Source organism: Triticum aestivum, chromosome 7B, assembly GCF_018294505.1.
Source record: "Triticum aestivum cultivar Chinese Spring chromosome 7B, IWGSC CS RefSeq v2.1, whole genome shotgun sequence".
Lineage (NCBI taxonomy): Eukaryota > Viridiplantae > Streptophyta > Magnoliopsida > Poales > Poaceae > Triticum > Triticum aestivum.
Window position 1 is genome coordinate 646,900,248 of NC_057813.1, and position 72,089 is coordinate 646,972,336.

At 43.6% G+C, this 72,089-nt stretch overlaps 2 protein-coding genes and 1 long non-coding RNA gene across 3 annotated transcripts; 1 reads left to right on the forward strand and 2 right to left on the reverse strand.

Moving 5' to 3' along the window:
- The first annotated feature begins 1,426 nt into the window (after window positions 1-1,426).
- On the forward strand, window positions 1,427-3,036 carry LOC123159438 (peroxidase 2). The gene is made up of 2 exons (XM_044577273.1): window positions 1,427-1,734; window positions 2,002-3,036. Exons 1-2 carry the CDS (start codon window positions 1,516-1,518, stop codon window positions 2,818-2,820), a joined length of 1,038 nt encoding a protein of 345 aa, XP_044433208.1. The 5' UTR covers window positions 1,427-1,515; the 3' UTR covers window positions 2,821-3,036.
- Window positions 3,037-20,494: 17,458 nt separating this feature from the next.
- On the reverse strand, window positions 20,495-21,204 carry LOC123160392 (uncharacterized). Its single transcript, XR_006480152.1, has 2 exons — window positions 21,141-21,204; window positions 20,495-20,869 (listed from the first exon to the last, which is right to left on the reverse strand). It is a non-coding gene; the product is annotated as an uncharacterized lncRNA (long non-coding RNA).
- Window positions 21,205-31,979: 10,775 nt separating this feature from the next.
- LOC123158348 (BTB/POZ and MATH domain-containing protein 1-like) lies at window positions 31,980-33,023 on the reverse strand. Its single transcript, XM_044576379.1, has one exon. The coding sequence runs from the start codon at window positions 33,021-33,023 to the stop codon at window positions 31,980-31,982; it is 1,044 nt and encodes a 347-aa protein (XP_044432314.1).
- Window positions 33,024-72,089: the final 39,066 nt, after the last annotated feature.

A 72,089-nucleotide genomic window follows, 5' to 3' on the forward strand; every position in this document is an offset into this window, starting at 1 on the left:
GCCATGTCATTGCCGTCTACCAGTCTCGATCCAAAATTCACAGAATCAGTATGACAGTTGTTGCTTCAACTACTTGTGCTCCATCACGTCAAGGGAAAAAACTACGTGCCACGCGCTGTAACATCATCCTGTTAAGAGTTTCCTTGTTTCTCAAGAATCTCACATGGATCCGAGACAGAAAAAAAAAATCTGAAGTGAGAGCGTGGATAGGTGGAACTGGAATAACAGCGAGTGGCTACCACACTCCCCATGATCCATATGTATAACTAACACGGGAAAGTAGGGTTGTGTAGGAAGAAAGAAGGTTAACGTACGTGCTGGCATGTGCGCTTACGGGAACAGCTAGCGAATAGTACATGGAAGTTGGCAAGTTGCGTGTTCCTTGCACAAGCCAGTTCTCTTCAACCCGGATACATTTCTCGTCTCCTAGCTGGAACTGAAATAAAGTAGGGCAAGAAGGCTCTGGTTTCGTCTCCTCGGTCGAAGACTTGTAGGGTGGCGGGCATGTGGTAGGTGCGCACGATCGGCACATATATCCGGCGCATGTGGCAGCTTGTTTATTCCCTCGTTTCCTGTGCCATATCATATGCACGGCGAGGTTGGTTGAACGTTGTAAAACAAGTGGTTTACGTCGCGTGAGCGGCGAGAACAAACGTGTGGCACAGTGCGGGGATTGTTGATGAGAAGACGGAGGTTGCCGCGTGTGCATGCATGTGTGTTCTTTGTTATTGTTAAGAGGATAAACGGGATTCTCGCGAGTCAAAGTACCTACATGGGGATCGGTTGGGTAGGAGTAGGACGACGGCCTAGCCGACACTCTCCGTGATTACCTTTTCGACCCCTTTGTTCTTTACGCATGCATGATCGCGACGTTGCAACACTCCCTTGATAGCTTCCGCTCTGGTTCTTATTAGTAGCCTTGTCTTGTTCAGTGTCTGATATATGATGAAATGTACCGTTCAAATCAATCGATAATATCCGAAGGGTCGGTATATATTCCTATATATCATTTCCACATGCATACAGAAGGGAAGGTTCGAGACAGATCATTCGTGTTTGGATGGTTGCAGGCATTATCGATAATTGGATCCATCATCGATGTGTAGTGGTCAAGTGGTGTTCTGGTGTGTAGTGCACTGATATGTATATATTGCATCTTCGTGTAACCAGATCAGCAATACCCCGTGCAGATAGTATTATTTATATACCCACAGGAGCACATTTTCAAAGTCGCTGGTAGTACATGGTTTACCAAAATGAAATAACAATCGTTGGTACATTCCTGTTGGGCTCTCATTATCAGTGGCTCGGTGCTGTACTCAATCATGCATATGAACCGTTCCTTCGAATAGAAATAGGTGCGGAAAACCACGCATCAACCGTTAGAAAACTAGCCGAAGCCGCCGTTATATACCCCCGTCGAACCTTGAGCCCAGCACCACATCATCTCACCAAGAAGCAGCTAGCTAAGCTAAGCCTAGCCAAAGCTTCTCTAGCTTCGGAAGTCCAGGAAACATGAGGCTCGCAGTGGTTCTCCTGTGTGCCCTGGTGGCTGTCCAGGTCGCGCTCCTCGCCGCCCCGGCGGATGCCGGCGAGCTGGTGGTCGGGTACTACGACAAGAAGTGCAGGGGCGTGGAGAACGTCGTCCAGTGGCATGTCAGGAGGGCGCTCAAGACCAACCGCCGCGCCGGCGCCGCCCTTGTCCGCCTCCTCTTCCACGACTGCTTCGTCAGGGTACGTACATTTCGTGCGCGGAGCTTATGTGGTCAACATGCGTGTCAATAAAATTGACGCGTGCAGCGCAAATTTAGTTTGCAAGCACGCCAAGTTCGTGGCAAAAATGAACCGAGACGGATTAGCAATGCTCACCAACTGAACTTGTCATACTCGGCGAACAAAAATGCCATGATAAATGTTCATTTTGCCATGACTAAAAATATGACGTTCACTGGATAGTTAGGTCCATATTGCATAATATAACGATGACATGCATGCATGCAGGGTTGCGATGCCTCCGTCCTCCTTGACGCGTCCCCCGAGAACCCTCACCCGGAGAAGGAGGCGCCGGTGAACATCGGGCTGGCGGCCTTCGACCTCCTGGAGGAGATCAAGGCGGCCGTCGAGGACAGGTGCCCCGGCGTGGTGTCCTGCTCCGACATCCTCATTTACGCGGCCCGGGACGCGGCCAGCGCCCTCAGCAACGGGAACATCCACTTCGACGTCCCCGCGGGGCGCCTCGACGGGCTCGTCTCCTCGGCCGCCGAGGCCCAGGCGGAGCTCCCGGACTCCACCTTCACCGTGCAGCAGCTCATCGACAACTTCGCCCGAAAGGACTTCGACGTGGAGGAGCTGGTCATCCTGTCCGGCGCGCACTCCATCGGCGTCGGCCACTGCTCCTCCTTCACCGGCCGCCTCACCGCGCCGCCGGAGCAGATCAACCCGGCCTACCGCAACCTGCTCAACCACAAGTGCCACCAGGGCGCCAACCCGGCCGTCGTCAACAACGTCCGCGACGAGGACTACGAGACGGTCGCCAGGTTCATGCCCGGGTTCACCAGCCGGGTGCGCAAGATCAGCGACTTCCTCGACAACACCTTCTACCACAACAACCTCGCCAGGATCGTCAGCTTCAACTCCGACTGGCAGCTCATGACCCACACCGAGGCCAGGGGCCACGTCCACGAGTACGCCGACAACGCCACGCTCTGGGACGGGGACTTCGCCGACTCCCTGCTCAAGCTCAGCAAGCTGTCCATGCCCGCCGGGAGCAAGGGCGGCATCAGGAAGAAGTGCAGCATCGCCACCCACCCTCTCTACTAAACAAGTCGGATGCATGCATGAACAAGGTCGATCCAACGAATTGAAGAACCTTTGCCCCTGGCCGGCGGTGTGCGGATTTCTTCGATAATCTTGTGGTTTTCCCGGTCCAATCCATTCTTTTGATTCCCATTGGTTGTGTATTTTATGTATGGCAACATATATGTATCATCCACGGCAATAAAGTTACGGTCCTGGCAAATGGCAATTTATTACAAATGACCTTTCAAGAAAATTGTATTACTAAAAAGGATTATATAGATATCAACGTGGTTGGTGAGTCGTGACGCTACAAGCATAAAGGGTAGACCGTGAACTCAAAGCTCACATGAGCGAGCATGCACCTACCCGAGAAATCCTACCAACCAGATAATGGCCGGTTCATTTGGCTTAATCAAAGCTGATACTCCAATCAAGTTTTTTTTTTGTGGCGACTACAGCGAAGTAGCTAATTCTTAGTCACAAAAAACCCGGAAGAAAACATGTGAATAACCGTTACAAACAGTACAAAGGAAAAAAAAAAGGACCAGTTGAAACGAGCTACAGTATTGGGCTCTTCCCATTTCCTGAGCGGCGGAGGTGAGATTTCCTTAGGAATCAGTACTTATTGGACTAGTTGGTAAACGTGGCACGAGCAATCAGTTTTGCACATATTGGGTGAAAAAATTATTCAAAATCACTAGTTTTTTTGCGGGAACTCAAAATCACTAGTTAAGGGTTACCCTTTGCTAATTTCATTCGGAAAACCATATGCCAACTGCATATCTACCTTCACCAAGCACCGTAGATGCGGGTGCTCGGCATGGAACATTTTTCTGAAAATGCGTGGAAAAATCACCACGGCCAACTGTTCTAGCCTTCTCGAGGAGTCGTCGTGGCTGTGGCCCACATGTAGCAGTTGGGAGGATAGTTGCATGCATTTTTCACCCATTTCTCTCTCACCTCGTCACCAATCAAATTCCATGCCTTTTATTTTAGATGATTCATATCTTTAAAACCTAAATTTTGTTATTTTTAATATTTTTTAATTCATCACGATAAAATTTTAAAAACAACGCAAATCAGATACATTTAGACTAATTTAAATTGCATTGGTACAATCAACTAAAGCACATGTTAAATACTTTCTGAAACTTTATAAAATAATTGACATATGTGTAAATATTTTTTAAAATTGATTGAAATATGACTGGAATTCTGAAAACACCAAATATTATAAGTTTATTCTTAGAAATTTCTGTTTCTTTCAAAAATAAAAATAAAAATATACTTTTGATCTATTTGCATACGCAGTAACTATTATTTTCTGTATCAACAATATGAATACAACATACATCCTTCTACAAATGACCGAAACGTTCACAAAATTTTCAATCATAGAGATAAAAGCGATGAATGCAAAATATTCTTTCATCGCCATAAGAAAAGTAGCGGTTACATATTATGAATTTTACTTTCTTATATGTTCTCCAAAACCTCATCACACTCCTATTGTGTTGGTTTGCACGAGATTTTATTCCTAAAAATACTACACTTAGGTAAAATGCCTACGTACTGTTACGTAATTAGACTAACTGCTAATCCCTCCGCCTCCCTGATTCCAACTGGGCGGGGTCTCTCTCCTAATTTTCTCCAACTGAAAAATGCCACCTAATCCATTATGTTACTTTACGTTTGATTCCTACGTAGGTGTAGTATTGCTCTTTTGTTGCAGAGGCCTAGTCTCACATTCGGTTGTTAACCGGTTCAAACTATTTTTTTTGCTAGAAGATACAAAATAATTAATTTTATACCCAACATTTATACTTATTTTAAATTAAGTGTGTACCATATAGCAATTTTAATTCACATAATTTTGTATTATTTAGGCACATAAGAATGTTTACAGATAATAGTTATATTATTCGTATATAGTTGTAATGTACATCACTGAAAATTTTAATTATGCAATGTATAAAAAGTATTTTTATTGTTAAAAAAAGATTTGAATTTTTTTTCCAATATCACATAAATTTATAGTGTATATACATATATTTGCATGTCTATGCGTATGTCCAAATATATCTTTTAATATCATTGAATATCATGGTAGAGACTTCTGAATCATAAATATTTTAATAGTGGTTTCTACTGTATATGAGGGAACCATATTCGGAGAAACTTCTAGGTCATATTAATTTTTACATGCAAGTTAAGTTCAGTAATAGAGTCATTGAAGAACCAAATATGTTCTTGATTGTACTTTTCCATAATTAAGTGTATCTTAATTATTTCTTTATAAAGTTTGTATCTCATTCATCTTTGATATTAATGAAAGCTAGCTGTCGAAATTTTCTATGCCTCAAGTCAATTATTCATTATTACTATTTGGCCTGGAAACAATTGTTATGTCTTGCCAAATCAAGGATCTGTTTACCCAATTATTGATGTGAATTTCAGAATTCAGGTGTGCACTATCTTGAACCTCTGACGGAGGCTCTAAATGACAAATGTGTGGGAGTCTTCACTAACGTAGGTTTCAATAAAAGTGATTGTGTTTCGTATTTTATTGATTGGATAATTCAAAAATTGTCTGGTTGGAAAGGAGAAGTTTATCATCAGATGGAAAGAAGATTTTGTTCAAAGTGGATGGCTAACTCAATACATCATATGGTATGTTTGTCTTTAAAATTCCTAAGCAAGTTCACAAAGGATCAGAAACGCGATGTCACGGGAAATGCACTAGTTCATATGGTAGCGTGATGACGCTAATCAAAAGAGAATGCACTAGTTCATAATGTGGGAAATGCATGCCGCCAAAGAAGCACGGAGACAGCACACTCGTCTTGCAATGCACTATCGGTTTGGACTACAAAATTCAAAGTTATAAATTTGTAGGATATTTCTGTAAGATAGAGCCTACGTAGCACTAGCCAACATGCAAAGTGGGCCATGGATCTACAAGAACACGGTCATGTTGAAACTTTGTGAGCCATGGTATTCTCCCATCAAGTCCTGCTAATCCATCTAAGTCATCATCACCGTCTAAGGGCATGTCTCAAGCCATGTCAATCCCAACCGCAGGCCTCCTGTAAGAATGGATTCCTACTCCTATGTAGAATTGGTTCCTATCTTCACATTTTAAAGGAAACAAATATTAGCTTAGACCTAACGGAAAAAATACTATCACACAAACCAAATGGCATCTCTTTTTTGATAGCAATCAAACACATTAACCTACGTGCAAAGGGCGAACGTTCTCGCGTGCCACATCCACAGGTTTTACTGTCGCGTTTTACTATGTCGAGGGAGGACAGAAACAAAACGCTCGCACCTCTTGCTCACAACCATTCCTTCGTTCTCTCCTCCTAGCTAAGGTTCCCTCCGCCGTCGCTGCCACCCTCACCGGCGTCGTGCTTCGTCTCCCGTCCCGAGCTCCACCTATCATCTAGCGTCATCTCCCGCCGCTGGCGTCTGGCAGCACGTTGGCACCGCCGCGGCGATGCTACTCGCGCGGCCCTCGTCGGCGTCGCGTTGGGGCGCCAGCGCCGCCGCTGCAGGGCTCTGGTCGAAGGGATCCCCGCGCCAAAGGACGGCTGAGCGGTCGCTGACGGTGAGCGCGGCAGTTGATGGCCTGACGGACCTCATCATCGTCGGAGCCGGGGTGGTCGGATCTGCCTCGCCTACACGCTCGGAAAGGTGACATGTTTTTTCCTTGCTTCCCCGTCCTTGCGTTCCGCTGGCCAGGTAGGAAGTTCCTGTTTCTTTTAGACTGGAAACTTGTGGTTCTTCTTTATTTTAAGAACAAAACCCGAATTAGTATTCAAAAGGAGAACACTAGATTGAATTGGTATTCGACAGCGCAGGGATCAAAATTTCCACCATGAATGATGGCAGGCTGATTATAAATTTGCATGTGGTGCTATACTCGTAGTTGGAAATATCTCTAAAAAAACTGGATCATTCATTTTCTCTCTCTCGGTATTAAGGGTACACCCTCTCTCTTTATACGACTTGTACACCAGCCTTGCTCTCTTATACTTGGGACTGCATAACTCTCGCTTACTTTTTGTATGAAACATACAGTATGCACAAGTTCCGGTTACTAAATTAAAGCTATTTCTTTTTACCATTCAGATTGCTGCAAGCTACCAAGCCATACCATATCCCTCTCCATGATCTGCAGAGTTATATGATGTGTAACATGGCAGTGTTGCTGAATGGAAGGAGGTAATTTGCTTGCTCTTTCTAAATTTGTTGGTTTCTTAATGCTATATGCATGTGGGACACAGCCACGACGACTCCTTGAGAAGGCTGGAACAGTTGGTCGGACCTCTTCCAATGCAAAGGTGCTTAGATGAGGTGCTATGTGCATTAAATACCTTAGCAACTCATCTCCCCAATGCATAGGTGCTTACTTGTTGTTGCTAAGCATACTTTATTTAATGTGTTAGCACCTAAAGTCTTTTATGCATTGGTCAAGTTGTTTCATTTAAGTAGTTTGCCTAGGTTCTCGCGCTTGGCATTGGTTTTTTCTAGGGTCACCAAAGTGCTCTCTCCCCTCATTAAATGTTGTGCCATGTCATTTTTTTACTTGTGTGACATGCTTAGCACCTGTCCACCGTGGAGCACTGAAAAGGGCCTCATGGTGATTATTGGCATTCTGTGTTGATTAATACTGATTGACCACTCTACCAAAGGAGTCCCTGCCTCACTAGTACTCCTGCTGTATAAATCACACCACATTCTAGTCCACAGTATTCTCACATCCTCACTCTCCACCATCACCATGGCTAATGCCTGCACCTCCACCGCTCGGGAACGGGCCCAATATTGTACTCCCTCCGTTTCATAATATAAGAACGTTTTTGACACTATCGTTTTTGACACTACACTAGTGTAGTGTCAAAAACGTTCTTATATTATGGGATAGTGTCAAAAACGTTCTTATATTATGGGACGGAGGGAGTAGCTTGTTTCAACTGGTCTGGTTTTTTCCGCTATGTGCTGTTTGTAACGGTTTTTCACATGTTTTCTTCGGCTTTTTTGTGACTAAGAATTAGTTACTTCGCTGTAGTCGCCCCAAAAAAATAAGTTGATGGCAGCATTAGCTTTGGTTAAGCGAAATGAACCAGCCATGATCTGGTTGGTAGGATTTCTCTGGTAGGTGCATGAACGCTCATGTGAGCTCTGAGTTCATGGTCTACCCTTTATGCTTGTAGCGTCACGACTCACCACGTTCATATCTATAATCATTTTCAATACAATGTTTTTTTGAAAGGTTATTTGTAACAATATTAATCCAGCTGTTGGAAGGATAGTTGCATGCACTTTTCTTCCATTCTCTCTCTCACCTTGTCACCCATCAAAATCCGTACTTTTCTACCATGCACTTTTATTTTTAGATGATTCATACCTTTAAAATGCAAATTTCATTATTTTTTATGTTTTTGAATTCATGATGATAATTTTTAAAAACAAGACAAATTTGGATACATTTTGAACTAATTTAAATTGCATTGTTACAATCAATTAATGTACATGTTAAATATTCTCTGAAACTTAGTAAAATAATTGAAAATGAATTTAATGTTTTTAAAATTGATTAAATTATGGCTAAAATTCTAAAAACACCAACAACATTTTAGTTATATATCACAAGTTTAGTCTTAGAAATTTCACTTTTTCGCAAAATAAACAACAGAGCATTTGTTTTATTTGCATACGCGGTAACTATCGGTTTGGGTATCAATAAGATGAATAGTATATACAGTTTGCAATGTATATCCGAAACGTTCACATTATTCGCAACCATCGGGATGAAGGTAATTTAACCAAAATATTCTTTCATCCCCATAAAATAAGTAGCGATCAAATATTACCAATCTTATTTTCTCGGCCATTCTTCAAAAACTCATCGCGCTCGTATTGTGTTGGTTTCAAAGAGGGTTTGTTGATGAGGCCTGCTATCACATGCAGCTGTCGGGAGAGCCGGTTCAAACCATTTTTCGGCCCTAGACGGTGTAAAATAATTTGTTTTTTATACCAAACATTTATACTTATTTTAAACTAAGTGTACCATATAATAATTTTAATTAATATAATTTTCTATTACTTAACCACATAGCAATGTTTCCAAATAATAGTTTTATTATTCATATACAGTTGTATTCACTAGTAGAAAACAGGGCTTTGGTTCAGACCGGGTCAGCCTATTAGTCCCGGTTCAGTCCAGAACCGGGACCCATGGGGGTATTGGTCCCGGTTCATGAGGCCAGGGGGCCTGCCGGGCCTCGTGGGGGCATTAGTCCCGGTTCGTCGGGCCCCTTTGGTCCCGGTTGGTACGACGAACCGGGACCAATGGGCCTCGCTTCTGGCCCACCACCATTGGTCCCGGTTGGTGGCTTGAACTGGGACCAAAGGGTGTCCTTTAGTCCCGGTTCCAGCCACGAACCGGGACCAATGTGATGCCTATATATACCCCCTCGCCGGCGAGCAGAGCACTCCACACTGCTCTATTTTTTCTGGACGGCGAGGGGAGGGCTTTGTGGTGATCTAACTCACATCCTATGCACATGAGGTGTTCGATGCAATGCCCGAGCCACACTACTTAAGCTTTCTCCTCTCCAAGCTCGACCTCCAAGCTCCATTTTCCTCAATATTTGTCTAGGTTTAGCGGTCTGTCACGTCCCGTCCCCATCTTCACCGCCGTCAATCGCCCGCGCCAATCTCGTCGGCGGCGGGTCTTCATCGTCGTCGATCGCCCGCGCCAATCTCGTCGCCGGCACCACCGTGGTGAGCCTCTTGTTCTTATCTTCTTTCTCAAAAGTAAATAAAATCTTACTTGTATGTTTAGATAGATACTTGTATAATTTTCTTACTTTTATTATTGCTTCTAATTATATAGTGCGATGGTTTTGGTATCCGCCCCCGTCGGTCCTCGTCCTGTCTACGATTTGGATGTGGTATATATTATCTTTTAGAACTATTTGGTTCATTTATTGTTTATGACCGTTATGCCGACCAACATGACATAGATTTTATTTATCTAGGAGGTGTGTGAAGCGGAAATTCCAACCGACCCTATTGTCGAGAGGTTAAATTTAGTTGAAGAAGAAAATAATTACTTGAAGGAAAAAATAAAAAAACTGAGGAGGAGAAGATGATATTGGAGTTGCATGTTGCGGATGTCGTCGATGATCACAAGATCAAGATGGATGCAATGCGCTTGAAGATTAGAAAGATTAGAAAATATGCCATTAATACCGAGACTTGCTATCATTATGTCATTGGATCAATTGTTACCTTGGTTGCGATTATGATCGCATTTGTTTTCGCATTGAAATGTTTTACATAGTTTCAATGTATGCTTTAATTAGATGCTCTGGAGAGCTATATGTTGTTCAATAAGGACTATGTATGTACTTTGGTTTTAATGTGATGATGAAATTCTATTAATTTGGTCACTTAATTATCTATTCATGATGTTCTGTCATGGTTTTTGACACACTTAATTATATATAATGCACGCAGATGAACCGGTAATGGATGTACGGTGACAGACACACCTCCGAGTACATTAAGGGCGTGCATAGTTTTCTCGAAGTGGCTGAGGCAAACAAGACGAATGGAAGCCCTACGGAGATTGTTCTTCACCAACACCGTCACTATGCCGTCGTACTGCCGGAACTCATCTACTACTTCACCCGTCTTGCTGGATCGAGAAGGCGAGGACATCATCGAGCTGAACATGTGATGAACGCGGAGGTGCCGTACGTTTGGTACTTGATCGGGGCGGATCGTGAAGGTGTACGACTACATCAACCGCGTTGATAAATGCTTTCGCTTAGCGATCTTCAAGGGTATGAAGATACACTCTCCTCTCTGGTTGCTATGCATCACCATGATCTTGCATGTGCATAGGAATTTTTTTGAAATTACTACGTTCCCCAAAAGTGGCATCCGAGCCAGGTTTTATGCGTAGATGTTATATGCACGAGTAGAACACAAGTGACTTGTGGGCGATACAAGTCATACTGCTTACCAGCATGTCATACTTTGGTTCGGCGGTATTGTTGGATGAAGCGGCCCGGACCGACATTACGCGTACGCTTAGGCGAGACTGGTTCTACCGACGTGCTTTGCACATAGGTGGCTAGCGGGTGTCAGTTTCTCCAACTTTAGTTGAATCGAGTGTGGCTACGCCCGATCCTTGAGAAGGTTAAAACATCACTAACTTGACGAACTATCATTGTGGTTTTGATGTGTAGGTAAGAACGGTTCTTGCTCAGCCCGTAGCAGCCACGTAAAACTTGCAACAACAAAGTAGAGGACGTCTAACTTGTTTTTGCAGGGCATGTTGTGATGTGATATGGTCAAGACGTGATGCTATATTTTATTGTATGAGATGATCATGTTTTGTAACCAAGTTATCGTCAACTGGTAGGAGCCATATGGTTGTCGCTTTATTGTATGCAATGCAATCGCCCTGTAATTACTTTACTTTATCACTAAGCGGTAGCGATAGTCGTAGAAGCAATAGGTGGCGAAACGACAATGATGCTACGATGGAGATCAAGGTGTCGCGCCGGTGACGATGGTGATCATGACGGTGCTTCGGAGATGGAGATCACAAGCACAAGATGATGATGGCCATATCATATCACTTATATTGATTGCATGTGATGTTTATCTTTTATGCATCTTATTTTGCTTTGATTGACGGTAGCATTATAAGATGATCTCTCACTAAATTTCAAGGTATAAGTGTTCTCCCTGAGTATGCACCGTTGCGAAAGTTCTTCGTGTTGAGACACCACGTGATGATCGGGTGTGATAGGCTCTACGTTCAAATACAACGGGTGCAAAATAGTTGCACACGCGGAATACTCAGGTTCAACTTGACAAGCCTAGTATATATAGATATGGCCGAAACACTGAGACCGAAGGGTCGAGCGTGAATCATATAGTAGATATGATCAACATAGTGATGTTCACCATTGAAAACTACTCCATCTCACATGATGATCGGACATGGTTTAGTTCATTTGGATCACGTGATCACTTAGATGATTAGAGGGATATCTATCTAAGTGGGAGTTCTTAAGTAATATGATTAATTGAACTTAAATTTATCATGAACTTAGTACCTGATAGTATTTTGCTTGTCTATGTTTGTTGTAGATAGATGGCTCGTGCTGTTGTTCCGTTGAATTTTAATGCGTTCCTTGAGAAAGCTAAGTTGAAAGATGATGTTAGCAAGTACACGGACTGGGTCCATAACTTGAGGATTATCCTTATTGCTGCACAAAATAATTACGTCCTGGAAGCACCGCTGGGTGCCAGGCCTGCTGCAGATGCAACTGACGACGTTAAGAACGCCTGGCAGAGCAAAGCTGATGACTACTTGATAGTTCAGTGTGCCATGCTTTACGGCTTAGAACCGGGACTTCAACGACGTTTTGAACGTCATGGAGCATATGAGATGTTCCAGGAGTTGAAGTTAATATTTCAAGCAAATGCCCGGATTGAGAGATATGAAGTCTCCAATAAGTTCTATAGCTGCAAGATGGAAGAGAATAGTTCTGTCAGTGAACATATACTCAAAATGTCTGGGTAGAATAATCACTTGAATCAACTGGGAGTTAATCTTCCAGATGATAGTGTCATTGACTGAATTCTTCAATCACTGCCACCAAGCTACAAGAGCTTCGTGATGAACTATAATATGCATGGGATGGACAAGACTATTCTCGAGCTCTTCGCAATGCTAAAAGCTGCGGAGGTAGAAATCAAAAAGGAGCATCAAGTGTTGATGGTCAATAAGACCACCAGTTTTAAGAAAAAGGGTAAAGGGAAGAAGAAAGGAAACTTCAAGAAGAACGGCAAACAAGTTGCTGCTCAGGAGAAGAAACCCAAATCTGGACCTAAGCCTGAGACTGAATGCTTCTACTGCAAGCAGACTGGTCACTGGAAGCGAAACTACCCCAAGTATTTGGCGAATAAGAAGGATGACAAGGTGAACAAAAGTATATGTGATATGCATGTTATTGGTGTGTACCTTACTAATGCTCGCAGTAGCACCTGAGTATTTGATACTGGTTCTGTTGCTAATATTTGCAACTTGAAACAGGGACTACCGATTAAGCGAAGATTGGCTAAGGACAAGGTGACGATGCGCGTGGGAAATGGTTCCAAAGTCGATGTGATCGCGGTCGGCACGCTACCTCTACATCTACCTTCGGGATTAGTTTTAGACTTAAATAATTGTTATTTGGTGCCAGCGTTAAGCATGAACATTATATCTGGATCTTGTTTGATGCGAGACGGTTATTCATTTAAATCAGAGAATAATGGTTGTTCTATTTATATGAGTAATATCTTTTATGGTCATGCACCCTTGAAGAGTGGTATGTTTTCATAATGTTGAAGCCAAAAGATGCAGACTTGATAATGATATAGTGAAACTTATTTGTGGCACTGCCGTTTGGGTCATATTGGTGTAAAGCGCATGAAGAAACTCCATACTGATGGACTTCTGGAATCACTTGATTATGAATCACTTGGTACTTGCGACCGTGCCTCATGGCAAGATGACTAAAACGCCGTTCTCCGGAACTATGGAGCGAGCAACAGATTTGTTGGAAATCATACATACTGATGTATGTGGTCCAACTAACATTGAGGCTCGCGACGGGTATCGTTATTTTCTCACCTTCACAGATGATTTAAGCAGATATGGGTATATCTACTTAATGAAACATAAGTCTGAAACATTTGAAATGCTCAAAGAATTTCAGAGTGAAGTGAAAAATCATCGTGCCAAGAAAATAAATTTTCTACGATCTGATCATGGAGGAGAATATTTGAGTTACGAGTTTGGTTTATATTTGAAACAATGCGGAATAGTTTCGCAACCCATGCCACCCGGAACACCACAACGTAATGGTGTGTCCGAACGTCGTAATCGTACTTTACTAGATATGGTGCGATCTATGATGTCTCTTACTGATTTACCGCTATCGTTTTGGGGTTATGCTTTAGAGACGGCTGCATTCACGTTAAATAGGGCACCATCAAAATCCGTTGAGACGACGCCTTATGAACTATGGTTTGGCAAGAAACCAAAGTTGTCGTTCCTTAAAGTTTGGGGCTGCCATGCTTATGTGAAGAAACTTCAACCAGATAAGTATGAACCCAAATCGGAGAAATGTGTCTTCATAGGATACCCAAAGGAGACTATTGGGTACACCTTCTATCACAAATCTGAAGGCAAGACTTTTGTTGCTAAATTCGGATCCTTTCTAGAGAAGGAATTTCTCTCGAAAGAAGTGAGTGGGAGGAAAGTAGAACTTGATGATGTAAATGTACCTGCTCACTTATTAGAAAGTAGTTCATCACAGAAATCGGTTCCTGTGACAACTACGCCAATTAGTGAGGAAGCTAATAATATTGATCATGAAACTTCAGATCAAGTTACTACTGAACCTCGTAGGTCAACCAGAGTAAGATCCACACCAGAGTGGTACAGTAATCCTATTCTGGAGGTCATGTTACTTGATCATGGCGAACCTACGAACTATGAGGAATCGATGATGAGCACAGATTCCGCAAAATGGATTGAGGCCATGAAATCTGAGATGAGATCCATGTATGAGAACAAAGTATGGACTTTGGTTGACTTGCCCGATGATCGGCAAGCCATCAAGAATAAATGGATCTTCAAGAAGAAGACTGATGCTGATGGTAATGTTACTGTCTATAAAGCTCGACTTGTTGCGAAAGGTTTTCGACAAGTTCAAGGGGTTGACTACGATGAGACTTTCTCACCCATAGCGATGCTTAAATCTGTCCGAATCATGTTAGCATTTGCCGCATTTTATGATTATGAAATATGACAAATGGATGTCAAAACTGCATTCCTGAATGGATTTCTAAAAGAAGAGTTGTATATGATACAACCAGAAGGTTTTGTCGATCCAAAAGGTGCTAATAAAGTGTGCAAGCTCCAGCGATCCATTTATGGACTGGTGCAAGCCTCTCGGAGTTGAAATAAACGCTTTGATAGTGTGATCAAAGCATATGGTTTTATACAGACTTTTGGAGAAACCTGTATTTACAAGAAAGTGAGTGGGAACTCTGTAGCATTTCTGATATTATATGTGGACGACATATTGTTAATTGAAAATGATATAGGATTTCTAGATAGCATAAAAGGATACTTGAATAAAAGTTTTTCAATGAAAGACCTCGGTGAAGCTGCTTATATATTAGGCATCAAGATCTATAGAGATAGATCAAGACGCTTAATTGGACTTTCACAAAGCACATACCTTGATAAAGTTTTGAAAAAGTTCAAAATGGATCAAGCAAAGAAAGGGTTCTTGCCTGTATTACAAGATGTGAAGTTGAGTCAGACTCAATGCCCGACCACAGCAGAAGATAGATAGAAAATGAAAGATGTTCCCTATGCTTCAGCCATAGGCTCTATCATGTATGCAATACTGTGTACCAGACCTGATGTATGCTTAGCAATAAGTTTAGCAGAGAGGTACCAAAGTAATCGAGGAGTGGATCACTGGACAGCGGTCAAGAATATCCTGAAATACCTGAAAAGGACTAAGGATATGTTTCTCGTTTATGGAGGTTACAAAGAGCTAGTCGTAAATGGTTACGTCGATGCAAGCTTTGACACTGATCCAGACGATTCTAAATCGCAAACTGGATACGTGTTTATATTGAACGGTGCAGCTTTAAGTTGGGGAAGTTCTAAACAAAGCGTCGCGGCAGGATCTACATGCAAAGTGGAGTACATAGCTGCTTCAGAAGCAGCAAATGAAGGAGTTGATATCCGATCTAGGTGTCATACCTAGTGCATCGGGTCCAATGAAAATCTTTTGCGACAATGCTGATGCAATTGCCTTGGCAAAGGAATCCAGATTTCACAAGAGAACCAAGCATATCAAGAGACGCTTCAATTCCATCCGGGACCAAGTCCAGGTGGGAGCAAGGTTGGAAAAAGCGGTAGGCATAAGCGAGACGCTTGGCCTTCGCCTAGTGCTTAGGCGGTGCTTAAGCGCCTTAGGAGCAGCCTAGGCGATAATATGATTTTTACTATCAGAGTGTATATGTGGTTATTATATGTGTATTTTATTAATTCATGGCATATAAGTATGTTAACTACCAGCTACTACGCTTGGAATATGTCCCTTTTGGCATATTAGTGCAATATGGAATGATTTCTCGCTCGGGTAGACAATTTCTTACTTGCTCTGCCTAGACTTCTGCTTATGCCCTAGGCAAGGCGATTGGCCATTGCCTAGCGCCTAGGCGTGCTTAAGTGCCTCCTAGGCACTGCCTTTTCCAACAGAGGGTGGGAGACATAGAGATTTGCAAGATACATACGGATCTACATGTTGCAGACCCGTTGACTAAGACTCTTCCATGAGCAAAACATTATCAGCACCAAGGCTCCATGGGTGTTAGAATCATTACTGTGTAATCTAGATTATTGACTCTAGTGCAAGTGGGAGACTGAAGGAAATATGCCCTAGAGGCAATAATAAAGTTATTATTTATTTCCTTATATCATGATAAATGTTTATCATTCATGCTAGAATTGTATTAACCGGAAACATAATACATGTGTGAATACATAGAAAAACATAGTGTCACTAGTATGTCTCTACTTGACTAGCTCGTTGATCAAAGATGGTTGTGTTTCCTAAACCACAGACATAAGTTGTCATTTGATTAACGGGATCACATCATTAGGAGAATGATGTGATTGACTTGACCCATTCCGTTAGCTTAGCACTTGATCGTTTAGTATATTGCTATTGCTTTCTTCATGCCTTATACATGTTCCTTTGACTATGAGATTATGCAACTCCCGTTTACCGGAGCAACACTTTGTGTACTATCAAACGTCACAACGTAACTGGGTGATTATAAAGGAGCTCTACAGGTGTCTCCAAAGGTACATGTTGAGTTGGCGTATTTCGAGATTAGGATTTGTCACTCCGATTGTCGGAGAGGTATCTCTGGGCCCTCTCGGTAATGCACATCACTATAAGCCTTGAAAGCAAATGTAGCTAATGAGTTAGTTGCGGGATGATGCATTACATAACGAGTAAAGTGACTTGCCGGTAACGAGATTGAACTAGGTATTGAGATACCGACGATCGAATCTCGGGCAAGTAACATACCGCTGACAAAGGGAACAACGTATGTTGTTATGCGGTTTGACCGATAAAGATCTTCGTAGAATATGTAGGAGCCAATATGGGCATCCAGATTCTGCTATTGGTTATTGACCACAGAAATGTCTCGGACATGTCTACATAGTTCTCGAACCCGTAGGGTTCGCACGCTTAACGTTCGTTGACGATATAATATTATATGAGTTATGTATGTTGGTGACCGAATGTTGTTCGGAGTCCCGGATAAGATCATGGGCATGACGAGGAACTCCGGAATGGTCCGGAGATAAAGTTTAATATATGGGATAATGTTGTTTGGTCTCCGGAAGAGTTCCGAAATTCACCGGAAGGGGTTCCGGATGTTTCCCGAAATGTTTGGGTACGAGAACACGTTATTTCGGCCAAGGGGGAAAGCCCACAAGGTTTTTGGAAAGCGCAAAATGAAGTTTTGCGGAGTCCAGGGGCCAGACTCTAGGGTCCCTGGCGTCTGGGTCCAGACGTCGGGAACCCTGGTGTCTGGCCCTGGAGTCCGAGAAGGACTCTTGCCTTTTGGGTGAAACCGACTTTGTGGAGGCTTTTACTCCAAGTTTCGACCCCAAGGCTCAACATATAAATAGAGGGGCAGGGCTAGCACCAAAGACACATCAAGAAACACCAAGCCGTGTGCCGGCAACCCCGTCCCCTCTAGTTTATCCTCCGTCATAGTTTTCGTAATGCTTAGGTGAAGCCTTGCTGGGATTGTTCTTCACCAACACCGTCACCACGCTGTCGTGCTGTCGGAACCCATCTACTACTTCGCCCGTCTTGCTGGATCGAGAAGGCGAGGACGTCATCGAGCTGAACGTGTGCTGAACGCGGAGGTGCCGTACATTCGGTACTTGATCGGGGCGGATCGTGAAGGCGTACGACTACATCAACCGCGTTGATAAACGCTTCCGCTTAGCGATCTTCAAGGGTATGAAGATACACTCTCCCCTCTCGTTGCTATGCATCACCATGATCTTGCATGTGCGTAGGAATTTTTTTGAAATTACCATGTTCCCCAATAGTAGGAGGTCGTGGGATTGCAGCGGTCAAACTTTGGACGGGATAAATACTAAACCAACCGGCTAGAGACGTGACACTTTATATTATGCGACACTTTATATTATGTGTGCATCTGTTTTATCTTTCCTGAGAAGATGAACAAGAGATCCCTGTATCTACCTCATACCTCCCTTCATATACCAAGTCAGTTCTAAAATAACACCGACACGACGCGTCTTCTTAAATGTTTCTATTTGTTCGCACTTCTAAAATCCACCAACATTTTTCAATTCATGAATGTTTTTTAAGTTCATGAACATGTTTTTTTTCTAAATTTGCATTCTTTTTTTCAAATTCACGAACATAGTTTAAAATTCATTAATATTTCTAATATTTATGATTTTCCTAAAAATATGGTTTTTAATGCGAAACATTCTCTAAAATACATTTAAAGAAATATGCTTTTTATGCGCAAAAATTTGTAAAATACATTAAAAAAATTGTAAACATTTTTTATTTAGCAAAATATTGAAATAGAAATATGGTAGCCGGTTTTGCCTAAGCTAGCAATCTAGCGAGCGGAAAAAAGCTAAGCGAGGAGTAGGAGCCGAACTGAGTTTTTTTTTTTTAGAAAAGGAGGACGACCCCCGGCCTCTGCATCTGGACGATGCATACGGCCATTTTATTAATTATTGCCACAAGACCTTACAGAGTTATACAACAATAAGCCTAAAGCCACCAACTAAGCAACATCTATCGCTATCCCTATCCAGTTGATGTAGGGGCGCTGACAGTATGGGCCTAATAACAAACGGACCTCGCAGCCAAACATAACATCTAAGACTTGAAGTCCCAACCAGGACGCCTGCCGGGTGTGGGCACCCACCAGTCCGGCGTGCTTCATTGGCTGGCCCATATGAGTACTATAGCAGCAAATTCCATGGTCTCAGTGTGGAATAAGAGCTCTGAGGGGATCACACAAGCACCACCAGCTGACACCGACGATGAAATGTGAAGAACGCCACAACTACGCATCAATCAACTCCACTCTCCTCTCAAAACAAATACAATTTTAAACAATCGTCCAACATGATATATGACTGAAAAGAAAGGGGCTGTTTGGATCGTGGCCTTGAGATGCCGTGCCAAAAATTTGGTGGTTGACTCAGCATTGGTTGCTCGTTTGGATGGAGGCCAACTTTTTGGTAAGCCCACGTCTCCACAGCGGTCCTAGTTCAATTCCCAGCCAAAATTTTGGCAAGGCGTGGGTTGGCAAATTCTGCACCAATTATTTGGCATGCCCGCGATTGGCAGGGCGGGCGGCGGCGCAAACCAAACAGCCCCAAAGTATTGTCAAAACATACTTAAAATCCAAGTCAACATAGATAGATTCAAGATGACAAAATTGATTGCAATGACATGGTAAGGAAAAAAAGTTAATACCATGAGCGAAGAACGGCGGGCGAAGCGCCCGGCAACCTCTAGTGCATATCTATGGATGCATACATTGGAAGTTGGAAACTCGGGTAAAGTGAAGGTCTTGACTCCTCGGGTAGTACCAACAGTCACCATGACCAACTGTTCTAGCCTTCTCGGGGAGTTGTCGTGGCTGTGGCTCACGCGCAGCTGTTGGAAGGACACTAGGGGTTGGGGCGCCACCTTGTGGCGCCTCCTCAAAGGAAGTTGGGGCGGTGCCAAGTTGGCAGTCGCTCATTCCAGTTGCTTTTTTGCAATCTTGATAAACACATGAAAATGGCATGTTACAAGAAGCCACACTATAAATTTTGGAAGAGCTAAATAAATGACACTCAAATACAATGAGATTAGGACATCTTCGTCGAGCTTCGGTCATTCATTGCAATTTATAAAAGAAAAAACAGGACACTGATCATAACAAAAACTAAAAACCAAAGAAAAAACAGGACACCGATCAAGGTTGACGACGCCCGCACCCGAGCCGCCAGCCTCGTCGTTGTTGGCGGCCAACGCCAAACCCGCGGAGCACGACAATACAACAATACATAGTCATTCAAATAACCGCAAAATGAGATAAACTGAGGGTACCTATGTGATTTCCCGGAATTGATCCCTAGAAATATCCAATTGAATTGCTTGGGGAGCTTTATGATACACCACCATAGTGAGATCTGTCGATTTGCCCATGTGGACGCTGGATGTAGAGGGAAACCATGCCTGCTCAAGTCCCATTCCAAAGGATGCATTGGACTGTAAAAAGAACACATATGAGAATGAAATGCACCGTCATTGCGTTTCTTTTGACAAACTTTGCAAAAGTTGCATCAAGCCACCTATTTTAAGTTTTTAACATGCCACTTTTTGTAACCAAACTCAAATAACACTGTTGTTCAAATATGAGAAAAGTTATAGATTAATGATTAAAAAAAGCTTGTTTTCTTGAAAAGTGTATCAAACTTCTAGGAGAAGGCTATACAATATTTTACTAAACTCAATACTTTCAGGCCGTTTTTTTAAATCAATGCATCCCTCATCGAGTCATATTTTCTAGTACCCCCTACAAATTCTTTAAAGAATAGTACAACATGACATAGTAATGCAATGCCTAGAGTTAAACCTATCAACTTTGGCATGTACATACTTGAATTTGTACCATTGTTCCTGCCATCTTCTGTTACATAGTTATAACTGAATTACTATGCAATCATTGTTACTGAAACAATACATAAGAACATGCAGTCTGCATGTCAAGTTTTCTCTAAGAATAAATTTAGGTACACGTCACAATAAAACCAGAGTAGTGATTGTTCAACAGAAAACTGGTAGTTCACTTTGTTTCCTATATCCAGTTGCCTCTAGTAAGATTTTTACTGCAAGCAAAAAAACATGGAACAAATCTGAATTAGATTCATAATTAAAATCTGCAGATTTGGAAATAAAAAAACAGGGACCATTATAACAGAACATGGAAACTAAGAAGTAGTTCTTATTCGAACAACTTAGATTGGTGATTGTGTACTGAGAGGGCGAATGGCGAGTCCATACAAGCCAATCTCCTTACCGTTCGTTGAGTTCTCTAAGATTGGCGATTGTATTTGCGGCATACCATTTGATGTATGGTATGACAGCATGATGATCTACCTTGTTCTGGATAAGTGGGTCTCTTCACTTTATATTTTGGTGGTACCGTTCGGCTTCTCAATGATGACCACGATAATGTTAACTTTGATGGAGTGACCATTTACAGAGCACAAGTATGGACCTGCAATTCAGAATTACAGTACAAAAATAGTGGTTAGCCTCCGTACACGTAAAATGAGATGGGCATGTATGAAGAATAAATATCTATTGAAGTTTAAAGCCAAAAGTTTAGATCCAGTATGAAGAAGTAACGTTAACATGACCTCAAGGGTTACAGTGTGGTGTTTGTGAAGGATTCGGAAGTGATTAATTAATACATTCGGAAATGCTCATTCAGAATCAGAACTGCATAGATATTCAACTTAGAGAACTTGTTTACTGGAACAAGTTTCCACTTTGGGTATACGAGCCTGTTAAGATGTTCAACTTTTTGTTAGTAGCTCTTGCAAAGATGACTCAAGATATTATCATGACAAGGGGGAGAAATAGAACAGAGAAGGATCAAGAAGAAGTGCTTGCTAAGGAAGAATACAAAATAAGAACACTGTCTTAAATGTGTGTTTTCCATCCTTATACAATCCTTGTTGACCACTAAACTACCTCACAATACTATTTACACTGATAGAATGATGGTTATGCTACTTATTTCATGGGTCGACAAATCTAAAGGATATATAGCCTGCCCCCTAATATAATAGATAATAAAATGAGTGCTGGACATGTAAATATTCCAAAGGTACAGGTGACAAGTTCTCTTCCTGAATTCACGATCATCACAATACTAATATGACATACATTTTATATTAAGGAGACACAACATAAGAACACACACTATAATGCAATAAATAGGATTCTATGTAGTATCACTACTCAATAACAAAAAAATGGTAGCCTTAAATCCAAAGAGAGTATATGACATCCTTTGTTCTTCCCTATCCATCCCCCCTTTTTCCAACAATTGAAACCACTGAGTACAAACAAATATGAATATTGTAAGAATAAAACTATTCCAATGGCATTGAAGACCATTATGTTCCTAGGCTTTATTTGTTCTGAACTATGAAAGCCAACTTTTCACCCTAAACAACACAACATCACATACTGAAAAGCTAGATAAGATACCTAACATCACCTTGTTGTCTTCTTCCAAGACTAAAAAGTATGATCAAGAAACCCGTCGCAAGTATCTAGGCAGACAGTATACAAAAATATCTGTCAATAATCAGAAATCTAGCACCAAATAGAACATTGTGAGGCTTGCTAATTGTACTATGGAAACTGTGGCACCGTTGCTACACAGAGAATCTATACATCAGGCATAAAAATTTGCCGAAAGATTACATGCACTTGAGTTATGTGGCTGAGTCGTAAAATTATAGGTTTATACATGGAATAGGTAGTAAACCTCGGTTTCTATTTTCCAAGCAAAGTACAGGTATTTATTCCCCTGTCTTGGACAAGACAGAAATTGGTATGTATGTTCAAACTCTATTTTCCAAGCAAAGTACAGGTATTTATTCCCCTGTCTTGGACAAGACAGAAATTGGTATGTATGTTCAAACTGGCCCAATGCTACATGTACCTCAGTATTAGGTATTATTCCCTTGTCTGATAATGCTAATAATAATTATTTTTCCAGAGAAGCAAACTAAGGAGTTACTTAAATATAAAGGTCCGACCTCATACTTCCGAGCAATAGGCGCCAATAGGAACCATAGTGTGATAATAATCCATGTTTTCATAGCGACAAAAAATAGTGCCATCAACAAGATATCTGCAGTAGTGGAATTCACACCACATTGGTCATTTGCGCTAACATTTTACAGAAAATAAGGGGTTGTCATATACATTACCAGGTAATCTCTATTTGTCTCGAATAAATATGAAATTTCTTTTTTGTTCCACCAGATTGTCCTAAGGTATATATTTGAACTTCTACAAGATGAACAAATAATTGTTATAAGGAGCATGGACTGGAAATAAAAAATTATCCAAACATTGTGAGAAGACCTTACCAGTTATTCTTCATCCTCAAATCACACTGCATCCCTGTGCCCAAGACGACCTCCAGACATGACCATGGACAGCCGCTGTGCCGGCGACCTAGGTATGACAGATCGAGTCGATGGCGCCCCGAGGAAGCCATAGGCCGGGAGATGGCAGCGAGGGATGGGAGGAGCAGAGGCGACGCATCACGCAAGAGGAGAGAGCGGGATCCCTTCGCCCTTCTCTGCAGCCGCTGCCACCGTGGGCGCATGAGCCCGAGCGGGAGACGCCGCGATCGACCGAGGAAGAGGGACGAGCGGGTCCACGCCACCCTCATGATGACCTGCTCCTTCCACCGCCCCCATCCCCAATCTCCTCGCCTCTCGTGACCTAAATCATCCACCACTCCCTTGATCTGCGATGTTCACAACTCCTCCTGCTGCTAGGGCTCGGTGGGGGCGGCTAGTACCGCACCGGCGGAGGGGAGACGAGGTAGGCTGGCAGTGTGTTGCTGCAATGGGATGGAGATGGGGTGCGGCAATGGCGGCGGCAGCGGCGAGGCAGAGGAGTATTTGCGTGCAGAGATGGAGATTGGGGTTTGCTTCGTGAGAAAAAGCAGAGGGAGGTGTTATTTTAGTCTTTGCCCAATCGGCTCTCCCAGTGATCTTTTTTTTGTCTCTAGCGATCCGACGTGGACACCGCGAGGATGCGCTCTTGATGCGCATGTTAATGCTTCTCGATTTGCATGTGTTTTTCTCACATTATCTCTCACCTAGTAGTCACCAATCAAAATCCATGCCTTTTATTTTTAGATGATTCATATCTTTGAAGCTCAAAGCGGTCGGACACTTCCCTAGACCCTGCGCAAGCGGGAGCTGCGTGCACCAGGCTACACTTTTTATATCTTCAAAATTAAAATTTCATTATTTTTAATGCTTTTGAATTCATCGAGATAAAACTTTTAACAACACAAATGATGGTTACATTTTGAACTAATTGAAATTGCGTCGCACACGTTATATATTGCATGAAACTCAGTAAAATAATTGACATATGTGGCAAATGTTTTTTGAAGTTGATTAAAATATGACTAAAATTCTCAAAACACCAATAACATTTCGTTATCTATCATAAATTTAGTCTTTCAAATTTCACTTTTTTCTCCAAAATAAATGAAAAAACATTAGTTTTATTTGCATACATGGTAATTATCAGTTTGGGTATCAACAATATGAAGACAACATATATCTTATTATGAATGACAGAAACGTTCTTATTCATAGCCACGTGGATGAAGGTGATGTAACCAATTCTTCCATTATCATAAAAGAAGTAGGGGTTAGATTCTAGCAATTCTACTTTCTTAGATGTTCTCTAAAAACATTATCGCCTTCCTACTGTGTTGATTTGCAAGAGGTTTTGTTGCATAGACTTGTTCTCACATATGGTTGTCAGCAAGAGAGCCGCTTCAAACCATTTTTTGGCCCTGGGCGATGTAATTTTTTATTATTATTTATACTAAACATTTATACTTATTTTAACTAAGTGCACTACCATGTAACAATTTTAACATATAATTTTCTGTTACTTAGCCATATAACAATGTTTCCGAATAATAGTTATATTATTCGTATACAGTTGTAATTTACATCATTAAATTTTTTTATGCAAAATTAAAATTGGAAGGTGTATCAAAAATTATTTAAAAAATCATTTGAATTAATTTTCTAATATGGCATAAATTATATAGTGTATATACATATATTTGCATATTTATGTGTGTGTCCATATATCTTTTAATATTATTAAATACCATGGTAGAGATTTGTAAATCATAAATATTTTAATAGTGGTTTATACTGTATATTAGACAACCATATCCATAGAAACTTCTAGGTCATATCAAATTTTACATACAAGTTGGGTTCAGTAATAGTCGTCGAAGTACCAAATATGTTCTTGATTATAATTTTCCATATGATTCAATTATCAGACATGCTCGTCTAGATTCACTTGGATTAATTTGGTCCAAAAGAGATCTACCTGTTTCTCAAATAAAAATTGTGGACTGGTTTAACCAATGAATTATAATTATCATAAATTTCATTGCGATACTAAGACATGCATCGTGAAAAGAGTAGCATATCTAAACTCAATGACGCCAGTCAGATTGATTTGCCTCCACGTGATATAAATTATTAGCATGTGGTATGAACTTGCGCTCCTTCAAACTAAGGTTCTATTTTATGCACTTTAATAATGTTTGAAATTTAATTAATAGTTATATAGTATTGACCAGTATAATTTGTACTTGGAGGCCTCGCTTCCTGGGCCCAGAGTGCTCGGCCATTTTGCTCGGCTCCTCGGCCTATGGGCCAACCCTGGTTGTTGGGATAAGCAAGCCACGCACAACAGAAGAAAAGTGACAATGGCAGAGGTGTGCGCACCAGGAGGAACTTATGAAGCCACCCGGGTATGGCTAATTATTATCAGATTGGTAACAAGCCCATGACCTGAATGAATTGAATTGAATCATTTGTTACCATATTGACTTAAAATGTCCATTATGTGTTATTGAAGTATTTAATTTTGGTCATTGCGTGGGAAAATTGAAGCACACACTTTGCATTAGTCTAAACCCGTATCATTCATGAAAAATAACGTCATTATGTGGCCAGTTACTACTAAAAAAATACCTTATAGATAGATGCTTAGCAGTACCGAGGAGCATATGGGCCGCGCTACTGCTAATTAGTAGCAGCGAGGGTATAAAAACCTCGCTACTACTGAGTTGATAGTAGTAGGGCAGGCTATAAACCCACGCTACTACTAAGTGATCTCCTCGGTACAGTCCATAGTAGTAGCGAAGGGTATGAAACCCTAACTACTACTAAGTTGATAGTATTAGCGCGGGCTATAAACCCACGCTGCTACTAAGTGGTCTCCGCTGTGCCCCTCGGATAGGTCATAGTAGTAGTGAGGGGTATAAACCCCGCGCTGCTACTAAGTATACGGTTTTTTAATGGCCCTGAAATACCCATCTCCTCTCTGGAATCCCTCCTATCTCCCTTCCCTTCCTCCCTCTCTCTGTAGGCTCTCCCATGGCGCTCCTTCCGATTCACACCTCCTCCTCCATGGCGCCCAACGAGGTCGCCGCTGGCCTCTAGGAGCTCGCCGGTCTCCCCCCGCACCTCCATGCCACCACATCGGAGGACCTCACCACCGGCGACTAGCCTCGGTGCTCCCTCCATCTCATTCCTCTCTCTCTCTCTCTCTCTCTCTCTCTCTCTCTCTCTCTCTCTCTCTCTCTCTCTCTCTCTCTCTCTCTCTCTCTCGTTTCTCCTTTTCCTTCTCCCCTCTTGTTTGACTCACCCTCCCATCTCCATAACCATGCAGGTCTTCACCATGGGTGACCGGGAGCTCTGCCTTGGCCGCGACGAGGAGTCCCACACCACCACCTTGCTCTGCCCTGGATCCGGTCCTCTCCACCGGCCGCTGCCAGATCTGGCTTGCCACTGTCTGTCCGCACCTTTGGTGACCCCTATCATCGCTGGATCGAACCATTCCCGCCATGCATGGACAACACACATGGGATCAAGAATTTTGTTTTTGTTTTTGAAATTAATAGTAGTAGCGTGGGTCACAGACACGTGCTACAGATAATTAGTAGTAGCATGAGTGGCACCCGCGTTACTACTAACATACGTAGTAGTAGTGCGGGTGGCACCTGCGGTACTACAACCTGTTAGGTATAGCGAGCTAGTAGTACCACGCGTACCCGCGCTACTGGTAGGCTTTTCCCTAGTAGTGGTTGTGTGAGTGGGTGCTCATTGCTCTCATATGTTCACAATCCTCTGGTGGGATGCGAGTGGAAAACCCTTATATACTAGTCTCTTCCCACCACCACTAGGAATGTAGGATTAAACTTTGCATATGCAAACAATTCAAAATGGGCCTTTGAGATTTATCTAGGAATATCTTTTTATATGGGCCAAAATCCCTTATATTCCAAGAGATATGCAAATGTCATAGTAAGTAGAAGAAATGTGCCTAACTTGGAAAGAACGGGGCTTTTCTCCCGGCTGTCAAGAATATTGGGGCGAAACATGTCTACTCTACTAATTATGCTGACATTGTCGACATCGATTTAGAATCAGTTGTAAAGGTCGGGCTTGTAAATTTCTTTGAAATTTGAGAAAAATGAATGATTTAAAAGAGCGTCTAATCGCCTCGCGATATCTAGAAGAATGTGGTGCTTTCCCCCTTGTGACCTTATGGTAGGGAGATTGATATCAATATTGGGATTTACAAAATGCTTGTTGAAGAGAAAATCTATTGGTTACATAAGATCACGTGAGAGGTGGCTTCTCAAAGGTGATCAGAACAGCTCTTTCTTCCAGGGAGACGCTAATCATAGAATAAGGAAAAATTTATAATAATTTCACTTAAATGATGGTGATGATGTTACTATGTGACTGAAAATTATTGAAAATATGCTAGTGACAAAAATATATTCCGCCCTGCTCCTGCAGCATCTTCCATATCTCTTTCGTGATCATGCCGAGCAACTGTCCCGTGACGGTGATTCACTCTTGGCCAGAGCTATTTCTGTTGATGAAGTTAAAACTACCTTAGTTTACGTGAACTCTAACATAGCCCCTGGTCCTGAGAATTTTCCAACAATGTTGGGATATAGTTCAACATGATAGCATGTTTATTGTTGATTGCTTTCATGTTGCTTCCCTTGATGCCTACAGACTCAATTATTGAGTCATTACATCTCTTCCTTCAATTTACAGGCTAATAAAATTGAACAACTCAGACCTATTTGCCTTCTTATATGTATTTATAAATGGATCATCAAAACCATGACTTTGAGGATGGAACCTTTTGTTGAAAATCAAATTATTGTTAATGAGAATGTCATTATAAATTTGGAAAAATTATAGAACAAATTATCTCCTCACATGAAATTCTTCATCATTCTCATGTTAAAAAAATTAGGAACTATTTTGATTTATACTTTGGAACGACTAATGTTGAAGTGCTTTGGGATGTTTTTGATTGATTGTCATTCCTTTGGATGCTTTGATGAAAAATGATGCGGATGGTAAAACAAATATTTGGCAGGGTAACCCCTTGTCTGCGTGTTCAATAAAAAATTGAGTTCATTATCTAACTAGGCTAGTTTAAAAACGTTAATTTGGCTACTTATCATAACAGCAATGGAGTTGATATACTTCATTGTGTTCCCAATAAAGTGTTGTGCATCAACCTTGATCCAGCAAAAGCATTTATGACCCTAAAAGAAGGGAAGCATGCAGATTATCGCAATTAACAGACTCTTATTTCGAGGCTTTTCAGAGCTCAACAAAAAAACTGTACAGGGAGATTGCCCCGCTTTGCTTTGCCCAAAGTGAATCCTTAGAGGGTGCTTGGATACAAGGGACTATTTTTAGTCTGACTAAAAATAGTCTCTTTTAGAGGCTAAAGTTCCAAGCACCCCTGACTAAAGAGAGGCTAGGACTAGTCTTGAGGCTAAAATCTTTTAGTCATGGGAAACCTACTAAAATATGTATTAGCTCTCTCTCTCCTCATTTAATTCTTCTCGTTAGTTCTGGATTGGAGGGTTTGGAGGATAATAAATGCTCAATAACTAGATTTTAGTCTCTTTAGTACTTGGATCCAAGCATGGGTGAGACTAGCAAGTTTTAGTCCCACTACTTTTAGTCATGGGACTAAAACGTATCCAAGCATGCTCTTATGTTCGCTGATGACTTAGTGTGGGAGTACATAGCCAGATGAAGGGAGTAATAATTGACTGCTATTTAACAACAAATCATATTTTCCAAGTCATTTTGATATTGATATTCTTTATGCCTGATTTTTTAGTACCGAATATATAATCGGAGTCTTATATGCCAAAATAATAACAAAAAATGCACATCTCTAATCACGAAACTTTAATAAAAGTTGAACATACTTGATCATTCTGTCCGCGCGTGCACTCCATCGGCGTCGGCCACTGCTCCTCCTTCACCGGCCGCCTCACCGCACTGCCCGAGCAGATCGATCCGGATTACCACAACCGGCGTCAAGGTCATCCAACTAAGAACCTTTGCCCCTGGTGGTGTGTGGATTTCTTCAATAATCATGTGATTTTTTTTGGTTCAATCCATTCTTTTGGTTCCCATTGGTTGTGTATTTTATTTATGGCAACATATATGTATCATCCACGGCAATAAAGTGAAGGTCCTGGGGCAAATGGCAATGTATTAAAAATGACCTCTCAAAAAATGTGTTACAAATGATTAGAGATATCAACGTGGTGAGTCGTGACGCTACAAACATAAAGGGTAGACCGTGAACACAAAGCTCACATGAGAGAGCATGCACCTACCAAAGAAATCCTACCAACCAGATGATGACTGGTTTATTTTTCTTAATCAAAGCTCATATTGTTGAATTATAGATGGGCCATGGCCCCATATAAACAATATATCCTGGTTAATCTTTAGGGCCCATGTAGGCGTTATCTGCAAGCCATAGGCAACCATCCATCAATCCCTACCCATCGTCTCGTGTGTTGTCCCCATTGTTATGCATGTTCAAGAGCCTTTCTTATCTACCGTTGGGTTGCGACGAGTTTCGTGCACTTGATGTTGTCTTGGTTAATATTTATTCAATGATGGCGCAAGATCCCCCCCCCCCCCCCCCCTAAAATGCTAATCGTTTCGAATTCCCATGGTGGAGCTCCCAGTCAAGATTCATATTCAGCTACGGCAGTCGTTGATTGTGAGTCAAGGTTCGTGTTCAACTATGGCACTTATTGATTGTGGATGCTCCTATGTTACGCCATGGGGTCTGGTACGCACGTCGGTACGGTGAGTTAGGATGTTTGCAAAGTCTTGGTATTTGATCTCTCACAACACCCCACATGTACTTGTATCTTTCGTGCTGATGATCATTCTGTCTGCTAGCCAGGTCATGCCTTCTGGGCATACATTTTAGTTTTCTCTTCTTCTTTTACACATGTTATTTGTAAGGGTTTCGGCATGATTTCCGTTGTAAATAAGGTCAACTCGTTCAGGTTTTTGATCTGGTTTCCATTATAAACTTGATCAATCTCTTATATTATGGCCACTTTGAGAAATATTTTCAGGGGAACCCCCAGTGAATATAAATAAATAAATCTATTTGACGCTAATTCTCCTGCACAACCAGGTCAAAAGGGGGCAATGGAGGTAGCCCTTTGTCCTTGGGCATGGGTGAGGATATGGGGTTGTGTGAGTTGCGCATAGAAGGTAGTGCTTTGCCTCGCTTCGTGCGAGACAGAAGACCCTCGTCGCCTCAAGTGCTTCCTTAATGAGCCGGCTTGCGGAGGAGCCCAATCTTCTTTTTTCTCTTTTTGCTTTATTAAATTTATTATTATTTATAAAATGGGAAGAAATATATTTAAAATTTTAAAAGTTCATTGCACGTTCAAAAAATGTTTCATGCAATGTTAAAAAATGTTTGTGCACCTTTTATAACATTAAGAGTATTGAAAAAAAGTTCATGACATTAAAAATACTCATGCGTTTTAAAGAATTTATTGTGGCTTTTAAAAATTATCAAATTTAAAAAATGTTCGCTCAATTTTTTCTAAAAAATTGCACCATTTAAAAATGTTTGTGACATTTAAAAATGTTCAACATTGTTTTAGAATGGTTATTTAATGTAAATAAAGAAATGTTTAAGTGAAAAAAACATACCGCACCATTCAAAAAATGCATGTGACCTTCTAAAATGTTTACAGGTTACAAAACAAATATTTGTGACATTTTAAAAAATGTTTATATAATGCAAAACAAAGTTTGTATAGTATAATAAAATGTTTTGTACTATTGCAAAATTATTGAACATCTATTTGAAAATGTTTAACATTTCGTATAAAATGTTCCAAGTTTTCATTTGAAAAAATGTTAATCATGTATTCGTACTCGGCATACTATGGGTGCCACGTGGCGTTGCCGTTTCCATCTACTAGCCGTAATGCTGATTTGTTGTGTTGATTGCCACGATTTTGTATTCAGCATAAGGGTTGCTGAGCACCCGTGAAGTGACACTTAACATACCCTGCTATGCTGGCCAGCGATATATACCGAGTGTTACACTCTAAAAACCATATGCTGGGTGCATATCTGCCTTCACCGAGCACTGTAGATGCTCGGCATAGAACATTTTTCTGAAAATGGATGGGAAATCGATCATGTTGCTGCACATGCCAATGTGGTCGACGAATATGTGCAAAGGACGGAGTAAACAGCAGGGTTGGCGAACCGATTATTACAATTGACAGATGCCTATTGCAGATTTTTTTTAGCATTCCAAAAAAAATTTGCAGAGGGAAATTGTACGTGTAGCGTTGCCAAATTCGAATGCTGAAATTTGCTCCTGTTGCCGCACTCATGACTTGGTATCGGACAATTTGAGGTGCGGCCTTACATACCCAGATGAAGGCAGTACATTGACTGATTTTGAACAACCAACCCATATTTGCAGAAGTCATTTTTATACTGTACTCCATCAGCCCCATAATATTTTTGACACTAGTGTGTCAAAAACGCTCAATTCTCCTTGATTCTTTTCCAATTCAAGGAGTAGGAATACTATTGAAGCAGCTGCCTTATATGCCAAAATAATGAGTGCAAAAAGTCATGTCGGCAATCACAAACATTTTGAATAGAAGTTGGACAATAGTTGATAATTAGGGAAAAGATAAACAAAAGTTTTACAAGTCATGCAAATAATTAAGGTGGAGAAATACCAGAACGCATAGATTAAATTGGAATTTGAGCACCTAGCCACGCTTCAGTTCCATGTGGCACGCATGGAGATGACAATGCTAGTAAGGGCTGAAGGGCAACTCTCCTCCAGATGCTTATACCCCTCCGATGCCACCACAGCGTCAAGGATAGCAGGAGTGCTGGTAATGAACTCGACGCACTTGGCCTTGAGGTGCGAGCAATTGAGCTGCTCAGCCAAAGCCAAAGTCGTCGCTGCCGTGTCGACCGTGATGCCGCCAGAGAGCTTGCCCGCGCAGATCACCTTGAGCCTGTCCAGCCCGTACCTGTCAGCTGCTGCAAGTAGATGCTGAGCCATCGTTGGCACGGCCTCCAGCTCCTGATCAAGTTCAGGCACGGCGTCGGTGTAGATAAATCCAAGCAGCGCCCTGAAAACGTCCGACTCCATGTCCTTGATCTCCACGCTCCGCGAGCACGCCTCCTTCATGTTCCCGAAGAACTTGGCCATGAAAACCGGGGACCTCGCCGACAGCACGAGCTTGTGCGCGGCGAACGACTCGCCGGACACGAGAAATTCAACATCGGAACCGGCTCTGCTTCGTAGAAGTTCACCAAAGTGCTCGTGCAAGTTGGACGGTGGCATGTACGGCCCTGGTTTAACTGAGATGGTTGGCGCTGGTAGTTCCTTGAGCACCGTTATTGTGCATTCCACAATCAGAGTATCATCCTTGAGGTAACTCGATGCCACTAGATCACGTCTCTGCCCAAGATTAACAAAAACTGTAGAGAAGCGACCTTTGGGGCGCCAGAATGCTCCTGAGTTAGTCGTTCTTTCAGATGGTTCAGCAACGCCTCTCGGATCAACCAGTCGACAGCTTAGATTTGCCCTCACAACGGGCGTACGGGGTTCGCTGAGAAAGGCAAGCTCTACTGCCACCGAGAACGTTCCCGATGCTGGATAAATACGGATTTCCCACTCATAGCCATCGACGTTCCATCTGGATTTGATGGAATAGTCGGTAGACATGGCCGACGTGGCGCAAAAGCCATTGATCTTGAGCTGCTGCACAGAGCGCACGGCATCAGTGAGGTCTGTGCAGGCATTAGCCATGGCGGTGGTGGAGAGTGAGGATGTGAGAATACCCCATGGCGGTACGATTTATACAGCAGGAGTAAAACTAAAGAGGCAGGGACTCCACGGGTAGAGTGGTCAGCATGCATGGGTAGCTAGCATCCATGCTACTGGACGTTGGAAGTTGGAAACTCAATCTACATCAATCAATACAGAATACCAACAATCACCATGACCAACCCTTCTAGCCTTCTCGAGGCGTCGTCGTGGCTGTGGTCCACATGCTAGCTGTTGCCTGTTGGAATAATATCGCGACTTGTGGTTTGAGAAAAATGTTACTCTCCCACAATGATAGTTGCATGCATAGTTCTCCCATTCTCTCTCCCTGTCCCCAATCAAAATCCATGCCTTTTTTTAATATAATTTAGATGATTCATTCTTTTAAACCAAAAATCTGTTATTCGGTACGCTTTTGAATTACTGGCGATAAAACTTTGAAAAACAAGACCAATGTTGGATACATTTCAAACTAATTTAAATTTCATTGTCCCAATCAACTAAAGCATATGTTAAATATTTTCTGAAACTAGGTGAAATAATTGACATATATTTTTTTGGAAAAGGAGGAAAACACATGGCCTCTGCATCAACCGATGCATATGCAGCCATCTTATTAAAATAGAGTAGTATCAAAGTCTTAGGGTCACGAGAGGCCCATAATCCAAGTGCGAAACGAAAGAAAACATAAAAATGATGCCACATCTGACGAAACAGAGCAGGCTACGATGCCTATACATCTAGCCTATTATCCGCTTGCCATCCAAATTGGCGAAAAATAGCCCGTGCTACCATCTCCCAACGTTTGCACCCAATAAACAAAAGCTCCCTGGATTCCACATAAGTGAGTAATGACTACATAGGGATCCACGCTGTAGGTCTGTAGATAACCCGCAAAAAAATCGTGAAGTTTGCCCCATTAAAAATCAAATCATTTCTAGTATTCCATATCGCGCAAAGTAGTGCACATATCCCTATCCAAATGGAAAAAGTCCATTCTAAACCCTGAACTCGTAGAGGTTCGGCGAAATAAACCATCAAGTCAAAATCCCGGTCGATTGCACCCTGAACTATGTAATCTCGGTCTAAATCTAACCCTGACATTGTTTGAGGGATAAAAATGCTGATGTAGCAGTGGGCGCAGGAGCATCTTTTTTTTTTGAGTCGAGGGCCCAGAAGCGTCTTAAGCGCCCGTTTCTTTGATTCTTGTAAACGGGCGCACACGCCGCATCCGCACTGGGCCGGCCATCATACCTTTTTTTTTACGTTTTTCTGCAAAACCTTTCACAAAAAATATGCTCCGTGAAGTGTCGAACCCCGCACCTCACAGGCAATGTACGAGCGCGCTAACCATCAGGAACAACCTTGCATTATTTTATTCTTCTTTTAGTAACGATATTTTTTGTGTGCTAGATTCCAGCTTGTGTGGTTTCTTTGTTCTGGTCGGTTTTCTTGTGTTTTATTACTTTTTCAATTTCGTGAACTTTTCTCGAGTTTATGAACTTTTTTTGTTTTCGTGAACATTTTAACGGAACTTTTGAATTCGTGAATTTTTTCAAAGCGATGAACCTTTTCCAAATTTGATGAACTTTTCAAGTAGATTAACATTTTTTCAAATTCGTTGAACTTTTTGTTCGTGGAAGCTTCTTATAAAGTTTTTTTTCCTTTTTTATCTAATGCATGAAACTGTTTTCAATTCGTGAATCTTTATACAAAACTCGTAGACTTTTTTGAATCCGTGAACTTTCTTCAAATCCACGAACTCTTTTCTATTTACATTTTTTTCCAAAATCCATAAACTTTTCTTTTGAAAATTTATGAACTTCTTTTTTTAAAAATGAACCTTTTAAATTCGTGACCTTTTTTTCCTTTTGCAAATTTGCTTCACGAGGTTTTTTTCGTTTGGTATTTCTTACTAAGATGACCACGAATTTAAGAAAAAATTTTGAAAAACGAAAATAAAAATAAAAAGAACAGAAAAAAAAGAAAGAAGAAAAAGGGAGATACCGATCATAAAGATGGGCCTGTCCTTGTGGTTACGTCCGTTGACCAACTACAGGAGGTCACGTGTTCAAGTCACCCTATGTGCTTATTTTTGCAGTTTTAAAGAATAAAAAAACTGCACGTTTTAAAGAAGGAAAAAAAAAATACTTAAGCGGGCCGGCCCAACAGGAACAGTGCGAAATGGCACCACCAATCCCGGCCATCCTATGACACGTCGGCAATCCTGGTTTGCCAAACGACGCCAGGGTTCAATTTAGACCGGGATTGCATACTTCAGGGTGCAATCGACCGGGATTTTGACTTGAGGGTTTGTTTCGTCGAGGCTCTACGAATTCCGGGTTTAAAATGAACCTTTTCCCTATCAAATATGTTTCGCTGTATATACGTCCACTCCATCGAGTCACGTCCCAAATAACGTGTTTATGCTCGTTGGGGGGTGTATGTTAAAAGCTATATGAATTGAGCGCCATAATAATTTTACAAGTGGACAATCAAGAAAGAGGTGTTTAATCATTTCGTTGTGATCATAAAAACAACATCAGGAGATACCGATCCAACTTTTTTAGCAAGTTATCTTCGGTCAATATGACTCCTTTATGAATGAACCACATGAAAATCTTAATTCGGAGCGGAATTTTAATCTTCGTGTAATGATTTAGACAGTGGCCCGAAGTCAATTAAGTCCAGATACATAGATTTCACTGAAAAGATCTCGTTCACAACTAACTTCCAATGAATCGTATCCTCATGGTCCGATAGTTGAACTTCCACCAACCTGCGAACAAGGTGCAACCAGTCGCTCCAACGTTCCCCCACTAGGGATCTTCTAAATTGGATATTAAGCGGTACCGAATTTAATACTGTGGCGAGACAATCTTCCTTTCGTTGCACAATATTATATAGGGATGGATATTGTAGAGTTAGAGGCATTTCCCTTAGCCATGTATCCTCCCAGAATCTATTAGTGGTACCTTTACCTACGATGAACTTCACCCGTTGGAAGACAGTGACATTTGTCTTCATTAACCCTTTCCAAAAAGGTGAGTCTGTAGGTCTGGCTGTAACCTGGGCCAATGTCTTAATGCGTAAGTACTTATTCCTCAATATTTGTACCACATACCCTCGATCTCCACTGATAGCCTATATAGCCATTTACTAGATTTTTTTTCAAAACTATGACATATTTTATAGCATTTTCGGAAACTATAGCGTGATTTGGATAAAAATCAAAAGTAACAGAGCTAGCTGAAATGAGACTTTTCGGCCACCACTAGGCCGAAGTAGCCTTTTCAGCCTCCCCTTGGCCGAAATGGTGGGGACCTGGCCGAAAAGGAACTTTTTGGTCAAGTGTAGGCCGAAAAGTCCTTTCTGGTCTCGTGTAGGCCGAAGTTGCATGGCTCATACATTAGGCTGAAATGTATTTTCCCGCCACCCGTTTCCCGCCAACCCCTTCCCGCCATATGTTCCCGCCACCCGTTTCCCGCCAACCCATTCCCGCCTTATGTTCCCGCCAACCCTTTCCCGCCATACCGCAGTCATTCTTTCCCGCCATTTTCTCCTCTCTATCTATAAACCCCCCCTTCAGGCGGAGGTGGATAAGCATTCCAGTTTAGTGTAGTCGAGATGTCCCATTATCCATTCGTCGTAGTTTTCACCCTGGGATGAGCAGGACTCTTCTGAGTCTAGTTACCGATTTCAGGATGGACAATAGGATAGTTCCATGGGACGAACTCACCGGTAGTGACATCATAATGAATGAGTTGGCTCACCAATTACGTAGGTCTGGGTGTCCTGAAAGGACCTATGAGGAGGTACGTAAAGAACTTCTTAGGTTGCATGGAAGGTGGAAGAAGGTGGTGGTGCCGAAGAGTGAAACTTTTAGAAGGATTTCAGCAAATAATCCATCTTTATGGATTGAGGAGAGCGAGGACAAAGATGATATCTTCATGCCACCGCTTCCGGGTTCTGCATCGTCGAAGGGCAAGAGTTCTTCATCGTCCAAGGGCAAGAGTTCTGCATCCTCGAAGGGCAATAGTTCTGCATCGACGGATGGCAAAAGGACCGCATCGTCGAAGGGCAAGAGGGCTGCATCAGCGGAGGATGATGATGATGACTTCATGTAGTATGTAAGATGTATTCCGGTTGTACCATTTCATTCAGATGTACTTGCATTATTAGTTTTTACTATATTATTGTAGGGCATTATGTTCTATCTGAATTTCATTTTGTAGTATGTAAGATGTATTGCACAAGTTCAGCCGCACCGTTTAATTCAGATGTATTTGTATCTTAATTATCGGTTGTAGTCTCTTTGGAAATGTAACTGGAATAAGAATGAGAATTAATACTAATATGTCTCTCGCATACGTAAAACAACATATGTCTCCTGATCAGATAGAAGCAAGTGCGATAGTAACACATACATGAAGCATGTCTCATACATAAATACTGACTCACAACTGCGAACAGTCTGAAACTAACATAGATAATGACTCATACATAGATAGATAAGCATATCACTGCGGGGACCGACGACGAGTCTGGGTCTTCCTCGGGAGAGGACCGGAAGGCGATAAGCGCTGAGGCGTTGGATGAGGCTCGCGATAACCATGACCATAGTTAACCTCGTCTCTCACGGTTTGTGTCTCCCGTGTCGGTGGCGGTGGTGGAGTGTGAAACACTGTCTGCGAGAAGTCAAAAATGTTTGTAGCTTGGTCATCATCCTCGCCGTCGCCCTCAAAGTACGAAGCTCCACCACTAAGCATCGGTGACTGCACTAAATGCATGAACGGTTGTGACTGGTTGCCGCCTGCGGTCAAGTAAAACATGTAAAATTGATACAAATGCATGAACGAAGCACCACCACTAAGTATCAGTGACTGCTGAGAATGCAGGAACGATTAGTACACTGTTGAAAAGAATGTAGTGAGTAGTGTTACCTAGTTCCATCTGTTGATGCCAGTAAGCGCTCCCTAGCTGTGAAGGAGGTGGCTGATGCCAGGAAGAGCTCTTTGGCTGTGAAGGAGGTGGCTCATGCCAGGAAGAGCTCCCTGGCTGTGAAGGAGGTGGCTCATGCCAGGAAGAGCTCCCTGGCTATGAAGGATGAGGTTCTGCACGGTGCACAGAGGGTCGTGGTTATGAACGGTGCACAGAGGGCCGTGGTTCTGAATGCTGTACAGAGGGATGTGGCCGACGATGTGCTGGAGGAGGAAGTGCAACATCCGAAGACCGTCTACACGTAATAGTTGTGTAAATTCCACGTAGCTTGTCATCAAGACACCTCAACCATGAGACGCTCTCTCGCGGTGGGATATTTTCTCCCCTCTGAAAGCGCTGCATAAAGGCGGAAACATCCTCTCGCGCTTGTATTGTCAAGTCACCCTGTACACAAAGAGTTAACCAATTATATCCTCGTTGTATGATATACACCATGAATAGATAACCAAGCGAATATGTCCAGGTTAACAAAAGACTTAACATATGAGAATCTAGGCACGTACCGCGTGGTGTCTGCTTCCCACAATAGAGGCAGTTGGGTACATATCGCTGGTGAGAGGGGCTTCGATCTGATCAGGAGCAGCTAATGGAACCAAGTAGATCCTCGTTGTATGACGGTAACATTGCAGATACAACCCGAACATTTCCCAGTTAAAGGGCCAAACCTCACCCCAGATATTTGTCGCAATGGTAGTCCATTCGTCAACGTAAGGGGTAATGCTCTTAAGCCAATAATCCATGGACTTGTTTCCTCCTAGGCGACTGTCCCTGAGATTGACATGCGCGATACATGATTAGGTATATTATGAATGTAGAGCTGACAACTAAAATAGTATTAGTACTTACTTGTGCACGTGTTCTGGCAAGTGTGGAATATCTGGAATCTGAGGCTCTTGATATAGACCGAACTGTCTTATCACCCTATGAAGAGCCATCTCCTCAACCGTCACGTCGAACACAAACTTGGCCTTGGTCATCCAAAAGTGCCGATCTCTAGTGCACAATCCAGAAATCCCAACTAGGTACCTCAATGATATAGCCTGAGGCGAGTATGGCTCCCAGATAACTTGATCCTCGTGCAAACTATCAAACTGCGCCATGAAGGACGGGTAGCATCCCCTAACCTGGCTATGTGCATGACAACAAATAAGCATTAGTAATACTATTGAATGGTAAGAAGTAATTGAATTAATTGTTACTTAATATAAAAGTACATCTCGCCGTGCCCAAACAGATACCATAGTAGGCAAGTCGTCGATAGCAGGCACATAAGCCCCAGCTAAGTCCTCCAAACCAAAAGGTTTATCAACGTAGACATAGGGTCGTCCAATAGGGAATCTCTCGTATGACCAGAACTGCAACAATAATGGACATCCAACAAGACTAGATTTTCTAGACTTCAACAAGCAAGCTTTGCACAGGCCTCTGTACGTAGCCGCTAACACAGCAGAAACAAAACTCCTCTATAGAATATCCGCAGGGCAACGTGCGTCAGCTATCTCTCGTGCAATACCGATGAGTCGTGCATCGACAGTGGTCACGTGGTTCTCCGTAAACATCATCTTGCCGAACAGCCAAAGAATATATGCCTCTAGGGATCGGTCAATTTGTGCCTCCGACAACTGAACATCAGGATATCCTAACGAGACAATCTACATAGAAACGTAATGATTGTATGAACACCGGGCAACTAAAAAAACAACATTTGTTTAAGTGGCCATGATGGTTACCTGAAACTAGCTCAACCATCTAAAGAGAGGTCCGTGAGGATCGTTGTCTATGGCCCTAGCAGTCGGGACCGCAGCCAAAAAACGGGTCTGCATTGCTGCTTGCCAACCAGATTCTGCCTCTAAGGGACCTATGGCAGCACAGGCCACAGGTAATCCCAACAAGTAAGACACATCCTATAAAGTAGGCGCCATCTCTCCCCAGGGAAAGTGAAATGTATGTGTATCTGGTCTCCATCTATCTACTAAGCAGGTAAGGAGTGACTTGTCGTTAGAGAAACGTTTCACTTGCCTCTTGTGTAACTGCAATGGTGCACCCGCCTCATCTAAGTCCGGACCATCAATCCACTCATCCAATGTACCCTCAACCAGTCGTGCCAAGGGTAGAAGTCCAGCCCAACTTAACCTACAAAATAAAGAGATTGTTAGCGGCTATGAAAAGTATGTCAAACATAGTAAGTCATTATATGGACTCCATTAAATGCACACATACCTATCAACCCATGAATCGTGTATCATCCAGTTAGTCTTTGGGGTACGAGTGACCAACACGTCTAACTTGTTGCCCGCTTCCATAAGGGCGCCCCGGTGCTTTCTATCGATGTTACCATTAAGCAACGGATACGAAGACATATCTGCAATTCAAACAACAAATCTCAGGTGCAAATAAAACATAGCACGACATATTACATATCAAAACATAGTGCTGACATATTACATATTAAAACATAGTCCTGACATATTACATATTAAAACATAGTCCTGACATATTACGAATTAAAACATAGTCCTGGCATATTACAAATTAAAACCCACTACGACACATTATATAGCTTGTGAGTTATTTCTTCCTCGTCCGCCCCTTCGGCCTCGACTGCCATGACCACGTCTGCCTCTTGCTCCTATTGTCGCAGTTGTCGATGTGGAAGCACCATCTTTGTTCAGGTCGGGACAATATTTCATCCTATGCCCATAAGCCGCGCATAACAAACATTGTCTGGTTGCTCCACCAGCTTCTTTTAAATAGTATGGGGACACGAAGGAGATATCATCCAACTCAATCTGGCAACAGGCAACCAACACATGAGAGAAAGGAAGGTGCAACAACTTCGGTTTGTTGCATGTACACTCACACATTGGATAAAATTCCGTTCCAATTTTTACCTCGTGTGTCTTCACCTCATGTCCAGAACCAAAACCATCGGTAGGAAGCTGAACCTCATACCTCCTTTCTTGATTCCCTATGAGTCTGACAGTGTGCTTCTTTGCTTTCTCTATCTTCTTTGCCATGTATTCCATGACACTGCTACAATAAGGTGTGTTCTGATTATCTTCAATATGCTTCTTTGCTAACTTGTGCCTTTCTCTGAAATATCTCAAAGTGCCATGGAATACAGCCTCCACAATAGCTGTGAGTGGCAATGCTCTATTCCCTCTCAGCACGAAATTATACACCTCTGCAAGATTGGTTGTCATGTGGCCATACCTAGCTCCATGTGTGTCATGCAGCAAAGACCAATTCACTGGAGGCTCTTTCTCTATCCACTCAGAAAAATTCTTTATTGCCCTTCCCTTCTTTCTCTTAGTATTAGGAGGGTCAATTGCTGGCAAGTCACAAAGACCTACTGGCTCCTCTAGCTCCGCGATGAGTGCTGCTAATTTAACCTGATCTTCTTCCATTTTCTTCCTCGCACGGACCTGCTCTTAGTAAAATCATCTAGTTTTGACCAAATAAATCCGTATTTGCGCTGCTGGCTCTGCTTGCATAATTTCTTGAACAAGCTCATCAACTGCTTGTTCTTGAACTGTGAGAAAAAATTAGCCCCAAGATGGTGCATGCACCACCGGCTTTGCAAGTCCCTCCAAGGTGTTGGTTCGTCAACTATTGGATTACGTAGTGTCTTCACGGCCTTCAATATACCAGCGTGTCTGTCATGAATGACACACACATTTGGTCGGTCCTTCACAATGGCAAATTTCACTTGCCGGAGGAACCATACCCAGCTGGGAAAGTTCTCACCCTCCACAAATGCCATGGCAAGTGGGATGATTTGATTGTTCCCGTCCACACTAATAGCAGTAAGGATTTGCCCTCTATACTGACCGGTCAGGAATGTACCATCCACAAACATAACAGGAGGACAATGCTAGAAAGCTTCGATGCACATAGCGAAAGAGAAGAACACGCGTTTCAACACCTTGAAATCTGGTATACTTAGCAACCTCATGTGTTGTACGTTCACATAAGTGCCGGGATTCCTCTCCTTCAATATGCCAAGGAGACGGACAACATTATCATATGAGTCGAAGAACATCCCAAACCTTTCCTCCATAGCCTTCCGCTTAGCCCTCCAAGCCTTCCCATAAGGAATGACATAATTCCATCTGACCTTCACTACTGTCTGGATGTGTTTTCCTTCCATATCTTTCTTCTCTACTATCTCTGTATACATGAGTTGCACAATGAGACTTGAAGTTAGGTTCGGATGCTTCACTAGCAAGTTCTTCCTCACACAATTATGTGGGACAACAATGGTTACAACCCAGTGGATGTCATACTTCGGCAAGTGCCCGTGCACCTTCCCAGGACAACCTGGTTCAACACATTTCACAATATAGTTTGTTGGACTTGATATGTGTGTCCGGAAAACCCTCTGTGTAGACATAGCCCACTTTATCACCGCATACTTCAATTTTTTCTTTGTATCAAACATAGCCCCTATTTGTACTTGGTTCAGATTATACTGCCATGGAGTCTCATGGCCATCGTTGACCGTAAGGCCGGTGGATATGTCCTGCTCCCATGTAGAAGGAATCGGTACCTCAACTTCATCCTCAGAATTTTCAGAATCCAGTCCTCCACCAATCCATCCTCATCCTCTTCCTCCATCACCCTCTGCATTTCATCCCCTTCCTCATCCCCATCAGCAAAACCAGAACCAGCTAATATTATCGACTGACTACTCTGCCAAGTATCAGGACCACAAACATTGTGTGGCACGTAGTCCGACTATTTCTCGGGTTGGCTAGCATCCACATCTTGTGGTTGCGACCCGGATAAAACAATCTCGTTAGCCACTTCACTGCCTTGGCCGGGTTCATAACCACTGTGGAGTTGTACGGTGTTCTCCTCCTTCGGCACAGGTTGCACAAGTGCATATGGGTGGATCCTTCGGTCTCAGCAGTGTCTTAACAGGGACAACCAATGCTGGCTCCTATCTACCGGCATCAACTCCAACTTGACATTTTTATAGGATTTGGTCCACAATGCATGAATACTGACAGAACATACTTCAGGATCCAGCCCGAAACTAGTTGTCAACCAGTACTTCAACTGTCTAATGTCCAGTCTGTCCGGGTCTGCTAATGTCATGACGCCATTTTTAAACTCGCTAAGATCAACCCCCAACTCATTATATCGAACATTACCAGCGCCGTAGTAAACAATCAGATTTACTGATTCAGACATTTTCACCTGTCAGACATTGTCATCCTCTCATTAATCACAACGAACACTAATATTCACTACTAGGGAAAATGCTAGCAGCAGCGCGGGTTTTTAGGCTAGCAGCAGCGCGGGTGGCCGCGCTACTAATAAGGCGCTACAGCTAACTCATAGTAGTAGCGCGGCCCCAACCCGCGCTACTACTGTTGACGATATCAGCAGCGCTTTTTGTGAACGCGCTACTATTAACTAGCAGTAGCGATTTCGCCATCCCTCGCTACTGCTATATCTTTCACCATTTACCCACTGCCCCATTCCCTTTCAGTTCTCCTTTCAGATACTAGATACTAGGTACTGCTAGTAGATATCAAATTCATAAACCATTACTAAACTATCTAGCAGCAGCGCTTTAGCTATGTGTCAGCATGCAAAAATAAACTTTGTTCAATATATCAAAAACACATTGATCATCAACGATCTTTTTGTGTACAATCTGATTTGACAATATGAGTCCTCACCGGTTTAGGAACAGGTGAAGACTCATATTGCAGCCACAAATTCTACACATAGAGTTCAATGAAGATCAAGTGCTTGTCAAAGTGTGAGAAGTAACATATTTAAGGTGGTAGAAACTCTCTTCACGGAGCGAGGTGGGACTAAATTTTTGTACGAAACTTAGCAGTAGCGCTTATCCGGGAAATGCGCTGCTACTATGCCACGTAGCAGTAGCGCGCATCACGGTAATGCGTTGCTGCTATAACTAGCCTCGCGGCGGCCTCATAGGAATTATAGCAGCAGCGCGTCTTTCGGGTGACGCGCTACTGCTATATTTGTCTCAGCAGCGAGTTTGGTCTGTACGCGCTACTGCTAATTAGCAGCAGCGAATTATTTTGGAGCGCGCTGCTGATAAGATTATATGTATAGGCTTTTCCCTAGTAGTGATTACCCGTTACACTAACTATGCACTAAAATGCCTCCACAAATATATTAACACTGCAATTCGCAATATGACTTATCTAAACTAATTAAAATGTACAATTCAGAGAAATTTTGTGACGGCATGGTTATACCTTCGAAGCGTGTGTCCCTAGCTTCTTGCTCCTCTCTTTCACTCAGCGGCACCGGCCACCTCGCGGAGTACTTGCACCACCGGACAATGGCAGCGCCGCCCCCTCGACGACCGGAGGCTCAACTCCGGTCACCCCCCAAGCCGCACCTCCTACTCCACAGCTGCTGCTCCTCCTCACCACCATCTCCTTTCCAACCGCACCTCCTCCACCCCACCATGGCTCCTCCCTCCCAACCGCTGCTCCTCCTCACCACTATCCCAAACCAGAAAACACAGTAGGCCGTTGGAGAATGCTATGATCTATCTATTCTGTGTCTTGGATGTGAAAATGGGTGCAAATTGGAGGAGATCGGCGCGGGCTTGTGAGGTTACAGAGAAGAACGAGAGAGAGAGGAGGAGGAAATAGAGTGCGAGCAGTCCAGAGGAAGGAGACGGCCGCGCGAGCCTTATCCCGACTCTTCGGTCAACCCTTGGCCGAAAAGCTCTTCGGCCGCTCGCTGGCCGAAAAGAGCCCACTTCGGTCGCGCGTGGGCCAAGCTACGATTTTCGGCCGGCCCACCACTGACGCCACCTCTTCGGCCCAGCCGAGCCCCACTTCGGTCTAATCCTGGACGAAAAGTCCTTTTTGGCAAAAACCGGGCCGAAAACAACCTCTTCGGTCACCGCGAGGCCAACGGGGTCATAGTTTTGGTTTTTTCGCGTTAAGTGCTATAGTTTCCTAATTTTTTGCACAAAAAGTTATAGTTTTGAAGAAAAATCCATTTGCTAAGCAAGCATCTGTTCTTTACCTCTAAGTTCTCGATTCCTAACCCACCTTGGTGTTGGGGAACACGGTAATTTCAAAAAAAAAAATCCTATGATCACGCAAGATCTATCTAGGTAATGCATAGCAACGAGAGGGGAGAGTGTGTCCACGTACCCTCGTAGACCGAAAGCGGAAGCGTTGGTTAACACGGTTGATGTAGTCGAACGTCTTCGCGATCCAACCGATCCAAGTACCGAACGTACGACACCTCCGCGTTCAGCACACGTTCAGCTCAATGACGTCCCTTGTACACTTGATCTAGTTGAGGCCGAGGGAGAGTTTCGTCAGCATGATGGTGTGGCGATAGTGATGACGAAGTTACCAGCGCAGGGCTTTGCCTAAGCACTATGACGATATGACCGAGGTGTGTAACTATGGAGGGGGGCATCACACGCGGCTAAAAGATCAACTTGTGTGTCTATGGGGTGCCCCTTGGCCATGTATATAAAGGAGGGGAAGGAGGAGGCCGGCAATTATCATTATCCAACGGCAGTGCCACGAATAAGTTGCACTATCATTATCAACTTTGCATCTTTTGGCATCAATACTATGAATATGTGTATTACCATGATCGAGGTTCAACAAACCATCAACATTGGGTGTATGACCATAGAAGGTTTTATTCATGTAAACAGAATAACAATTATTCTCTGTCTTAAATGAATAACCGTATTGCAATTAACATGATCTAATCATATTCATGCTCAAAGCTGTTGAGATATAGATATTGCATGTGTATTTCTTGTACAACAAGCCCTCCTTCTTCCTTGTATAGTTGAGGGCGTGGCTCTCCTATGTACCTATATATACATGCATATTGCACCCGATGAATATATCGTGAGTTGTATAATCTTATACATGGTATCAGCCTTAGTTCGATCCCTCCTACCCAAAGCACGTCGCCGTTGCCTCCTGGCCGCCGCCGCTTCCTCGCTATGCCCGCATCACCGAATCCTCGCTACCGCCGTAGCCTTCCCCACGCGCCGCTGGCTCCCTGCCGCCGCCCCTCTTGTGATCTCCCTCCCAGTCGCTAGCCGCCAGCCCTCTCGCCACTAGCCGACCATCTCCCAAACCCTAAACCTCTGCTACCCCGCCGCCCCTTGCCACCATAAACCCTAACCCGCCCCGGCCGCACCTAACCCTAGCTGCCGCCATGTCGGGATCCGACCTCTCCGACCGGTCCGCCGCCTCCATCCCTCCCGTCGTGAAGCCGCCGAACCCCTTCGACTCTTCCGTTGGATCCTCCGCCGCCACCCTTCCTGATCGTTCCTACATCCGCGATGTTCCCATTGAACGTCGCATCCCGGTCATCCTCTCCCAGAAAGAGGAAATTTTTTACGCTTGGAAGGCATACTTCAAACTCCTCTTTCGTGAGTATAACCTGCAGGACCAAATCAACGGCACCGCCAACCTCTTCATCCTGAATCGTGACGCCGACTGGCTGGCGATCGACGCCACCATCATTCGGTGGCTCTTCCTTACTGTGTCCAAGGACATCTTCCACACCGTTGTTCGCAACAAGGATGATGCATGCACGGTGTGGAACAAGATCGTCGGCCTCTTCATCGACAACAAGCTCCAAGGGATCGTCTTCCTGCAGCAGGAGTTCTTCGGGTGTCATCAAAATGACTCCTCTGTCGACGACTTCTGCATGCGCCTCAAGACCCTCTCCAATGACATCGGCTTCAAGGTGGGCGACGTGTTGCTCCTCTCCACCCTCACCGCCATCCTCAATGAGGATCTCGGCAATCCCGCCTGCAACCTCACCCTCATGGCGAACCCTACCTACGAGCGAGCGGTGGCTTATCTTCGTCTCGAGGAACGCCGGTTGAAGCATCTTCGCTCCCATGCCGTTCACACCGCCTTCGCCGCCGGCTACTCGCGCTGTGACCCTTCGTCCTCGGGTGCGCCTCCTGGCTTTCCAGCGTCGTTCCAGGCGCCCGACCACTGGCGCCTCTCGCAACGCATGGCGCCTACGGCGCCCCCTACCAGTAGCGGCCACCGGCTCCTCCTGCGGCTCTTCCTCAACAATTGCCATAGCAGCAACCACAGCAGCAGCAGCGCCAGAGGCGCCGCGGCCGCGGTAAAGGTCAGACGCATCAGCAACAGTCGTGCGCCGGGCCTGTACAGCAGCAGCCGACACCGCCTTAGGGTGGTGGCCACAACCCCTGGACAGGGTTTGTGCATGCCTACACCATGCCCGTGCCCCGCCCCCCACTCCAAGCCTCCTCGGGCCCGGTCCCTCCGGTCATCAGGCTTTCTTCGCCGGTTAGAAACCCGGTCCGGTTGCTCCACCGACCTACTACTCTCCTGCTCCGGTTGGCTATGGAGGGCCAACCGCTAGCACTGGCGTGACCGGCTACTCGGGCTACCCTGCGCCGGTCTCTTATTATATGGCCCTGCTTGCTGCACTTCATCAATAGCCTCCGACCGGGGCCTATTCCGGCGGTGGCGATTGGTTCATGGACACCGGTGCATCTTCGCACATGGCCGTTTACCCGGGTAACCTCTCTTCCGCGTCTCCTATTCACACTTCCTCTCGCATCATTGTCGGTAATGGTGATGGTCTCCCTATCACTCATATTGGTTCCACCAGTTTTCCTTCGAACTCTAGACCACTTTATCTCAATAATGTTCTTGTGTCTCCTGAACTTATTCAGAATTTAGTCTGTGCTCGTAAACTTTCTCGTGATAACTCTATAACTATGGAATATGACGAAGTTGGTTTTTCTGTTAAGGACGCCCTCACCCGGATGGTTCTTCACCGCTGTGACAGTCCCGGCGATACATACTCCGTCCAGCCTCCATCATCCTCACATGTTGGACCAGTTGCTCTTTCTGCCGGCGTTGATCTTTGGCACGCTCGTCTTGGTCATCCTAGCTCCACCGCTCTTCGTCAAATTATTAGGGATTTTTCTTTTACATGTAATAAAACGGATGCGCACTCTTGTCACGCATGCCGTCTTGGCAAACATGTTCGCCTTCCCTTTAGTGCTTCATCCACAGTTGCATCGTTACCTTTTGATTTAATCAATAGTGATGTCTGGACCTCTCCTATTGCTAGTAACACCGGTTTTCGTATTATCTTGTTATTTTGGATGACTATTCTCACTTTGTGTGGACCTTTCCATCATGTAAGAAGTCCGAAGTTGCTGCCACCCTTACGGCCCTCTACTCTTACGTGTCTATGCAATTTGGTCGTCCCATTCTAGCTTTGCAAACTGGCAACGGGAAAGATTTCGACAACACCACCATCCGCAATCTTCTCTCCACACATGGCACTATTTTTTGTCTTACATGTCCATACACTTCACAGCAGAACGGTCAGGCTGAACGCATTCTTCGCACTCTTAACAATTGCGTCCGTACCCTCCTATTCCACGCTTACATGCCACCTCACTTATGGCCCAACGCTCTTGCTACTGCCACCCTCCTCATCAACCTTCGTCCATGTCGCACCCGGTGGAACTTTACACCTCACCACCTCCTCTTTGGGTCTCCTCCCTCTTACGACAGTCTTCGTATCTTCGGTTGTCTTTGTTATCCTAGTATTGCCGCCACTTCTCCTCATAAACTTGCTCCTCGTTCCCTTCCGTGTGTCTTCCTCGGTTACCCGGCTAACACCAAGGGCTATAGATGCTATGATCCGGTTTCCCACCATGTCATCACATCTCGACATGTTTATTTCGACGAGTTGTGTTTTCCCTTTAAATAGGAACAACAGGAGGCTTCTTCGTCAGCGCCCGGCCCCTCTCTGGGCGACCTTGTCCGCCCTGGCTTCGACCCACGGCGTAGGGCGGCCCCTCGATGCGCGGTGCTCCGGCTCCTGCCCGATGCTTCGTCGGGATCACCGGTCTCCAAGTAGGCCTCCGAGCCGGCCTCCCCGGGTGTTTCACCGCTGGGCTCTGCACCGGCCTCCGAGCCGGCCTCCCAGGCCCCTTCTTCGCCGGGTTCAGCCCCGGTTTCGCCGTTCCATGCGCCGGCCTCGCCGGCCTCACTAGGCTCGCCGGCCTCGCTGGCTACCATGCCGGCTCGCTCGCTGGGATCGCCCGCCTCTGCCCCAGCTTCTTCGTCGGGCGTGTCGTCGGCCTCTTCACAGCCGGGCGTGTCACCGGCTTCTTCACAGCCGGGCTCGGCGCCGGCACCGGTGGTTGCTGTGGTGCCACCACCCGCTGGCCCTGTCACTCGGTCGCGCCTGGGTGTCCATCGGCCGAGCACTCGCTACCCTCCGGATGAGTACACCTGTGTGGCTTCGACACCCTCTTCGTCACCGTCACCCCTTCCAACCTCCGCCCGTTTCGCGCTTCGCGACCCCATGTGGTTCGCCTCGATGAAGGAGGAATTTGACGCATTGCAACGCAATCACACTTGGCAGCTTGTCCCGCGTCCTCCTTGGGCCAACATCATTACCGGGAAGTGGGTGTTCAAGCACAAGTTTCATTCGGATGGTACTCTTGACCGACACAAGGCTTGTTGGGTCGTTCCGAGTTTTCGTCAATGAGCAGGTGTTGACTTCACCGACACCTTCGCCCCGGTTGTCAAACCAGGGACGATTCAGACTGTTCTTCAGCTAGCGGCCTCCCGCTCCTGGCCTGTGCACCAGATGGATGTTTCGAATGCTTTTCTTCATGGTCATCTTGAGGAACAGGTGTTCTGTCAGCAGCCGATGGGGTTCGTTGATGAGTCTTCTCCGGATCATGTGTGCTTGCTCTCTCGGTTGTTGTACGGGCTCAAGCAAGCTCCTCGCACTTGGTACCAGCGCATCGCAGCATTTCTTACTCAGCTTGGCTTCTGCTCCACTCGCTCCGATGCGTCACTATTTGTCTACCACCAGGGTGATGCTACATCATCTTGACAACATGCTTGATTGCTCTTCTTCGAAGCTCACTGATCGTCTTTGTGTTGAGTTTGCCATTAAGGACTTGGGTCCCCTGCACTATTTTCTCGGCATCGAGGTGATTCGCCGACCAGATGACTTCTTTCTTCATCACCGGAAGTACGCTCATGAGCTTTTGGATCGTGCCGGGATGCTCAACTGCAAAACGACTGCCACCCCTGTCGATACGAAGGCTAAGCTCGCTGCCACTGATGGTTCTCCAGCTTCAAATGCCCCGTTCTACCGGTCTATTGTTGGTGCTCTCCAGTACCCCACTCTCACTCGCCCGGATCTTCAGTATGCCGTTCATCGGGTGTGCCTTCATATGCATGCTCCTCGAGATGCTCACTAGACCACGGTCAAACGCATCCATCGCTATATCCGGGGCACTCTGGATCTCGGGTTGACCCTGCAGGCTTCGACCTCTCTGGACCTGACTGCTTATTCTGATGCTGACTGGGCCGGCTGCCCCGACACATGTCGTTCGACGTCTGGCTATTGTGTTTTTCTTGGGCCATCCCTAATCTCCTGGTCGTCCAAGAGACAACCCATTGTTTCCTGCTCCAGTGCTGAAGCGGAGTATCGCGCTGTCGCCAACGTTGTTGCAGAGTGTTCTTGGCTTCGACAGCTTCTCCATGAGCTCTTGTCTCTAGTTGACAAAGCTACGATTGTCTACTGTGACAACGTCTCTACGGTCTATCTCTCTGCCAACCCAGTTCATCATCGATGCACCAAGCACATTGAGATTGATATCCATTTTTTTCAGGAATAGGTGGCTATTGGTCACGTACGCGTGCTACATGTTCCGGTTTCCCAACAATTTGCTGACATCATGACCAAGGGTTTTCCTACTATGTCGTTTGAGGAGTTTAGCTCCAGTCTTTGCGTCGACTCTGGTGCCGCTTCGACTGTAGGGGGGTGTTGAGATATAGATATTGCATGTGTATTTCTTGTACAACAAGCCCTCCTCCTTCCTTGTATAGTTGAGGACGTGGCTCTCCTATGTACCTATATATACGTGCATATTGCACTCGATGAATATATCATGAGTTGCATAATCTTCTACAAACGCAAACACCAAATAACATTTATTTAGGTTCAACACTAATCCCGAAAGTTTAGGGAGTGCTCGATGATGATCATATCAATCTTGGAACCACTTCCAACACACATCGTCACTTCATCTCAACTAGTCTCTATTTATTCTGCAACTCCTGTTTTGAGTTACTAATCTTAGCAACTGAACAAGTATCAAATAACCAGGGATTAGTACGAGTGCTAGTAAGGTACACATCAATAATATGTATATCAAATATACCTTTGTTCACTTTTCCATCCTTCTTATCCGCCAAATATTTGGGGCAGTTCCACTTCTAGTGACCATTTCCTTTGCAGTAGAAGCACTCAGTTTCAGGCTTAGGTCCAGCTTTGGGCTTCTTCACGGGAGTGACAACTTGCTTGTCATTCTTCTTGAAGTTCCCATTCTTCCCCTTTGCCCTTTTCTTGAAACTAGTGGTCTTGTTTAATCATCAACACTTGATGCTCTTTCTTGATTTCTACCTTCGTCGATTTCAGTATCACGAAGAGCTCGGGAATCGTTTTCGTGATCCCTTGCATACTATAGTTCATCACGAAGTTCCAGTAACTTGGTGATGGTGACTAGAAAACTCTGTCAATCACTATCTTATCTAGAAGATTAACTCCCACTTGATTCAAGTGATTGTAGTACCCAGACATTCTGAGCAGATACTCACTAGTTGAGCAATTCTCCTCCATCTTTTAGGAAAAGTACTTTTCATAGGTCTCATACCTCTTGACACGGGCATGAGTCTGAAATACCAATTTCAGCTCTTGGGACATCTCATATGCTCTGTGACATTTTTAAGAAAACGTTTTTGAAGTCCCGGTTCTAAGCCGTAAAGCATGGTGCACTAAACTATCAAGTAGTCATCATTTTGAGCTAGCCAAACGTTCATAACGTTTGCATCTGCTCCTGCAATAGGTCTGTCACCTAGCGGTGCATCAAGGACATAATTCTTCTGTGCAGCAATGAGGATACACCTAGATCATGGACACAGTCGCATCATTGCTACTATCATCTTTCAACTTATTTTTTCTCTAGGAACATATAAAAAACATAGGGAAGCTAAAACGCGAGCTATTTGATTTACAACATAGTTTGCAAAATACTATCAAGACTAAGTTCATGATAAATTAAAGTTCAATTAATCATATTACTTAAGAACTCCCACTTACATAGACATCCCTCTAGTGATCTAAATGATCACGTGATCCAAATCAACTAAACCATGTCCGATCATCACGTGAGATGGAGTAGTTTTCAATGGTGAACATCACTATGTTGATCATATCTACTATATGATTCACGCTCGACCTTTCGGTCTCTAGTGTTCCGAGGCCATATCTGCATATGCTAGGCTTGTCAAGTTTAACCCAAGCATTCTACGTGTGCAAAACTAGTTTGCACCTGTTGTATGTGAACGTAGAGCTTATCACACCCAATCATCACGTGGTGTCTTGGCACGAAGAACTGTCACAACGATGCATACTTAGGGAGAATACTCATACCTTGAAATTTTAGTAAGGGATCATCTTATAATGCTATCGCTGAACTAAGCAAAATAATAATATAAAAGATAAAGATCACATGCAATCAAAATATGTGACATGTATGGCCATCATCATCTTGTGCCTTTGATCTCCATCTCCAAAGTACCATCATGATATCTATCGTCACTTACGTGACACCATGATCTCCATCATCTTGATCTTTATCAACATGTCATCACATGGTCGTCTTGCCAACTATTGCTTTTGCAACTATTGCTATCGCATAGCGATAAAGTAAAGCAATTATATGGCGCTTGCATCTTATGCAATAAAGAGACAACCATAAGGCTCCTGCTAGTTGCCGATAACTTTAACAAAACATGATCATCTCATACAACACATCACGTCCTTACCATATCACATCACAACATGCCCTGCAAAAACAAGTTAGATGTCCTCTACTTTGTTGTTGCAAGTTTTACGTGGCTGCTATGGGCTTCTAGCAAGAACCGTTCTTACCTACACATCAAAACCACAACGATTTTTCGTCAAGTGTGCTGTTTTTACCTTCAACAAGGACCAGCCGTAGTCAAACTAGATTCAACTAAATTTGGAGAAACAGACACCTGTCAGCTACCTGTGTGCAAAAGCACGTCAGTAGAACCAGTCTCATGAACGCGGTCATGTAATGTCAGTCCAGACTACTTCATCCAACAATACCGCCGAATCAAAGTAAGACGTTGGTGGTAAGCGGTATGACTATTATCACCCATAACTCTTTGTGTTCTACTCGTGCATATAACATCTATGCATAGACCTGGCTCTGATACCACTGCTGGGGAATGCGGTAATTTCAGAAAATTTCCTACGATCATGCAAGATCTATCTAGGTGATGCATAGCAACAAGAGGGGAGAGTGTGTCCTTGTACCCTCGTAGACCGAAAGCGGAAGCGTTAGTTAACGCGGTTGATGTAGTCGAACGTGTTTGCGATCCAACCGATCCAAGTACCGAACGTACGGTACCTCCGCGTTCAGCACACATTCAGCTCAATGACATCCCTCGTACTCTTGATCCAGTTGAGGCTGAGGGAGAGTTTCGTCAGCACAATGGCGTGGCGATAGTGATGATGAAGTTACCGGCGCAGGGCTTCGCCTAAGCACTACGACGATATGACCGAGCTGTGTAACCATGGAGGGGGCACCGCACACAGCTAAAAGATCAACTTGTGTGTCTATGGGGTGCCCCTTGGCCATGTATATAAAGGAGGGGGAGGAGGAGGCCGGCCAAGAGGGGAGGCGCGCCATGGGGGGGAGTCCTACTAGGACTCCAAACCTAGTAGGATTCGACCCCCCTTTTCCTATTCCAAGTTGGAGAAGGGGGAAGGAGGAGGAGGAGAGAAGGAAGGAGTCGGGCGCCGCCCCTTCTCTTGTCCAATTTGTATTGGGGCAAGGGGGCGCGTCACCTCCTGGCCGGCCCTCTCTCTTCTCCACCAAGGCCCATGAGGCCCAATAACTTCCCGGAGGGGGTTCCGGTAACCCCCGGTACTCTGAAATTTATCCGAAACGACCCGAACCATTCTGGTGTCCGAATGTAGCCTTCCAATATATCAGTATTATGTCTCGACCATTTCGAGACTCCTCGTCATGTCTGTGATCTCATACAGAACTCCGAACAAACTTTGGTCATCAAAACACATAAATCATAATACAGATCATCATCGAACGTTAAGCATGCAGACCCTATGGGTTCGAGAACTATGTAGACATGACAGAGACACATCTCCGGTCAATAACCAATAATGGAGCCTAGATGCTCATATTGTCTCCTACATATTCTACGAAGATCTTTATCGGTTAAACCGCATAAAAACATATGTTGTTCCCTTTGTCATCGGTATGTTACTTTCCCGAGATTCGATCGTCGGTATCATCATACCTAGTTCAATCTTGTTACCGGCAAGTCTCTTTACTCATTCCGTAATGCTTCATCCCTCAACTAACTCATTAGTCACATTACTTGCAAGGCTTATAGTGATGAGCACTACCGAGAGGGCCCAGAGATACCTCTCCGATACACGGAGTGACAAATCCTAATCTCGATCTATGCCAACCCAACAAACACCTTCGGAGACACATGTAAAGCATCTTTATAATCACCGAGTTACGTTGTGATGTTTGATAGGACACAAGGTGTTCCTCCGGTATTCGGCAGTTGCATAATCTCATAGTCTGAGGAACGTGTATAAGTCATGAAGAAAGTAGTAGCAATGAAACTGTAACGATCATAATGCTAAGCTAACAGATGGGTCTTGTCCATCACATCATTCTCCTAATGATGTGATCCCGTTCATCAAATGACAACACATGTCTATGGTTAGGAAACATAACCATCTTTGATTAATGAGCTAGTCAAGTAGAGGCATACTAGGGACACTATGTTTTGTCTATGTATTCACACATGGACTAAGTTTCCGGTTAATACAATTCTAGCATGAATAACAAACATTTATCATGATATAAGGAAATATAAATAACAACTTTATTATTGCCTATAGGGCATATTTCCTTAACTTGGTCCTTTGGACTGCATATAATATCCCATCGGGCCAAGAGGTATTTCTTCTTGGTCTAATCACTTTGCCAAAAGAAGCGGGATCGATAGAAGTCTAATCTTTTCCGCACACCTACCCGCACTTCAAAGAAAGACAACAGGAACATCGGCAAGCTTATCCAAACCGAATTTATCAAAACCAGCCGACCTCCGTAAGACATTAGCTTGCCCTTCCAGCGGCTTAGTCTTTTTTCAAATATATCTTCTATACATTTCCATTCTTGTTCGTTAAACGCCTATGGTGGATTGGGATCCCTAGGTAACTAAACGGCAGGGAACCCATTTCGCAATCGAACAATTGTCTGTACTCATCTTGTTCCTCTTTCGCTCTCCCAAAATAGAACAATTCGTTTTTGTTAAAATTTATTTTTAGTCTAGACAATTGCTCAAATAGGAAATTCACAAGCTTCACAATGCTAGCTTTCGCGAGGTCGTGCTCCATGAAAATAATGGTGTCGTCAGCGTATTGGAGAATGGATACCCCCCCTCTACCAGGTGGGGAACTAGTCCTCCTACTTGTCCATTCTCTTTAGCTGGAACAATGAGGACTGCCAACATATTCGCTACTATGTTGAACAGCACGGGAGACATGGAGTCCGCCTGTCTTAGCCCCTTGAGTGTATGAAAATAATGCCCCGTGTCATCATTTACTTTTATGCCAACACTACTCTTTTGTATGAATGCATCCATCTGAGATCTCCAGGATTCACTGAACCCCTTCATACGTAGGGCTTGCTGGAGGAAGGGCCACTTGACCTTATCATACGCTTTCTCAAAATCCACTTTGAATATAACACCATCTAGTTTCTTCATGTGGATTTCATGGAGAGTTTCATGTAGGACGACAACCCCTTCTAGGATGTGTCGTCCTTGCATGAAAACAATTTGGTTTGGTTGAACTACCGAATGAGCTATCCGCGTTAACCTATTTGTGCCAACTTTGGTAAACATCTTGAAGCTTATAGTGAGAAGACATATCGGCCTGAATTGCTCAACGCGGGTTGCCTCCACCTTCTTTGGAAACAACGTTATTGTTCCAAAATTTAAGTGGAATAACTGTAAGTGACCGTTGAAAAAGTCCTAGAACAAAGGCATAAGATCTTCCTTGATGATATGCCAACATCCCTTATAAAATTCCGCCAGGAACCCATCCGGTTCGTGGGCTTTATTTTGTTTCATTTGTGTTTGCATCAAACACCTCTTTCTCAGTGAACGGAGCATCCAACACCTCATTCTCGTCGAAGCTGAGCTGAGGTATATCCCCGATCGCATTCTCATCTAGAGACACAAAATTTTCTTCGGGTTCTCCGAAAAGCTTCTTATAATAATTGGAGATGTTCTCTCATCTTGTTCAAGTTGAATAACTCTTTTTTTCTATGTTTCCCATTAGCTATCAGATGAAATAATTGGGTATTATCTTCTCCTTAGACGATCTTATATGCCCTCGCTCTAAGTGCCCATTTCATCTCCTCCTCTCACAGAAGAGCTTGTAACTTCTTCTCCGCCTCATTCTTAATATTCCGGTCGGACATATTAAGAAGCGTGGTTTCCGCTCTTAGATCAAGCTCATTAATAATTTGTATCAGTCTCTCTTTTTCAACTTTATATAACCCACTTTGATTCTTGGCCCATCCTCTCAAGAACTGGCGCAAATGTCTAATTTTGTTTTGCCATCTATCAATATTTGAAATTCCACCTGACTCTTGGCCCATTCGTATGCAATGAGATCAAGGAAGCCTTCCCACTCGAACCATCCTAATTCAAAAGAGAAATTATTTATGTTTCCCACATGTGTCGCTTCCCCAGAATCAACCAACAGTGGACAGTGACAGTGGTAAAATTCCGTAAATCACATTCAACACTTCTAAGGAGTCGCACTTCACCCCGAGTAGGATCCCACCGGACCGACCCCTTGGAGGAAAACAGTGCCAATCATAATCCACCCCACCTGAAATGGTGTTTAGGAATTATGAAGTGAAATTATCTCTACCTGTTTCTAATAAATCCATAAAATCCAATTTATGCTCTATCACGGTTTCTACAAGGAATCTTTTTTTAGCCATGTCCGCTAGACCTCTTTCCAAAAAGTCCCTTTCATATATCATCGTAGAATTTTTTTTCTTTTGTTTTACTCTTGCACTTATACGCACTGCCGATGTAGGATAAACCTTCCTCTTCCAAGTTCTTTTCGGTTTATCCTTTACCACCTCTGCATCGTCATGACCGGTGACAGTGGTAGAACTGACATCAGTTTGCAAAGGCTCCATATACCCCTCTGAAACCACATCCTCATCCTTATTTTCTGCTCTCCCCGTGGGAATCAAATCTTTGCATAGGGACTGTAATGCAGTAACCCCGAGATTATTAATGGCAGAATTATTCATAGGTTTAACTGCTGCCGTGTTTCAATAAATTCAATTGCTCTGCCCGCTTCTAATCTAGCAAATCATTAATGGATTTGGTGGTTTCTTTGCCCTTACTACTAAGAGATATCCCTAAGTTGTCGGTTTTATCTAAGATCTCTTGCTTAGAAAACTGAAGAATGGAACGACTATTATTTACTGACATACTTGTGTTTGCTTCAATATCACGAAGCTTGGCGGCTCTCATCGCACACCCCATCTGTATGTCATCGGGATCTGGCTGAGACTGAATCCGGTGACGGAAGCGTCTGTCCCCAGACACTGGATCCGAAATCCTGCCAAAAGATATCACGTCCTCCATAGTCACGCCGCCCGAGCTGTGGCCGCCTGCCATATGCCCACCCGAGACTGCAACCGTGGGAGACAAAGGTGTCTCAGGGTTATCCCCTGGTGTACCATCCACCCTGTCGGTCAGTACGCTGAAGTCAGACTGACAGCCTTCCGCACCAACCTGGGAAGCCACCTCCTGTGACGTGCCAGTCATTCATCGTGACGAAGATCGCGGTGAGTGGGACGGTGTGTTCGACCGACCTATTGGGTAGGCCACCTCCCACACAGGTGGGGGAGCAACCTCAAAAGATCACCCTCCCCCTCTCCTGTGGGTGCAAAGCTGAAGTGGGTGATGCAAAGAACGGTGGAGATGGAGTGGTTCCTTGGGCCTCCTGCCCGATGTGAATTGACATATGTGTTAAATATTTTTGAAATTGATTAAAATATGACAAAATTCCCAAATACCAATAACATTCCTGTCATCTATCACAAGTTTAGTCTCAGAAACTTCACTTATTTTCTCGAAATAAACAATTTAAGTACCATTAGATAGCTCTTACTTCACAAAATTCACCTGCTTTCACTAATTATACACTTATAGAATACTTCAACTAACTTAAGTATCATCCCTCGCAATTTAAGTTACACAAATTCCAAAAATATCCGCAACATTTCACAGGTTTAATTTTCTCACTAGTTAAACATGTATGTTTTTATTGTTTTCACCAACTGAAGTTAAATTAGTGAAACAACTGAAACTTGTATCAAATTACAAAAAACAAACTGCACCAATGAATTAACTAAAAAATGTTACATACCAACTGCTGCACTATATTGCTAGTATCTGAAATAAGTATATGGAATATATAATAGAATGGAAATGAAAATAAAGGATAATATGAAAAAATACTTATAAGTGACATCATAGCAAGTGAAATAAGTGGCATTTGTGAAATTTGATTGAAATAAATGAAATTAAACAACTGAGATATTTGGAATAACAGTCAAGGAAATAAAAGAACAAAAAGAACAAGAACATTTGTGAAATCGGATTGAACAACAATAGAAATAATCAAAACTTAATTATGATTAGAACCATTAACTCTAAAATAGTTAAAGTGCATCCTCCAATATTGGCTGTGTTTTAAGGTCTTTTCATTGGGAATTCAGATATATTCATATTTCTTAAAGCTAAATTCGGCTAAGAGATATCAATCATAAGCAGAATAAAATACAAGGAATAAACTGCATGTCTCTTACGTGAGAGAGATAGAGAATCTAAGGGTTTACTCAGGCAACCATCCTTTTTTGTACACACTCTGTCCTATAACAAAAGCAGACACACCATCATTGTGAGGTTTGCATGAGGTTATACTTAAATGATTGTGATGATGTGCATAATCACAATCATTTAAGTAAAACATGATTGTGATGATGTTATTGCTTGAACTGGAAATCATTTCAAACATGTTATGAAAAAAATAGCTTTTGCCCTACTCCTGCAACATCTTCCATCTCTTTGTTGCTATTTGGGATCTTGCTGAGCAACTGCCGGTGAGGACGATTAGCACATGGCTAAAACTTTTTCAGTTGGTGAAGTTAAATTAACCTTAATCATATTGAACTACATACTATACGAAGATAATTATATAGGTTCCACACTTACAAAGATTGGTAGGCATAAATATGAGTACTATCCATGGAAGTCATATTCAGTACCTCGATGGAGAATGTCAGTATCATCTTTAGAAGAATTTAGCACCATGTCTAATTTAATTACACGGACACCTATTTGCAGTGCCATGATGACGGGAACATCACTGCAGTCGCTGATTAGCTGATTGCTAGTTAAATATGAGTACTGCGGTGTAACTAAATAGTGCGGCAATGGTGCATTCATGTCATGGCAAACCTGGTAACATGAGATTTACATCCAAATTCAGAGCCAAGCTTCTAATAGCGGATTGTTGCTAGGAAAATAAATAAACAAATAGAGCAAATAACCAAATTCAAAACAGGTACCATTTCAGTAAACTCTGCAAAATGATCCTACAAAGCATTGCAGCAAATTTGTTGAGCTACCTCAAGGAATCTAAAAATGCCAAGACCGGAAGATCGACACTTACTATATCAGGCGCTTCCTTATCATCTCATCCATGATAATCTGAACAGCCGAGCTTTAGAAGTTCATAAGTATCTGCTAGATCGCTCAATCATGTATTCCTGTTGTAGGGCAAAATCAACAGTTAATTGCATTAAGGTTTCAGATACAATAGATAGATACGTAAGATGCATCATTATGGTGTACATAGATGAAGCATTATAAGATGATGACACTATTCGTACCAGATAGTTCCCATCGCTTTCACAGTTTCTCATCTCTACCCATTTTTCTATGCATTTTGGATCATCATATGTAGAAAACGAAGTCTTGAATATCAGTTTTTTTGCCACCACAATGTACTTCCTAAAATTAGGTGGTTGCTTATAGTCAACAAAACAAGATTTTATGTTAGAAATAATAAGGGCAGGTACTGTTTAATACAGATTCTGCGCATTCAGACTTCTAATCCTATTGGTGACTATAGACAAAGATAAGATAGGTGGTAAACAACTAAACATACACCCTTGGGAACATACACGGAAGAGATCCAGGATTGTGTTTCCAGTAACGGTATACCTCTGGCCATCGTGTTTCTAGTACCGGTGTGTGCCTCTGGCCATCGACACGAAGATGTGCAGGAAGCGGATGGCCTCAACATCAAGCCCCGACCCATCAACGTCGCGACGCTCGGCGAGCAGGCACATATGCGTTCACGCGTCCTCGCCTCCCTGCCGCGGTCGAGCATCGCCAAATGGCCCCACACAAGCTTTTACTCCATGAAGTACATGCTCCTCTTCCCATGACGAGCGCCGCCTGCCTATCCTCTAGATCCAGCATCGACGTGACAACGTCAAGCGTCACCGCCTTCGATTCCTACGAGAACGAAGTTGAGGGCTCCAGGAAGAGGCAGGAAGAGGATAGGTGTCGCGAAAGAAAACCTGAGCAAGCTGTGGGAGGGAGGAGGGGAGAAAGGACCACGATCTCGCTCGGGCAAGGAAAGCGATAATTGGGGAAGGATATATTCTGTAGTTATTGCGAGGATCGTGCGAGAGGATTTCTTGGGCTACATAAAAGTGTGCGAGAGGATCGGTGGCTTCGACGGTTGTGTTTTTTTCCGAGCAGAGCTAAGTATAGAAGGAGATGGGTGGGAGAAATAAATCAGAGAGGGAGGTGATTTGTTTGGAAGGTGATCTCTTGTATATGGGATTAATTTTGAATTCTTAATTACCAAATATTTACATGATTGGATTGAATCGACACCTGCCAAAGCAAGCACGAATAAATGGAAGGAGTATCAGACACGATTCGGTTTTTAATCGGTTTTAAGTGTGAAGAAGAAAAAAAATAATGTGGGAGTGGTGGTGGGAGGTGAGACGAAAATAAACCATACAAAAAAAACCGTACGAAAATGGTGGGACTATTCAACCAACTCGTCCATTCACTAGTAGAAAAGGGGCCAATGGTCCAGGCCGGTCCAGCCCATTAGTCCCGGTTCAATCCAGAACCGGGACCAATGGGGGCATTGGACCCGGTTCGTGAGCCCCGGGGGCCGTCCGGGCCACGTGGGCCATTGGTCCCGGTTCGTCTGGACCTTTTGATCCCAGTTGGTGGGACAAACTGAGACCAATGGGCCTCGCTCCTGGCCCACCACCATTGGTCCCGGCTGGTGGCATGAACCGGGACCAAAGGCTGACCTTTAGTCCCGGTTCATGCCACCAACCGGGACTAAAGGGTTGGTCCTCATTGCGGCCAGAGTTTAGTCCCACCTCGCCAACCGAAGGGGAATCCGACCGGTTTATAAGCCCCTCCCTCTCTGCCTTGTTGAGCTCCTCTCAAAATGAAAATAGATACCCTTATACAGGTATTTTTTATATAGTTTTTTTCTTTTCTGCTATATATTTTTTCTTTTTATTTCTGAGTTGTAATAAGTCATTAAAAATAAGCATCTATGCTCATTTTTTAGTAAAGTTAATCACAACTATTTTTTATTCTATTTATTTCTGAATTGTAATAAGTCATTAAAAATAAGCATCTATGCTCATTTTTTTAGTAAAGTTAATCACAACTATTTTTGCTTCTATTCATTTCTGAGTAGTTTTTTATATAGTTTTTTTTCTTTTCTGCTATATTTATTTTTTTTCTTTTTATTTCTGAGTTGTAATAAGTCATTAAAAATAAGCATCTATGCTCATTTTTTAGTAAAGTTAATCACAACTATTTTTTCTTCTATTTATTTCTGAATTGTAATAAGTCATTAGAAATAAGCATATATGCTCATTTTTTTAGTAAAGTTAATCACAACTATTTTTGCTTCTATTTATTTCTGAGTAGGTTTTTTATATTTTTTTTCTTTTCTGCTATATTTATTTTTTTTCTTTTTATTTCTGAGTTGTAATAAGTCATTAAAAATAAGCATCTATGCTCATTTTTTAGTAAAGTTAATCACAACTATTTTTTCTTCTATTTATTTCTGAATTGTAATAAGTCATTAAAAATAAGCATCTATGCTCATTTTTTTAGTAAAGTTAATCACAACTATTTTTGCTTCTATTTATTTCTGAGTAGGTTTTTTATAGTTTTTTTTCTTTTCTGCTATATTTATTTTTTTTCTTTTTATTTCTGAGTTGTAATAAGTCATTAAAGATAAGCATCTATGCTCATTTTTTAGTAAAGTTAATCACAACTATTTTTTCTTCTATTTATTTCTGAATTGTAATAAGGCATTAAAAATAAGCATCTATGTCGAGGCTTCCGGACACCGCGGAGGTGGTATGTCACCGTGTCAGCGAGGAGGATGAGCACGTCCGTCGCTACATGGTTGCATTGGAGGGCAGGTTCGACAATACCTGGCAGGTTCTTCAGGGATCTCACTGGAGCTATGATCCTGTGATGGTTCCTTATCTTTGGGTGTCCACCGCCCGCGTCGATACCCGTCGGGCGCTACGGTTCTAGTTGTATTAGTGATGCTATATTACTGATAATATTCGACGATGTACGGACACCAAGGGATGATGTACTTTTGCTTATAATTATTGAATGCATGGTAATTTGAATACTACTTTATTTTATGATTTGGTTTTGCTTATTTTATGATTTGGTTTTGCTTATTGAATGCTCATATTGGATAAGTTCTCCTTCATTCCCGTGTGCTAGACAATTTGGTGTAATAATGCACTCGGGAATGAAAGGAGGAGCTACGTACATCACCGATATTAACCCGTGATTAATAATCTAGTTTAATATTTGAATTATGAATATAGGCCGGAAATGTCGTATTCGGACGACGAAAACCGCCCGGGGGAGTGCGACTGGTGCCACGACGACCGAGGTATCTGCGACAGGTTCATTGAGCTGGATGAAGATCGGCGCTTCAGCATTAAGCTCGAGGAGACCTTCGATGTTCATACGGTATGCAACGACAAGAATAGTTTTTTTCCGTAATTAATCATGACTTCAACTATTTTAATCATGACAATATTTTTCATCTTTTCCAATTCGACTAGCTTATCCCATGCTTTGCAAGATGCTATGTCTTGGAGAGGATGGGTTTTCAAGACCATGAAAGTTTCGAAACCAAAAAATTATCCTAAGTACCCATCATGGTGTGGATTTTCAAGTAAAGTTGTACAATGCTCAGAGTGTAACCCATTTTGGTTGCAAAAATTGGGAAGCACTTTGCAAGATGTATGGTCTTGATGAGGGTATGCTTGTCACCATGGATCTTGGTGATCCTACAATCGAGCAAGAGAGACCTTCGATTTGGGTCCTTGTGGATACACCTCCAATTCTTCCCCCATGTGAGCTTAACATAGTTATTTAGTAATTTATATTGTTTATTTCAAAATAGTTGACAACTTATCTCCATTGACAGCTTATTTTCATTCTTCAAAGAATGTGCGGAAGATGGTAGACAGAACCTACTACACCGAAGGCTCCGAATTAACTTATCAGGAGAAAAATCATCTGGTCGCATTTTGTACTGATCTTGAGAATTACAATATCTACAATCAAACTCCTCAACATTATGGTCAATACGTGCCACTAGTGCACGTGTTGAACTACGGTAACTACCATGGAGATACCCTGGTAAGATTATTTTTTACTATTACAACATTCGTGCATCTTTTTGCACACTTCTAAAACTAGTACATCATTGCTAACTACGAAGTTATTACTATGTTTTTCAACAGATAATCCCGAATGATTATGTGCCTCATCTGATGTATACGCATGGTAGCCTTCATGTTTTGAACATACAACCAGGTCGTCCTACGAATCTCAACTGTCCATACCGGGTTTCTAAAAGAAGTGGAGACATGACAATCAAAGAATGGAAAAAATGTATGGACAGTCGTAAGGAGCTTCTTGGAAGCAAAAAGTAGCTAAGGGCAAGAATTGGAGACAGGATGATCGCCATTCTTCATAATGGAGAGTCAGGGTCTATATTGTTTTATGCTATTTTACCTTAAGGGTGTTTAGGTCCTACATGATACTGATGATCATGTGCTAAGAACAATTATGTAGGGTTGGGTTCGATGACTATGAGGATGATGATCGTATGACTTATTATTAATAACGAGTAGAAGTTGTATGATGATGCATGATTAGTAGGACTTGTTATTATATATGATGATGTATGATGCGAGCATGCATGAGCATGTTATATCAGCGGGTGAAATGAACATAGCAGCAGTGTTGATAAACCAAGGACGAAGATATAACAGAGGACACTTCTCTCTATTAGCTAGCTAATAACAACCTAAAAATAACCCCCCAAACCCCTAAAGCAGCCACTTTTCTAAAAAAACATGGACTTTTGGTCCCGGTTGGTGCCACCAACCGGGACCAAAGGCCCCCCTGACTGGGCTCGGCGGACCGGCCACGTGGAGGCACATCTGTCCCGGTTCGTGTTTGAACCGGGACTAATGGGTGGAGGTATTTGTAACGACCCATTAGTCCCGGTTCATGAACCGGGACTAAAGGCCCTTACGAACCGGGACTAATAGGTGTTTTTCTACTAGTGATTAGGAGTAGAGATACTAATCCAATGCAATGGATAGCTAAAGATTTCTATGCTATGAAAAGATTACACCGAAAATTCATCCGAGCATCTTATTACTTGAATATAGTTAGTACTATCGGCATACTATACAGTTCCTTAGGTGTTGTTACACCAAGAATTTTGTTCAGTAGTGATTAGGCACTAAGATGAGCATGCAGTGGTTAGCATTGAATCAAAGACTTTACAACATGTTGGTCAATGATTTTTCATAATGATAAAATATTAACCTATTATAAGCAATTCATCATGTGACTACCTTTTATGCAAGGATGATATGAACATAAAAACCATATTAATATGTACAAATATGCAGAAAATGTCAAATAGATGAAAACTTGCAATCGTACGCAAGCAAGCTTACAAATATTGTTTTAGAAGTGAGTGGATAGCAAGCAAATAAATTACTATCACTATTTTCCACAAAAGTTCCATGATTCGTATTTAGTATTTCTTAGCAATATAATCATATGCAAAGGAAAGCGAAAATTACACCTTCATGAATCTATCTAAAAAAAGGTTTACAATAGAAAATAACACAGTCAACACACTAAAAAGGATCCCCTCGCAACACCTTGCTACTAGAACAAAACAGAAAAAGTGAATGTGGCATGTGGTCTATAACCTCGCGAGCCTTTGTCGGCCCATGTCGCAGCCGCCATCAATAGAGACATATGTGTGCCCTGTTTTCTTACCCATGTTGGTGCGAGTTGAGCTTAGTGGGTACGCATTTGTTCGGCTATGTTGCCAACCATGCATATTTTGGTGATTTGCTGGTCAGGCATGTCTTGCAATTTCTCTTTTGAATCTCGAGCTTCCAATTTTGAAGCTCATAGCATAGCTAGGTTTGGTGTTTCTCTTCCTCAAGAGAGGCATTTATGGTTGGATACACCTTACGACCCAATTGTTATTCCTGTAAACATTGGAAACGATCAATAAAACTTAGCTATGTTTGCTAAAAAAAGGCTCCACCAGTGTGCACAGAGATCGTCCATCGTGACAATACAGGCATCAGGCTCGCACAAGCAAACAATCGAACATGACCGGAGCCAGACGCCACCATACACTTTGAATGCCAAAATTCTCTGCCACACATGCAACAACAATTGAAAGTGGAGAAAAGGTCACCGACACCGTCAAAATCCAAATCCGGGGCGCTCCGACAATGCCACACACTCGTTGTGAGTGATCATCGATGACATATTCATCACTCAATATCACCACGTGCCACCTCTTGCTCTATTTGCTGAAAATATGCCCTAGAGGTAATAATATTTGTACTATTATATTTCCATATTCATAGTTAAGAGTTTATATTTCATGCTATAACTACTATGATTCTGGAATATGCGATTCAGTGGAAAACTCATATGCACGTGTGAAATAATAAACGGTAAACAATAGGTTTCTCGCCTCTAAGACTAGCTCAAGTGTTGTTGATGATCACGTTTTCCAGATCTTAGGACATCGTTAACTGTAATGATAGTCCTAAAACAACATTGAGCATATGACGTTAGAAAAACGATCATATAGAATATACTTGGTAATTGTATCATTTGAAATCATTTGTTAATTATAACACTGAGTGTTAGAATGTGTTTTAGTTCCTCGGACCATGAGAGTGTCTCGATCACTTCCTACTAGACGGTGGGCTTCGGGGTTGCTCAAACGTCATCTGTAACAAGGTGATCATAACGATATTGTCAAGTGAACAGATAGCTCGAGAGTGGGATTTGCTCCTCCGACGATGGAGAAATATTCTTAGGGCCCTCTCGGTGTAACGGTATCCATCATCGTCTGGCCAGACACAGTTGACTACGTCACAGGGATGCCGGAACACATTACGAGAAAGAGGAACAAAACCGGTAATCGGAGCAACGGTATAGTGAGCATGGTAATAACTCGGGGGATACCGATGCACATCGGGTTTTGTAAAGTATCGTGAAGCAAAGGGAACCCCGCATGATAACCTAAGGTTCAGTCGAATATCATTCGTGTAATCATAGAGACGGGATGTTCGCGGTTCTGCTATTGGTCATTGAACGAAGGGTTTTCGGTCATGTCTATGATTTACCGAACCTACGGGGTCACAAGCTTAAGGTAATCATGATCTGCAGAGCGTTTGTGGTACGGAAGTGATGAGAATATATTCGTGGAATTGTTTCACTAATATCCAGAATATTTTTGAGAGGTTCCGGAAGCGTTTCGGGTTCACCTGAAGGGTTTCGATGAATATCGGATAATGCCGGTGTCGGTGTCAAAACCGGCGGATCTTGGGTAGGGGGGCCCGAACTGTGCGTCTAGGCGGATGGTAACAGGAGACGAGGGACACGATGTTTTACCCAGGTTCGGGCCCTCTCGATAGAGGTAAAACCCTACGTCCTGCTTGATTAATATTGATGATATGGGTAGTACAAGAGTGGATCTACCACAAGATCAAGGAGGCTAAACCCTAGGAGCTAGCCTATGGTATGATTGGTGTAATGTATGTTGTGTCCTACGAACTAAAGCCCTCCGGTTTATATAGACACCGGAGAGGGCTAGGGTTACACAGAGTCGGTTACAATGGTAGGAGATCTACATATCCGTATTGCCAAGCTTGCCTTCCACGCCAAGGAAAGTCCCATCCAGACATGGGACGGAGTCTTCAATCTTGTATCTTCGTAGTCTTGGAGTCCGGCGGACGATGATAGTCCGGCTGTCCGGACACCCCCTAGTCCAGGACTCCCTCAGTAGCCCCCGAACCAGGCTTCAATGACGATAAGTCCAGCGCGTATATAGTCTTCGGCGTTGCAAGGCGGGTTCTCCCTTCAAGTTCCATGTACCTGCCGAGCAGTGTCCGGCTTCACCATAAATACTGTGTTTCTCGGCTTCTACGCCCAATAATGGTATTTTTCCACGCGTCGCACGAATGCGAAAAGCCAGGGCGTCTTTTACGTTTCACCCCCCAGTCGTGCGAGTCATCCGCCTATAAAAGAGGCAAAAATCCAGATCCAAACCACACCATCACTACTAGGGAAAACCTTATACACAGAAATATAGCAACAGCGCGGGTCAAAAAACTGCGCTAGTGCTATATAGCAGTAGCGAGCAATTAAAAACCGCGCTACAGACACAAACTTAGCAGTAGCGCCTGTTGTAAAGAAAGCGCTACTACTAATATTCCCATTGGCAGAATGCTAGGCTACGCATAGCAGTAGCGAGCTTAACAGAAATGCGCTACTGCTAGAGCACAGTTAGCAACGCGTTTCCACGGAAGAGCGCTACTACTAACGGAAATAAAATAAGATGATAAACAAATAGAAATTTAAATGAAAATGAAAGAAATAGAAAAAGGAGAAAGGGAAAAATAAAATGTAAAGCAAAATAAACGAAAAAGCGAAAAATCGGAGGAAGGCATAGCAGCAGTGTTCGTTTGTAAGAGGCGCTATAGCTAACGTAGCTGCAGCGCGTGCCCTAGACCCCCGCTATAGAAATAGAATAGGAAATTAGCTATAGCAGCAGCGCGTTTTGAGGAAAGCGCTATAGCTAACTTAGCTATAGCACGTTTTGCGAAACGCGCTACCGCTAAGTTTGACTTAGCCAAAAAACCGTTCCCCCCCCGGCCACCACTTCCCCCAAATCCCTCAAACCCACCCCGCGCGCGCGCCGCCGTCTCCCCGATTCCTCGCCCCACACTTCGCCGCCGCCGACGACGCCACCAGAGCCGTGCGCCGTCGATGACACCGGAGCTGCCCCCAACGCCACGGAGCCGCGCGGCCTCGTCAATGCCACCAGAGCCGCCGTCGACGCCACCTTCCTCGCCGTCACCGGAGACGCCCCTGCCTCCCTCGCCGTCACCGGAGACGCCCCTGCCTCCCTCGCCACCACACTGCCTCCGTCGCCACCACCGGAGCCATCATCTGTAAGCCCCCACCCCTCCTCTCTCTCTCATGCATAGGTTAGCCAGTTTAATTAGGTTAATTATCTAGGTTAGGGCAAAAATTTAGTTAGGGCATTGACAGAGAAGTAGTTAGGTTAACTAGTTTAATTAGGTTAATTATCTAGGTTAGTGCAAAAACTTAGTTAGGGCTTTGACAGAGAACTAGTCAGGTTAACTAGTTTAATTAGGTTAATTATCCATGTTAATTAGTGCAAAAATTTATTTTAGGCTTTGACAGAGAACTAGCTGCGTTAACTAGTTTAATTAGGGTTAATTATCTAGGTAAACTAGATTAACTAACTAGGTTAAATAGGTAGGTTAATTAGGTTCGTTGGATTAAGAAGCTAGGTTAAGTAGATTGGCAAAGGTTTTTGATTTTTCAAAAGACCACTATTTTTCAAGGAAAAGAATTTAGGCAAATTTTATTTTTCATTGAAGTGGTCATGTTATATCTTTTCATTGAAGTTGTTCGATTGTGCCCAAGTGGTGGCTTTGTTGTTTCCAGGGAATGATGCTGAGTGGCCTATGTTTTGCCGGAATGTTGATTCATTTCTGTTCCGGCAAATTTCAGGTTCTCGATTTGTCCACTTTTTAGCAAAGGTCATGCCGAAATTTCCCGTGAATTTCGGCATGACTTGTGCTACAAACTAGGACATATCGAGTGCCCGGGATTTGCCGCACCAAGAAGGAGTCAACATTCCTGCAAAACAATAGTCCTTTTTTATGTCATTATTCATTTTATTAGGTCTAGAATTAATTGACTAGATTTAATCATAGGAAACATGGCTAGCAACGATGAAGGACAGGGTTCTGGTGATTGCGATGACGTCTACCGGGCGGCAGACGAATTTTTTAGCTTTACCGACGATCAACAGATGTTGTTGCTGGGCCCGGCATCGTGGACTGAGACCGACACGCAGACCGGTGCTGAGACTGATACGCAGACCGGTGCTGAGACTAACACCGGCGCTGAGATTCAGACCGGCATCGAGACCGGCGCTGAGACCGGTGCTGCCTCGGGGAGCGGAGCCGGTGTAGAACCGAAAGCGAAGAGGCAACGGGTTCCTAACAAACTCAGGACTACTAGACTGGTGGTCACGGAGGTGGAAAACGGCAATTTTGAGCCAAAGGCGCCCGAGGAAGCGCGCGCGTGCTACGGCAATCAAATAGGCTGCATCATACGGACAACTGCCACCAACAACGATGAGAATCTAAAGAAGATAGAAAATATGAGGAGCTCCCTCCTAAAGAAGTTTCACCAGATATTCTTGTTCCCGGGCCGGAATGAGAAGGATTATGAAGATCCAGACAATGACCCGGCAATGAAGAAGATAAACAAACACGCCATGACCAAGTTTAGCAACGCGTTGGCCGCCTGGAAAAATCGAGTGAAAGCAAAGATCAACGACGGGAACCCTACTCCGAGATTGTAAAGGATAGTCCGACAATCACGGAAGAGCAGTTTCAAATATTCAAGGAGGCTTGCGAGGCCGAAGCTGCCAAAGAAAAGTCTAAGTACATGAAGGGGCTTCAAAAGAGGAACATTGGGACCCACCACCTCGGAAGCCGTGGTTACGGCGGAAAGAGGTCCAAATGGGCCAAGGAGGACGCGGAAGCCGCGAGTCTGGGCATCCCAGACCCCTTGGCGGATTTCACCGTCCCGCAGGAGCGTGACGTCCTGAGGGCCCGCCACCGTTGGGACCCACTGAAGAAGGTTTATGAGACAACACCGGTCATTACGGAGTTCATGAGACTGCTGGTAATTTTAGTTTCTGATCAATTCGACTGCACACGTTAGTCATATTTGTAAACGATCCTTGTGCCTTTTGCAGAGAGAGCAACACCGGATTGCGGCCGAAAGCGACTCGCCGTCTGAGGCATTGGCGAGGCCCAAGTGGGACACTCCATTCAACCGGGCGTTGAACATATTGAAACGACAACCGGTGGATACTCGACCGTCGTATGGACGCGTGCACGGTGTCGGAGACGGCGCCACGTGGAAGAAGTACTACCGTGAGACCACGGAGGAGAAAAAGGAAAGACGGAGGTTAACTGAAGAAAACATCGACAAGAAGGTTGAGATTGCGGTTGAGAAGAAATCATCTCAGACAGTTGCAACAGCGGTAGCTGCCGCAAAACAGGCGATTGCAGATATATCTACTTCCTTGGTGACGGGCGTTCACACTTGGACAAGGGAAAATCCAAAAAAAATGCAGAGGACTTTCCCCTTGCTGACTTCTTGGCAGCACATGCTCCCGCACCGGCTCCCGCACCTGCTCCCGCACCGGCTCCCGCACCGGCTCCCGCACCTGCTCCGCACCTGCTCCCGCACCGGCTCCCGCACCTGCTCCCGCACCGGCTCCCGCACCGGTTGCCGCACCGGACGTGCTCGATGGTGCCTCCTCTTTGGCTGAGCTCGACGCCCTCACGGTATCTTCCACACCGGCCCCCTTCAATATAAATGTATAATCTCCTGTTTTCGTTGCTTTTCGGATGTCTCATGTCGCAGACTTTTATTTGCAGGCCGACGAAACCCCGTGCACCATATTGTACACCATCGGCGAATAGAAGGTGGACGTGGGGAAGTGGACGATAATGGAGCCGAAGGAACCATTGTTCCACAGCCGGTCGATCCCCCCGAACGTCTTCAAGGTTTCCGTGGCCAGTGTCAAACCGGGCCACGAGAATTTGCCTCCTCTAATACTAGTGGGGGATGACGACGAGACCCCGCGGCGGCTTGGTGATTGTTGCAATGGGTGGGTCCTGTTGTGGCCAAAGAGTCTGCTTCGTCTGGAGGCGGCCGGGAGCACACCCACGAGCACGCAGCCTCAGCAAGGTATGAACATCAACACCCCACCTACCCAATTAGCGTCGGGTGTCGGGTTGGGTGATAGCGGACGGGGTAAGCAGGTGGCTCCATTAGAGGCTGATGACGTCGCCATGGATGAGGATGAGGATGACGATGGCGCTGAACAGTATGTCTATACTGGCGCCTCCTCAGGGTTTGAGCATCATGAGTCGGTGCCTGAATTACCGTCTCAACGTGTTATTGACGACCATCCGGTGGTAAAGAAGCCTAGGAAGAGAGCGAGGAAAGGCAAAAAAGCTGATTCTATGATCCAGCCGCCTCAGCAGCCTCGGCTTCGGGACCGTGTAGATATCCC

What these genes read in the sequence shown, in the direction of transcription:
- LOC123159438 (XM_044577273.1), top strand. Translation starts at nt 1,516, where the DNA reads ATGAGGCTCGCAGTGGTTCTCCTGTGTGCCCTGGTGGCTGTCCAGGTC. An exon ending in TCCACGACTGCTTCGTCAGG is followed by an intron (nt 1,735 to 2,001) that starts GTACGTACATTT and finishes GCATGCATGCAG; the next exon opens with GGTTGCGATGCCTCCGTCCT.
- LOC123158348 (XM_044576379.1), bottom strand. Translation starts at nt 33,023, where the DNA reads ATGGCTAATGCCTGCACAGACCTCACTGATGCCGTGCGCTCTGTGCAG.